Raw genomic sequence first — 72089 nt, 5'->3', positions numbered from 1 at the left:
AGCGAAAGGAAAGTAGTTGGTGAATACCTTCTCATCTCTGGCTTGAATGTGCGGACGGATGGCCAACGGACTTGTCGCAGTTCACGAGTAAAGGCAGGGCACCCAACCTCAAAAGGTAGGCACCCGCCAATATCGAGCGCATGCTTGTCGACGTTAGGACCGTCACACTCATTGGTCCGGCGGTGGTCGTCGCAACGCTACTCAGCAACAACGCGCGTGCCTTCCCTCCGCCTATCCTCCGGGGCTTGCCGTTGATCTGGACGCACTCGAGGGTCAGAAGAGTCCATTCAGACGTCATCAGGTTCTTGATGTTGTCAAGCTCGCGCTGGTTGCCATGGCGGGGACTGCACCGTGTGGGTGGACCCTTCTGTACGACCAGCCACATGAGCTGTTGCTGTCGCTTGGGGAGGTTGTGGCGGGCCGACTCGCTGCGAGCCCCCAGCCTTGGTGAAAGGATCGAGAAGAGGTGTCTAGAGGGGGGTGATGAGACCCTCAACAAGTAAAGGTAGCAGTTTTTAAGATTTTCAAGTTGAGGTTGGAAATTAGCATAATTTCAAAAATTCACAATACATTTCAAGCAAGCATGGCCAGAGTGTATGAGCAGCGGAAAGTAAAGCATGCAACTTGCAAGAAAGTAAAGGGATGGATTGGAGTGTGAAAACGCAATTGGAGGCACGGAGATTTTTGGCGTGGTTCCGGTAGGTGGTGCTATCGTACATCCACGTTGGTGGAGACTTCAACCCACAAAGGGCAACGGTTGCGCGAGTCCACGGAGGGCTCCACCCACGAAGGTTCCACGAAGAAGCAACCTTGTCTATCCCACCATGGCCATCGCCCACGAAGGACTTGCTCACTTGGGTACATCTTCATGAAGTAGGCAATCTCCTTGCCCTTACAAACTCCTTGGTTCAACTCCATAATCTTGACGGAGGCTCCCAAGTGACACCCAACCAATCTAGGATACACCACTCTCAAAAAGGTAATAGATGGTGTGTTAATGATGAACTCCTTGCTCTTGTGCTTCAAACGATAGTCTCCCCAACACTCAACTCTCTCTCTCATAGATTTGGATATGGTGGAAAGATGATTTGAGTGCAAAGCAACTTGGGGAAGACTAGAGATCAAGATTCTTGTGGTTGGATTGGAATGTCTTGGTCTCAACACATGAGTAGGTGGTTCTCTCTCAGAAAATGAGTAGTGGAAGTGTAGGCACGTTCTGATGGGTCTCTCTCAAATGGAGAAGAGGGTGGAGGGGTATATATAGCCTCCACACAAAATCTAGCCGTTACACACAATTTACAAAACTCGGTCAGACCGATATGGTTCAAAAATGTGAACCTTAGATTTTTCGGTGGGACCGACAAGGTCAAGTCGGTGAGACCGATGTGCTAGGGTTAGGGCAAAACCTCATCTCGGCGAGACCGATTGCATGAACTCGGTGAGACCGATTTCAGCAATAAGAAAACAAAGACTTGGTCAAGCAAACTCGGTGGGACCGAATGCATATCTCGGTGAGACCGAAATAACTGCAATAGGTAATAGAGAGTTTATAGGGCCATCTCGGTGAGACCGAGATCCCATCGGTAAGACCGAACTGATTAGGGGTTCTGGCAGTGGCTATGTCAAGTGAACTCGGTGGTGCCGGATAGATGAAATCGGCGGGGCCAAGTTTGACTTTAGGTTTGGGACATATGTGTAAATGAGAAAGTGGTTGAGGGTTTTGGAGCATATCACTAAGCACTTTGAGCAAGCAAGCCATTAAGCAACACCTCATCCCCTTTTAGTAGTATTTGTTTTTCCTATGGACTCAATGTGATCTTGGATCACTAAAATGAAAATGTAGAGCCTTGAGCTTTTGCCAATGTTTGTCCTTAGCATCTTGAAGGGGTTCCACATCCTCTTGTCCTGCCACTCCAATGTTGAACTCATCAGAAATATACTACATAGAAGTATTAGTCCAACAGGAGATATGTTGACATCAATTACCAAAATCACCCTGGGAGCACTTGTGCTTTCAATCTCCCCCTTTTTGGTAATTGATGACAACATACATCAATGCTTTAGATAAAGATATGAAGTGTAACAAGTAGAGCTTTGGAAGAACATGCAACATGCATTGCCTCCCCCTACATGTATGCAATCATGTGAAGATAGATTATGAAAGTATGTTGCATAAACATGTCAGAGCAAGAAATGAGTTACATGTATCTTGGCTATATACATCAGAGCAAATGATGTGAAATGCAGAAAATGTACCTACATGTTCATGAGTCCTTCTTGTAAACAGTATGTACATCAGCAAGAGGTCCTCATGCACATGAGTGTGATGCATATACTTGCCTTGTGGTCTTGAGCTGACTTTGGAAGAGATGAACCTGAGAAAACAGGGTTAGATAACACAGGAACATCTACTAATCAGAGCAAGAAAGAGAAACCACAAGACTACCAAGACTGGGATGACATGTAGAGAGTGAGTGCTTAGTACTCTATTTGGATATTAACATGTCCCCAAGGGATAAAGATATGCAATGAATTACAAAGACTTTCTTCCCTTAGATGTCTTTCTCCCCTTGAATCTGATATTGGATAATGGGAGAAGATAGGGTAATAGTAAATCAGAGCAAATGAAAAAACAGAGCAAAAGACACAAAGAAACATCTTCTACTAACAAGTCTTTCCCCTCTTAAAGACATGTGGCTTCTCTCCTCTTTGAATACCAAGCATCTGGGAAGACTAAGAAGTATTTCTCTCCCATAGGGTCTCTCTCTCTCATTGATGTGAATAAGCTTTGATATGATCTCTCTCTCCCCCTTTGACATCAATTTCCAAGAAGGGATCTTCTGGAGTATGAGTCAAATAGGTTTGGTCCCTGAGTCACATAAAAAGCAGCATGTAGAATGTGATGCAGGTAGAGGATAAGAATCATCGAGTGGAGCTGGATCAGAAATGCAGGATGCAAATGGCAAAATTTTGCTCAGTAGTGAAATCAGAAACACCAAATCTTTTTCTTCAGTGACACTGAGTTGTTTTGATCTAGCCGATAAGAAAAGATCGGTGAGGCCGAGTTCAACACATAGAAAAAGTTTTGTCATCTCAGCTCACTGAGCAATTTGGATCTCACAAAGATTTGTTAGGAATTAACTAAAGGATTTGCAAGGAATTAAATGCAGGGAATGCAGAAAATAATTGTTAGAGTATATTGACTTAGGAGTCAAGTGAAGGCACTTGATCATAGGTCATACTCATCGTTTAAGCTCAAAATGGGGTTGCCATTTTCTTTTAAGCATTTTGATGTATTCACATCTTGTTGAATTGCTTTGACCCATGTCTTGGGGTAAAGCTTCTCTAAGATGGAATGACATACCTTGGTGGTGGTGTTGATCTTGATCATGTAGGCGATGCTCAATGTTGATGTAGTTCATCAAGAGTTGGGAGCACCACTTGTAGTGTGAGTTCATCTTCCTACATGGGTTAGCTTTGCAAGGAAGAGCACTTGTGTATCCAAAATGACAATCATGAAGTTTGATACCAAATGAAATTTGATAAATAGAAATTTTCAAAGGATATATTGAACAGATTCATGCTTCCTTGTCTTCAACCACCATATTGTAGAGACTTGGTGATGTAGAGATTGCTTAGGATGTGAGTGAGTTGCAATCTCATGGAATTGGGCTTATCCAAGTACCTAAAAGGGTTAGATAGCAAGCAAGGTTACAAGTATATCCAAGACATATGATCATCATAAGAGAAATATCAAGGATTAGTCATATAAAGGCTCATGCCTTGCATGATCCAAATGGAGTTTCTACTCCAAGTTTGAGGCAGCAATGATGCTCAATTCACCTCTCAAACGGCAAAATACTTTCTCATCAAGCGGTTTGGTGAATATATCCGCCAATTGCTTATCGGTACGAGCATGCTTAAGATTGATATCTCCCTTAGCAACATGATCTCGAATGAAATGATGACGAACTTCAATATGCTTAGTTTGAGAATGTTGCACGGGATTATGAGAAATCTTAATAGCACATTCATTGTCACAAAGCAATGGAACATGTTTCACATATACAGCATAATCTTTAAGAGTTTGGGTCATCCAAAGTAATTGAGCACAACATGAACTGGTAGCAATGTATTCCGCTTCGGCGGTGGATAAGGATACTGGGTTTTGTTTCTTGGAGGACCAAGACACAAGAGATCTACCAAGAAATTGACAAGTACCCGAAGTGGACTTTCTATCAACCATGTCACCGGCATAGTTTGAATCGGAGTAGCCAACAAGATCAAAAGAAGACCTCTTAGGATACAAATGCCAAAGTTTGGTGTGTGAATTAAGTATCTTACTATCCTTTTCATAGCCATAAGATGACATTCTTTGGGGGCCGCTTGATATCGTGCACACATGCACACACTTAGCATAATATCGGGATGGGAGGCACATAGATATAACAAAGAACCAATCATAGAGCGGTAAACCTTTTGGTCAACCGGTTCGCCATCCTTTGTCAAGTCAAGATGTCCACTAGTGGGCATGGGTGTACTCATACCTTTGCATTCTTGCATGTTGAACTTCTTGAATAAGTCCTTGATGTACTTTGTTTTAGAAACAAAGGTACCCTCCTTTGTTTGCTTGATTTACAAACCGAGAAAGAACTTGAGTTCACTCATCATAGACATCTCAAACTTCTCCGACATTAGCCTTCCAAACTTTTCACTAAAATGAGGGTTAGTCAAACCAAATATGATATCATCCACATAAATTTGGCACACAAATAATTCACCATTAACCCTCTTAGTAAAAAGTGTAGAATCATTTTTTCCAATCTCAAAGCCTTTTTCAATAAGGAACTTAGTCAAGCATTTATACCACGCTCTAGGAGCTTGTTTAAGACCATAAAGAGCTTTGTGAAGTTTATATGCATGATCGGGTTTCTTGGGATTAACAAAGTCGAGAGGTTGTTTAACATAAACTTCCTCCTCAATTTCACCATTAAGAAACGCACTTTCAATGTCCATTTGATATAAAGTGATATCATGATGATTGGCATAAGCAAGTAAGATGCGAATGGATTCAAGTCTAGCAACGGGGGCATATGTCTCACCATAGTCCATACCTTTGACTTGAGTGTAGCCTTGAGCGATGAGACGAGCCTTATTGCGTACAACATGTCCATCTTCATCTTGGTTATTCCGAAACACCCATTTGGTTCCCTTGATGCGACTCTGCAGTGTCGTCACCTCGTCGGGCACATTTTTGATCCATGAGGTAAGCCGCATTAGAGGCCCAGATTTGAACTCGAGAGTGGCGGCCCACGTGGTGTCGCGGGGTTGCGTGATATAGAACCACCCCTGCTGCCATCCCTTGACAGTCTCCACAAAGGTCCCCTTTGGCAAGGTGATGTTGGGAAGTTTGCTCACCATGGCGCCGCCGCACTCCGAGTGTTGACCTTCAACCACCTTCGGTTTCACATTGAATACCTTGAGACATAGGCCGAAGTGGGGAGGGATGCGGAGGAATGCCTCACACATGACGATAAACGCCAAAACGGTGAGGAAGGAATTTGGGGCTAGATCGTGGAAATCTAGCCCATAGTAAAACATGAGACCGCGGGCGAAAGGATGGAGGGGAAACCCTAGTCCGCGGAGGAAATGGGAAATGAACACTACCCTCTCATTAGGCTCCGGGGGGAATGATCTGCTTCTTGGCAAGGAGCAGGTGGACTATGTCCGCGACCAAGTACCCAGCTTCCCGGAGCTCCTTGATGTTCTCCTCTGTAACAGAGGAAGCCATCCACTTGCCCTGCGCTCCAGATCCGGACATGGCTAAGAGTGTTTGGTGGCGGTGGAAAAGATTGGAACTTGGGCGCTGGAACTCGAATGGCAGATGGGCTGAGGAGGAAGAAGGCGTGGGGTAAAAAGACGGATCCTTATCTTCTTATAAAGGCAGTGGATATCAAGCGTCCCCTCATAAGCCTTAAATCTCACCTATTCCCAAGGGGACGTGTGAACGGCACGGTTGGATTACCCAAACCCCTATTGATGAGAATCCCGTGATAAGGGGGCACGATTCCTACTTTGACAAGAGTGCCTATGACCGTGCCTCGAAACACGAAGCGGGGGCTGTAAAATGGTTCAGAATACTAACAAGGTCAGGACATAACGCCTCGCCGAAAAAATCGCCTATGACGTGACTTACTTTGTTTTGAGTATTTTTGCCCTTACAGCTTAAGCTTGTAATTACTAAACAGAGCCGGATACAATTATCATGTGCGGAGGACTACTTTGGAGTATTCAGAGAAGGAACCTGCCTTGCAATGCTGAAGATAATCTGCGCGCCTGATACATCATCATTGAAGCCCGATTCAGGGGCTACTGAGGGAGTCCTGGACTATGGGGTCCTCGGGGAGTCGGCCTATGTGACATGGGCCAGACTGATGGGCCGTGAAGATACGAGATAGAAGACCTTCTCCCATGTCCGGATGGGACTCTCCTTTGCGTGGCTTGTAAGCTTGGCGTCCGGATGTATAGTTTCCTTCCTCTGTAAACCGACTTTGTACAACCCTAGTCCCCTCCAGTGCCTATATAAACCGGAGGGCGTAGTCTGTAGAGGCAATCACAATCATATAGACTAGACATCTAGGGTTTAGCCATTACGATCTTGAGGTAGATCAACTCTTGTAACCCCTATACTCATCAAAGTCAATCAAGCAGGAAGTAGGGTATTACCTCCATTAAGAGGGCCCAAACCTGGGTAAACATCGTGTCCCCTGTCTCCTATTACCTTTGATCCTTAGACGCACAGTTTGGGACCCCCTACCCGAGATCTGCCGGTTTTGACACCGACATTGGTGCTTTCGTTGAGAGTTCCACTATGCTGTCACTAGAAGGCTCAATGGCTCCATCAATCATCTACAACAATAAAGCCTTGAGGGAGACTTTTCTCCCCAGCCAATTTTTTGTATTCGGCGGCTTCGCACTGCGTGCCAACTCGATTGGCCATCTCGAGCAGATCGACAGCTACGCCCTTATCTTCGTGAGCTTTTTGCCAAGGCTACCATTATGAGCTCACACAGAACTTTTGAGTCCACACACTTGTTGCTTTTGTCCCCAATTCCTCAAAATTACATTGTTTAAGCAACAAGTCATGTCATAGAAAATTTGGTGCAAAAATTAATATGAGAATTCAACTACAGTAAGTGATGTAAACATTAAAGTATGTTCGCTCAATGTAGTGAAATCTTCCGTAGGCATAGCTACAACAACTTATGACTTGTACTCATATATATCCAATATAAGTATATGTACAATAGCATTGTGTTTCCCTTGAACAAGAAATTTATGTTTTCCAAAAAATAAGCGATATGAAATTGTGGAGGGAGCAGCTATGAGAATAAGACGACTTGGTGAAACCTTCTGCCCTATAATAATTGTTGAAGTGTAGGAAAATCAATCGTTAAAGCAGCAAAACAATGTGATGTTCAAAAGAAGTACTTCACTAACTAAAACATATGTAGGAGAAAAAATTACTGACCTATATTGGCGATATAGGGAGAGATACATGTTGTTCGTTTGCTACCTCTCATGGCCACCCAGTGATCCTCTTGGGCGTGAACTTTGTCTAAATCACCAAGGGCTGCTCCTATTTGGTGGTTGTCATGAAAATTATGCAAAAGATAGGGGACATGTCAGTACAAATCACGCATGCATCGATGAATTACATGCATCAGAGAGGGGACAACAATTTGTAGCTATTGCATCCCTCAGGCCGGGCAATACCAACACCACACCCGCATGCATATTACAAGCACCACGTACGCATCAATCAGGGCGGATATCAACACCACAGATGCAGGCAAGCAACGAGTTGCTTAGGTCGTCGTTAGGGCCTTAGGTAGCTGCGTGCCCACACCCTCCCGGAATTGCCTCCCCAACATCCTTAACAACCATCATTTGGCTGACTCAGCAGAAACGAGAAATGAGATGAGGGAGGGCCCTTGCAAGAAGGGAAAGGGGAAACGGATCAGCCGCCCATGTCCCACCGTTGTCGGAGCCCTAGGTCTAGTTGTCGGTGTCCATGATTTGGTGTCAGCGCACGGGAAAGAGAGAAACTTGCGATGGATCGGGAGGCTCGGGAGGGAGAGAGATGATAGGAGCTTGAAGACCAGGACGAAGCCGGTGGACGACGAACGGCAGACGGCGAGACCGGGATGAAGTCGCAGGCAGGATGCAGGCACGCGACATCGGTGGAGGACAACGATCTCATCCATCACTTCGACCAAAAAGAGAAGGGTAGATGGCGTCGACAATGATAGAGACGGCCAAATCGGGATGAGGATCAAGAGAGAGTTGGATCTGGAGGTCTCATATTTTCTGGTGGGCTTCTTTTCACGAGAAAGAATAAATGTGCGGCGAAGGGGCAGGAAACCGATCGTGAGGGAGGCGGACAAAAGGGAGGGAAGAACGTGGTCCAACGGCAGGAAAAGAAACCTTACTCCTTTTTTAAGTAGTAGAGAAGAGATAAATATCACTGAATTCTCCCTAATAAAAAATGAAAAACTTTGTTCACAAGGTTTTTTAGGGTACGCCTAGACGTACCATATTTTTATAGAAGTCATAAGTTGAATTACAAGACACTACAACTTATTGTGAACAACAAGTGTAGCAAGAACACCACAACCAAGCTAATCAACAGATTAGCCACCACGACAATTGCAAACACAACACAAAAGGGTCTGCCCTAAACCAATCATCCAGCCGCGTCACAACAAATGCCGATCACCACAAGAGCAACAACTACAGCTGGACTCCCTTCGCCAACGCACTACCACCCTTGAATGCCTAAGAGGAGACGACGAGTGGGTAGCGGGACTCGGTCGGTCTCGATAACGCCATCGTCTTGGGAGCATCGGCAACTATGTACATAGCACCCACGAAGATCAACTCGGGCCAGTGGCAGCACCAGAGAATCACACCACAAGACCTCAAAGCCAGGTCTTCACCTGCGATGCTCTCAATAGAGTAACAACGCCAAGACGTCGCCATCGCCGGTCCAGCAACGGACCAAGGCTTTCGCCCGGAGACCACAACCCGACCGAGAAGGGGAGATGTCGACACACCTTGGCGACGCCTCCAAGGAGGGAAACGACACCCACGAGCGCCGCCGTCACCAGCTCCAACAAAGTCGACTAGGATTTTCATCCAAACCGTCGCACAACTCCCACCCAACCATCGGATTTGGCCGAATAGTCTGGGTCACACCGTCGCTACCCCAGCACCTCGTCGTCATGATCAAACCATCACAGAACATCGACCCATCGCACAGCTGAGAGCACTCAAACCAACACCCAACTCCTACACGGTCGAAGAAGACGAGCTCCAGACACTACAAAAAAAATACACTTCCATGATGATACGTGTTTGTCACAGTAGGTTGCGCTTTTTGTCATGCATGTACATCCATGACGATTTTATGACAGAATCAAGATAGTCATACATGTGCTATCGTAGAAGTGTTCCATGACATTACCAAAATTATCATCACGGAAGTGTCCACTTCCATGACAATAAATCGCCCGTCACAGAAGTGCTTTCGTCAAGGGTGACCGACACGTGGCATCCACCTTAACGGAACACCGTTAAGCTATCGGGTCAGGTTTTGGATCCGATAACCCGTTAACAGCCCGGACCAATGGGGATTTTCCACGTGTAAAATCATCATTGGCCGCAGGAAACACGTGTTGCCTCACCGTTGGGACAGATGTCATCCACTCATTGGACAGGAGGCGCCTATGATAGGTTAACACGTGGCACGACCCAACAATGGCGCATTCCGGTGAAAAAGGTCGGCCCAGTAAAAATTAGCAGGCCAGCCCATATAAGGCCTACTTGTGTCAGGTCCATTTAAGCCCACGGCCCATACGAGATGTGCCAATTCGGCCCGTCAATGGCCCATTAAAGATTTGACACCATTGCAGCCCATCGTCAGTTCGAGCCCGTTAACAGCCCGCTATATATTTGGGCTCAATATCGGCCCGATGAGATTTCAGCCTGTTAACGGCCCATTTAATGGATGGGCCAATTTTCAGGATGTACATCTTTCGGCCTTTTAGCGACCCATTTAAATGTTGGGCTAATTTTCGGCCCGGAGTGTCTTTCAGCCTGTTGATGGCCCATAAATCTGATGGGCCATTTGTTGTCGGACCTGAGTTTCGGCCTTTTAGCGGCCCATTTATGTGTTGGGCCAATTTCTGGCCCGGTGTCACTTTCAGCCTGTTGACAGCCCATAAATCAGTTGGGCCATTTGTAGTCGGACCTGAGTTTTGGCCTTTTAGCGACCCATTTAAGTGTTGGGCCAATTCCCGGCCCTGTGTGCCTTTCGGCCTGTTAACGGACCATAATTGAGTCGGGCCATTTGTAGTCGGACCTTAGTTTTGGCCTTTTAATAGCCCATGCCCTTCATGATCCAATACCAGCCCGGTTTCTCTTTCGGCCTGCTAAAGGCCCACAACACAGTTGGGCCATTTACAATACGATATGACTTTTGGCCTCTTAGCGGCCCATGGTCTTCATGGTCTAGTACAAGCCCGTTGTCTCTTTCGGCCTGCTAAAGGCCTACAGTATAGTTGGGCCATATGTAGCCCAAACTTAGTAACGGCCTGTTAACGGCCCGTGAAATAAATTGGGGCCACCTGTTGCCCGCTTTGATGTCGGCCTGTTAACGACCCGGGAGGTAAGAGGGCCGACCATTAACTTTTGGCCTAGTAACGGCCCATTAACTTAATGGGCCCACAAAAGTTCGTACATGTCTTTAGGCCAAATTAGATAATTTGAGCCCATTACGACGAGCAATTATGCACAGGACCAAAACCGATCAAGCAAAGGTACGATATACAGGGAATAACGTTGCACATCCAGCATATATTACAGGAAATTACATCCACTAGGCAATCAAAGATTGATGCCAGTGCAAATAAATGAGCAGAACCTAACCATCTACAACGTCACAATCTGCAACCTCAGCACAGATGACGCCCATAAGCATATGGGCAAGTTCTTGCTGCTTTGGTACATTGTCTCTAAAAACATTGATCAGTTGTTGTGTCGCACGACTCTGCACCTCTGATTCATCCACCATTTCCATCATTGCTTCAGCCATTAATTGGTTCACAAACATACATTTATTTTGTTGCATTCGAGACAGAGGATACTGAACAGATTCAGATGGCGATTTTGGCAGGCTTGTATTATTGATAGTGGAGAGTGTCTCGACCACTACATCATAACATAAATTAGGACGAGAACCAAACAGATTAATCATGAGTTATTGCCATATTACCTGGCCTAGATTTACTGGAAAGAAACAATGGGGTTGCCTTGTTGTTTTCAGAGTTTGTCTTCTTATCTTCAGCAGCCTGCACAAAATTAACACACTAGCATTGCTATCATTGGCCAAGTCAGATAATAGGAAAGCAACATTGACACAATGAACGTTTGGGCAACAAGCCTACACCAAATTAACACAACCTGGCATAGCTATTATCAGCCAGGTAAGGTAGTACGAAAGCAACATTGACACAATGAATGAATGGGCAACCAGAGAAGCACTACAATTCAGTAATGTGCGTGATATGAGATAGTACATTCATGCAGCTCAGTATGCAAAACTACCAGGCAGTTTTCCTTACCAAAATCAACATTGGCGCCTTTAACATTTTGCTACAACTAATTTTAGATCAGATAAAGGTTAGATTCACGCCAATTAACAAAATACATGTTGATGTAAAAATATAGTGATATACAATAGGTACTTACATCAGCATTGGAGCACAGAGAATTCCCGCAAGATATTTTCCTCAAATATGATCCCAATGGAGGAAGTCTTCTATCGTTTAACCTTATTTTCTAAAAGAGAGATGGGTAAGAAACATGTAAAAAATATGATCAGAATGCTATAAAATTTCATGATGCGAGGATACACACACGCTTCTTAGAATGGAGTTGACATTCTTTTGCTGGACTGGAGCGGACTAGTTCTTTGGCCACTGGAATCTGCTTATTATCAGTGGGAGTTGGGTTTCTCTGTGCTGGAGCAGTATCTATGAAAAATGGAGTTGGTTTATTATCTCCTGGCGTTTGGATCTTTTGCAAAGACTTGGTTTGTAACCCTTCAGATTCTAACATAGTCGTCTTCCCCTTGCATGCCTTATATAGAAGAATGGTGATTTAGTTATAAAACATGCTACAACAGAGATGGAATAGGTACTGAAGAATAGAAAGGCATGACATATTGACATGTATTCCCTCCATCCGGAAATAAATGGATGGGTCTAGGCGCATTTCAGTTCTAGATACATCCAGTTTTATCCATTTCTGCGACATTTAATCCGGACGGAGGGAGTATGATGTAAGAGCTAGGGATACGACAGGACAACACAGTAAAAAAAACATTGAAAAACCCACTGCAGAACCAAAGTATTCAAACCCACTGATATGAGATAGTACACTCATGCAGCTCAGGATGCAAAACTACCAGGCAGTTTTCCTTACAAAAATCAACATTGTGGCCTTTAATCATACATTTTTCTACAAATAAATTTAGATCAGATAAAGGTTGGATTCACGCCAATTAACAAAATACATGCTGATGTATAAATATAGTGATATACAATAGGTACTTACATCTACATTGGAGCATAGAGAATTCCTGGAAGAATCTTTCCTCATAAATGATACCATTGCAGAAATTCTTCTATCTGTTAAGCTTATTTTCTAAAAGAGAGATGGGTAAGAAACATGTAGAAAATATGATCAGCGTGCTATAAAATTTCATGATGCAAGGATACGCACACGCTTCTTAGAATTGAATTGACATATTTTTGCTGGACTGGAGCGGACTAGTTCTTTGGCCACTGGAATCTGCTTATTATCAGTAGGAGTTGGGTTTCTCTGTGCTGGAGCGGTATCTATAAAAACTGGAGTTGGTTTATTATCTCCTGGCATTTGGATCTTTTGCAAAAGCCTTGTTTGTAACCCTTCAGATTCTAACATAGTCGTCTTCCCCTTGCATGCCTTGTATAGAAGAATGGTGCTTTAATTATAAAACATGCGACAGTAGAGAGATGGAATAGGTACTAAAGAATAGAAAGGCATGACATATTGACATGTATTCCCTCCATCCGGAAAAAAATGGATGGGTCTAGGCGTATTTTAGTTCTAGATACATCCTTTTTAATCCATTTCGGCAACATGTAATCCGGACGGAGGGAGTATGGTGTAAGAGCTAGGGATACGATAGGACAACACAGCAAAAAAAACACTAGTTGAATGTAAAACTATATGCTAGCAGAATACATACAGAAATAACTAAGTACACGTGTATGATTGGGAAAATAAGATGGCATCGCAACAGAGCACTAGAACAGCACTTCAATGTAAAAAAACATGGTATGGCAGACAGAAGAAGTACATACTGATGAATAACAATGCATAAGATATTCAGAAGCATGATGTCCAAATTAAGCAGATGGCATTGCGATAGAGTAGAATGATAGTACTTGAATTTGAAAACATGTTATCATGAATGGAATAGGTACTGAAAAACAGGAAGGCATGACATATTTACATGCATGATCAGCATGCTAAGCACATGGCATTGCAACAGAGTAGATACACTCCAGGACATTATATGCATGTTGTACCCATATCACAGGCCAAGTTAGAGCAAGGACCTTGTGGGGTGAAGAGGATTCATCATCTTTCTGCAAGTCATCTGAAGAACTGCCTTTACATGTTCCATCATATTGGGTATCATTGACATCAAGTTTATTGGCCTTTACATTGCTCCGTGAGGTTCTTGTGGATATATCAGTGTGTGCAATTATATCTGACATGCATGGAAGACAACTAGTAGTTAGATTTATGTAATGAGTGCCTGTAGGAGACGACATAAATAGTAGGACTGGGGTTAACTAGCAGCAACAGGTCTCATAAACTAAAGGGAGAACACAGATGAAAGCTACAGAATATGTATTATTTGTACTCGAGATTAACTAGATGGCACACAAAAGTATTAAAGAATAACATAGGTAATACTAGAAGTGGTATAATACTATAATCACCAGCCTGTGGGATAGCATTGGCTGATGGATGATAACTATGGAACAACGTTACGTAAAGAACAAGTATCTTAGCTAAACTATGCAACAGCGTGAACTCCTGAACAAGACCCGTAAGAGATCAGCATGAATATACAGTGAAATGTGATGATCTATTTTCCATGCTTAGATGAATAACAAAGCCATAAATGTTGCACACAAGTAAGATGAGGGTACAATCTATCTGGATGCCATCCATAGGAGTGAGCATCATGTGCTGACTTGTCGATGGCCCTGCAGTTGTTGTGGCTCTCCATGTCGGGCACACGCATTCGATGCAGGGAACTGTTGAGTGGGGACTGTAGCTCCCTTCTGGTGTATGCTTCCCTTGTTGGAGCAGCTGCGGTGAGTCGGAAGACGGTGTGTCTGAAGATGCAGATAACGCATAATGTTAAGAACGACATATCTCTTTGATCTGAAGAAATACACTAAGAGATCAACAGCAAGGTACGAGAGTGGTCACACGTCTATTGACTGAAGACTAAATTGGGGTCACACGATTTTATTTTATTTTGGTACTGTCCGATCTACGCCGGATGGCTTGATGGCTGTCTTGTGCCTCCCGGCTAACACTGTTCGGAATCTTCCCCGAAGAGCCAGCGACCAACGACAGAGCAGCTTGCCTCTGCCATCCGTGGCCCCGGCCAAAACCCCGCTCCCCGCCCCACCGCACTGTCGTGGTTGCGCCGCCCCCGAGCCAATCCACAAAGACTCCCCGTCATCCAGATCCGGCGGCAGTACCTTCAACCCATGCAACTCTAAAAGATAGCCATCTAAGCGCTGCTTCAGTGGCAAACTTGCGGCCCCGCACCCTTATGTTAGACACCAGCCAACCGGCAGCCTAGGAACTCCACCACCTCGAGGGGTGCTGCTTCCCATTGGGAATCGATTGGCCCAGAATAAAAATTTAGACAACTGACGCCTAAATAAAGTGATTGGAGATGAGGGTGCGACCTATCTGGCGTCATGGTGAAGTAGGCAGGTCCAGCTGCCGAGTCGGTGAGGCCGGCGCGGTTGCGGTGGCGACTGGCGGCAGGGAAAGAGCGATGTCGCGACGGTCGACGGCTACGCGGAAGCAGCGCCAGGACTCTCGACGGATCCGAAGTTGGAGCCGCTCCGGCGCCGTGAACAACGACGGGGGTGAATCGGCTCCGGTACGGTTCATGTGGCCGTCGTCGAGGCAGCACCAGTAGCACGGAGTAAGAGGCACACAGCCCAGTGCACGACGGCAATTGGACAGCGTCTCCGGCATTAGGGAGGAAGGCGGCTGTGAAATTGGTGCGGTGGGGGCGCCATGGAGGTGGGGATGAGGTTTCGCGGCTCGGGAGAAGGGAGCTTCCCGGGGAGAAGGTGATTTGGCGCCCACGAGGTATGAATGGGGGCGGGCGGGGGGGAATTGGGAGGGGAGTGGAACCATGTCTTACGGACACATTTGTCTGAAATGTGAGGGAGAGTTACAGTTCTACCCTTGCCTATAGGCTTCTCGGCTTGGGTCTGTGTACTGAGGGTCGGGGATAGTAGAGTAACTTTGCTTCTCCCCAAATAGTGGGCGGGGGCGATTTCGGGCGAGGAGGGCGTCTTTTGAACTATAGTGGGCGCGAGCGATTTCGGGCGAGGAGAGCGTGTTTTGAAATAGTGGGCGCGAGCTATTTCGGGCAAGGAGAGCGTGTTTTGCCAACCATGGTTTATGAATTATTCGGCACATGTCATTTTGGCCGAGGAGAAGGCGCGCTTGGATGAAGTTACGAACCTACCCTCGATGTCCCACATAGGACGGTAATTTCGTGTCTCCCATTTATTTGCTCGGGCGAATTCCACCGAGCAGAGAGGATGTTTAACGGTTCGTTCAAATTTTGGGAGAACGAGCATCCACGTCTACCTTACCAAGTTGATTCGAATCAAATTTTGAAATATTAGCTTGCCACTTCTTTTTTAGATGGAGAGATGATGCTCAGGAGTAATGTGTTTTTACATGCTCGTTGCTAGCGATTTACTATATGACAAATAGTTGACCCACTCAAAAACGCGAACCAAACCCAAAATGAAATATCTCGATTCAATGAACTAGCTCGTTCAGTAGGTCAAAATAGTGAACTAAATCCAAAATTGAACACCTCAATCGAGTAGCATGTTGTACAGTATTATAGTACTCCGTGAACATGTTGAAAGTCAAATTAATGAACTTGTTTGATATACGTGTATATCCGTTCATGTGTGGATTGCAGACAACATGTTCTCCAATTTAAATATTTGAATGCAAGTTTATATCGAAACATGGTTTATATCAGTCTTTGATGCATAAATGCGACCTCCCCCTCTCTCGGACTCCTATTCTCACTCACTCTCACTCTCTCTCGCCGACAATCTTCAATTCTGTCGCATGCATCCGACACAAAAACCTTGTTGGTCCCTCTCCCTTTCTCTCCATCTCTCTCTCTCTCTCTCTCTCTCTCTCTCTCTGTGTGTGTGGGGGGGGTCTTTCTAGTTCGCATTCATATATACACCATCTATAGGTCTCTCTCGCACACTATGTATGATACTCTAGCTAGTCCAAGCTAGATATCTTGGGTGCACTCATCGTACGCACACAGATTCCTTGGCTCTTTGCCCGTAACTCTCTCACGCACCACTATGTCGTCTCGGAGCTCTTCCCCCCTCTCTCAAACTCTCCATCCACCTGGGTCACACATACACATGCATATCTCACTCGCACTTGATAGGCCCATCTAAAACTCTATCTCTCTCCCTCGTTCTCTCTCCATCTCACACGCACACACACACACACAATCTCATGCCTAGCTAGCCAAGTATGATGGTCTCTCACTCAATTGGAGGCACACGCAGTCCCCCCTATATTTATATGACTAGTTAATCTTAGTCTCCATCACAAACATGTGCATGGTCTATCTCGATTTCTCTTGGGGCATCTTTCTATCACGCACGCACTCCCTCGATCTCCCACCCATATAGTCCCCTCACGATCTCGAGGGGATCTCTCTATCACAAACACACCCTCTCTCCCTCCCCATGCGTCCATGCCATCCATGTGTCCCTCTCGACCTTTTTTCCTTGTTGGCCAGACCTCTATTGGACATGTGCTACAGGGGTGTCTCTCTCCGTTGCAAACAATCACACACTAGCTATCTTCGTGTATCTCCTCGCCTCGCTTTTCCATCTCGGAGATGTATGCGTGATATGTTCGCATAAGAAATGAAAAAACACACTCTCTCTCTAATTTATCGTTTGTTGTCACTTTCTCTTTCACACACATACTCTTTTTGCACACTTACTCATTCTCCTTCACACGCACTTGATCTGTCTCGACTGATGCACTCTCCTCCGTCCATAGCATATAGATTTATTGAAAAGTCAAACATCACAAAGTTTGACCATGTACGTGGAGAAAAAGAATTACATTTAGTACGGCAAACATATACCATTAGATTCACCATGAGATGTAGTTTTGTATGATGTATCTTTGGTATTGTAGATATAAATAACACTTGCGTAAACCTGATCAAAGTTTCCAAAGTTTGACTTCTAAAAAATTTACATGCACTGCATTATTGAGCGGATGGAATATCTCTTTCCCCCTCTCAGCTATCTGACGCACCACTCAGCCTTATCGGGGCTCCTCAATCTCTCTCAAACTTAAATGGTCAGTTTGGTTCGTGACCTGACCCTCATGCCTTGATGGCCGGTACTACCTGGTGTGGACGTGAGATGTAAAATATTTCTGCCTGGCCAGGCTTGTGTGGTGCTGAAGCATTTGGTTCATGCCTGGGCCAGGCAAAGCATCAACATCCCATCAATCAATCCATGCATCAATTATTTAATGCTAATATCCATCCATGTTGCTGTTAGCCTCGTGGCCGCACGACCAGGCACGGCCAGGCGTTTGAAATCGGTCGCCTGGGCCAGGCTACTTGCAGTGTCTGGAGTTCAGCCAGGCTAATTAAAGTGCAAGGGAACCCAGGCCAGGCGGGCTTTCTTTTTCACAGGGTAGCAACCAAACAAGCATGCATGAAATCCAGCCACAACCCCAGGCCACGCAAAAGATGCTCAGGACGCAAGCCAAACTGACCTTATATCTCCCTGGTTCGCACATACACATGTCTCACTCGCGCTATACATATAGACCCATCCAACACTCTCCGCCCTTGTTCCCTCTCCATGTGACACGCACCCCCCTAAGTACCATAATCCCTCACTCCATCATAGGCTCTGTTTGGATCCATGGGTTAGAGTTAGTTTGGGTTAGTTTGGAGTCAACTAACCCAAAAAGATCCAAACAGGAGGGTTAGTTTGGTTTAGATGCATCTAACCCATCCAAAAATACTAACCCATCCAAGAGGTGCTTATTTGGGTTAGTTCTTCTCGGGGCCACTAATAAACACTTTTTTCTCTAGCTCTCCTCGTAGTAGATCCCTCCCCACTTCCTCGAAGCTTCTTGTCCTCTCCCTCCCTCTTGCACCGCCCGTGAAGGTGCCTCGCCGTATCCGCGCTCCATCTAACCCTGCCATCCAAACACCTCTTTACTTAGAGTTAGTTCAGGGTTAGTTCAGGGTTAGAATCTAACTCTAACCTCTAACTGAGTTAGAGTATCCAAACAGGGCCATTGGCGCAAGCACTCCCCCCTCCTAAGTATGATTATCTCTTGCTAGCCATCAGGAACACACGTATTGTCTCCTTCCATCCATACGTCTATCTCGATATCTCTCGAGGCATCTTCTATCGCGCACACACCTTGTCACTCGATCTCCCACCCATGTAGTCCCATCACGATCTCCAGGGGATCTCTCTATGACAAACATACACTCTCTCCTCCCCATGTCTGCATTTTCTCCGTACGTCTCTCTCGACCTCTCTCCCTTGTTTGTCAGACCCCTCTTGGCCACGTGCTAGGGGTCTTCCTCTCTCGGTTCCAAACAACCACACACTATCTCCTCACCTTGCCTCCGTTGTCGAAGATGCATGTATGATATGTTTGCATAAGACACGCACGCTTTTTCTCTACTTTTATCGTGTGTTGTCCATGTCTCTTTCACACACGCACACGCACTTTCTCTCTCTCTCTCTCTCTCTCTCTCTCTCTCTCGTTAGGGACTCTATCATGTCCATAAGCATATGGATGTTTTGAAAAGTCAAACCTCAGAAAAGTTTGACCAGGTATATGTGGAGAAAAACATTTACATCTGGAAGATCATTAGATTCATCACAACATGTACTTACTTCATACTATCATTTATCTTTGGTATTGTAGATATAAGTAATTTCTTTATAAACTTGGTCAAAGTTTCAAAAGTTTGACTTAAAAAAAAGTTGGAACTGCATTATCGAACGGAGGGAGTAGCTCTTTCTCTCTCTCTCTGCTATCTCTCACGGGCCTCCCCTCTCACTCGAACTCTCTATACCGACGGATTATATGCTCATTGTGTCAGCGTATAGCTCCGTATATTATTTAGTTGACCAGTCAACCAATCCACATGCTGCGTTGTCAGCTCGTGTTCTGTATCTTGGTGTGCTGGCCCATGTGGCAGTGGGTGAAAATAAGTAAACTAGAGGCCCATCTGACACGCGGTGAAGTAAACAAAGTTGAAACCACTTGGGGTAGCACCCCACACGCTAGTAAATTGAGGGCGCATTGAGGACAAACTTCTTGCGCGCGAAGGACGCACTTGCGCACAATTCACCAGTGCGCGGCGGCATGCACAGAAGGACGCGCTCGCGCACACCCAGCACACAACACACAGCAGCACATGTGTACACCGGCGTCGCCGCCGATTGAGATGGACGGCGAGGCAGCCAACAAGCGGAGGCAGCTCGAGCCAAAACCGCATCCGGCGAGCCTGGACTTCATCAGCAGCCTCCCCGACGACATGCTGCTCGTCATCATCAGCCTCCTACCCACCAAATCTGCCGTGCGGACCGCCCTGCTCTCCCGGCGGTGGCGCCCCCTCTGGCGCTGCGTCCCCCTCAACCTCACCGTCGACAGCTGCCTCTGCGACGGGGATTGCAAACGCATGGCCGCAGTCTCCAAGATCCTTTCATCGCACCCTGGGCCAGCCAGACGCCTTGACATCCGCATGTTCAGTACCAACTGCAAGGTCCAACCCAAGTTCGACGAGTGGTTCTTATCCCCCTCCCTAGATCAGCTCGAGGAGCTCAGCTATGAAGCTGGATGATGTCACTCTTTGCCACCGTCCGCGCTCCGCCTCACGCCAATGCTGTGCCGCGCCTGCTATCTTCCCCAGATTAATGTCGCGCCCGCCCTTCTTCTCCCTCAACTCAAGCAGATCGACCTCTTCGACGTTCTCATCTTGAAGAAGGCTATGGAGCACCTGCTCCACAGCTATACTGCACTCGAGTACCTTCGTATTGAGCACATCCACGGGTTCATTAGCCTCCACATCGCCTCGACGAATCTCCGATGGATTTATGTGTATTGCTGGCCCCGCAACAAGACATCAATTGGGAAGAATCACTCCAGCTGTTCCACGTTATGGTCATTGAGAATGCGCCTTTTCTTGAGAGATTGCTTGTATCGGATCTAGAAGGTCCAACAAAAATCAGGGTCATTGACGCGCCGAAATTGACAGTGTTGGTGTACTCATCTGCCAAAGTCTCCGAACTCTTTATTGGATCCGTAATCGTTCAGGTACAACACTCATCTTCTTCTCCTCTTCTTGAAATTCACATTTTTAAATTTCTTCTTGATGTATTTACGACCGTCTTCCAGAAAATGATTCCCACAAGCTTGACCCAGTCCATGCGCATAGTGAAGATCTTAGCACTAAAATCTATCGGCCCCAATCTGGATCAAGTTGTTGGATTCCTTACATGCTTTCCGTGCATGGAGAAGCTACTCATCAAGGTGAAACTTCTTTGCTATAAGTAAACGGTAATCACAATGTAGCTCAATTTTTTTGTAATTTTCCCAAATTACAATGACAAGTGTAGTGTTCAAAACTGCATCTACGCACTGCACTGAAAGAAATGTTTTTAGTATTTTTTTCTCACGTGATCACATGCATCTTTTTTATGCTGTACTACTATAGTAGCCTAGGATAGTCATAGTGGAAAGTAACTTAGACTACTCCAGTAACTCTATGGTTACCCTAAGAGCAATTACTACCTCCATCCTGGTTTACTCTTTCAATTTTGTAGTATCAAAATTTGACCATAGATTTAACTGACAAAATGTAAATGCATGTCACTAAGAACTATATCATTGGATTCGTATTTGAACATAATTTCAAATGGTGTAATTTTTAGTGACATGCATTGGCATTTTCTTAGGTAAATCTATGGTCAAAATTTTATACTAAATACGAGGTAGTATTCCCTGCGTCCCAAAATTCTTGTCTTACATTTGTTTAGATACGGATGTATCTAACACTAAAATGTAACTAGATACATCCGTATTTAGACAAACTTAAGACAAGAATTTTGGGATGGAGGGAGTACAAAAGTGGGCTATGTAGGCCAAAACATGTGCCAAATTCACTTGTGATGCATTTGGCATCGATGCCCCTCCATTGCTCACCTGGTGCCCCAATCTGGATCACCTACTTTGCTCCGGTGCCAAATTAACTCACGCAATGAAAAAAACACTGCGTGGGAGAGAGAGAGGAGTGAGGCAATAAAAAAACACTTGTTTGGGAGAGTGAGAGGCTGGTGTAGTTGGTTTGATTGATTTGTTTATACATGTGGGTCTATGTGCACAGCGGTGCCAACTCTCTCACATCGCGAGAGCGGTGCCAAAATCTTTTGATTTGACATCGATGCGTATTATGTGGCATACTTTTGCAAAATATGGCATCGGCCACATAGTGGAAGGCAACAAATGCACAAGCTCTTCACGTGCTCCTAGTTAAATGAGAGGAAACAGAAAGAGAGAGAGAGTGAAAAAATATCACTAGCCAGCCAACCCTATCGTATGAGCGAATGATATTGGTACCTCTTGATGACACGGCAATCTTATGCAGCCAGCTGCTCTAATATGTTCTCTTCTTTTACAGATAAAAAAAGACCCGAAAGTGAAAAATGTGCTACACTATAACAATCTCATCGAATGCCTTGATCTCCATCTTACAGAAATTGATTTGATCGACTACCGAGGCAGCACATCTGAGATTAAATTGGCCATGTTCTTTGTTCTGGAGGCAAGTGTGCTCAAGGTAATGAGGTTTGGCGTTCTCTGGCACAACAATGAATGGCATGCTGATCACCGCAAGCGTCTAAGCCTAAATGACAAAGTCTCCGCAGAAGCTGAATTTGCTTTTGAAACATCAAGTGGCCAGAGACTCGAAAACTTATTTGCCCGTTAGTGACTTGTCAGGGCGGTGGATTTTAGTTTGTACGATAATGCTACATCCACCTAAAGTAACGAAAGTTCTTATGTAAACTTCCTAGTAATTCCCTCTTCCTAGGTGCAGCATTACTCCTAACATTTGTAATATCAGTTTGAAACTTGTAATATTGTCGTGTCCTATTCCTGCGTTTTCAAAATCCTGCGAATCAAACGGGTCCTGAGTTGGTGATGATGTTGTGCCTCCCATCTTTCACCATTAGTCGTCGGATCTAGATCTGACGCATACAAACCAAGCTTCTCCATTTTTGCAAAAAGATGCCCGCACTTGTTCCCTATTTACAAACAACTCCTTGTCTCTCACAATCAGCCTTATCTCCTCCCCACCACATCTAGAAGGCCGTGGAAAAATCTGGCGCGATGGCCGCTGCCCGAGCCATCCACCCCCAATCTTGGTGTTCCGTGCAATGCACAGGCATCTACGCACGGGAAATTATGTCGAACAGGGCTAGTTGTAAGCAGGCTAACTCTACAGCCATGATGATAGTGACTGCAGACGGTGAGGCTGACTATGGTATGCCGAACATGGCGCTACTCAGGTGTCATCTCCGGCGCAGGCTCTTGTCACTTCACTGTGAGGAGCAGCACGTAATAATTTGACCAACGGGTAGTACATTGCTAGTACTCCTACTACTGCATTGGTAGTACTACTACTAGTACTAGTAGCACCACCGTCTGGATTTAGGAGTACTACCACGTCCATCTGGATTTTAGTATTTGACTAGTAATATCTAGTAATGCATGTCACAAAAAATGTACTACTCCCTCTATAAATAAATGCATGGTGTTTTTTTCCTATCGGCGAGAGAACTTAATGTTTTTTTGCTAACTAGAGTATTAATAGGATTACATGCAATGAACTAAACATTGCATGTCATGTTTGGTAGTCTCAAGTCATTGAAAGCATGCACAACCCACATCTCTCATTGGTTGATATGTCACGAAATAAGAAACAAGGAGGGAGTTAATGCACCGTGCCTAAGTGTTTTGGGATTATTTGGTTTTCATAATGTGACTTACACAACATTTTTGTTTACATGCATTAACATTTTATTAGTTAAATCAAAGGTCAAAACTTGGCGCAAAATGCAAAGGGGACCAATAAACCAGTAAACATCAAACTTCTCTCCTTTGGCCCCAACTAGAGGTCCGGTGAGATGACTATACTGCACCGGCACAGAGGGGGACGCAGCTTCATTGACTTACGGCAACTGCCTTTGGGTGAATGACACGTGGTCCCATGGGGTGGCTAGCCCACCTATCATACAGCCAAAGGCAGGTGCAATAGAGGGCCGAGGAGTAGTACGAAATCCTACGCACCTACGCACGCTAACCAAGGGCAAGAGTGATCACTTGAATCGCAAGATCAGTTGACTAGAAGCTAAGCTAGACCCATGGAGGCGATGAGCGTGAGCATCAGCCAGCTGTGCTAGATGGTCCACGACACCGGCCTATGGCCCGGCAATGAGGAACGTCTCCAGGTAGTATTGCTTGAGGCCACCAGGGCGAGGGGCCGCTTGGACGATAGCTTCGTCTCCTTGTTCAATGAGGTCCTCATCGGTTTCCTCGACAAGTTCACCGTCGTCAAGAAGCTCACGGACGACTTTGACATAAGCCTCCAGCCGTCGCGCCCAGGCTCTACGATGCCTGCCACCCTCAACGGCCGCTATGGTGACAACCTCTTCGACACACTGGTGGCCCTGCGACTGCCCGCTGTCGCGCCTGAGAATGTCCACCTTGAGGTCGCGCTCGCCGGGCAGCGCTTGGCGCAGCAATACACCATCGACATAATCACCCACGTCTACACGCAAATCGTCCACAAGGACTACTACATGCAAGAGGAGGACGATAGGACGCTGGCCTTCTTGGACCACAGGGCAACCTTGGACGGCACTGTTCAGAAGCACGTTGAGCTCGCCGCCAACGCCGCTGCTCCTCACACGTTGGTTGGTGACCCGGCGCACTAGGGCGTGAGGATGTCGTTGATGGATCCGTATATATTTTTATCTTTCCGTCAAATCCATGTAGTAGTATATGATACTACAGTAATTATCTTACCTTTCGCATCAACTTCATAATTTTCGTACGTACTCCATGCATGCCAGAACCAAACTTCTCATTACTCTAGGCAAAATCGTTATTTTCTATCTATCGATCGCGCCATGGAGCAGAACCAAATTTTACAAGTTACAAGTTCAAAAGGAAAAGCCTGTCGTGTTTGCATCGCACCCCACATGGTTGGTCCGGCACGCCGCTCAAGCGGGAATGCGTGCGGTGTTGCATTTTCACTTACAAGTGGGACCGCAGTTGAGCAAACCGACTATCGGCAAACCCCCACCCCGCCCACCGCATGATGGCTGAGAAAACAAGAGGGAGAAGAGATGGATGTAGCACAGACTCCAAGAAAATTGGTGTCGAATGGGACTCGTGTGGGTGGCATGTGTCGTACTGCTGGACGTGAATGCTAGTTATGGCCCATGCCACCCCACTATATCGAGCCTATATTGAGGTACGTAGAACAAATTTCCTGCAGTCCGTGCTCAGCCCTCCTCTATCTCTCTTCTCAGCCAGCCAGCGGACGCATGGAGCCCATCATCTGTTTGCTCACATGCGGTCCCACATGTCAGTGAAAACGCAAGTGGACCCACTGAACTTGCACATCTTTCACCTCGACGTGCTGGTGATGAAAAAAAAATCTAAGAAAGATCTTTGGTGGCCGCTTTTGGACTTATTCAAGAGTAGTAAGATTCTATTTACAGTTTAACCCAAGATGCACATCTCGTGGCTTCAACTACCACTCTATTTTCTTTCATGACACGACCTGGATGATGGATGTCCCACGTGTTGGCAAAAGGAGGAAGAACCCAACCAAATCTTCGGTTGTGCTCTCGGATTAGACTAGTTGTGCTAACTTAAAAAATTTATTGTGTACTCCCTCCGTTCCAAAATACTTGATTTCCATTTGTCCAAAAATGGATGTACCTATATACTAAAACATGTCTAGATACATATATATTTTGACAAATAGAAGGCATGTATTGTGCAACGGAGGGAGTAGAATGGATGCAAGTTTTTGTATTGGGAAGAAGAGTACATCCATATATTGATAGAGCGCAATTTAGTAGATGTTCTATCACTTTTAGCTAGCACAGAGGCTATAGATGAGATTAGTGCACTTGGTGATACTCCTACTTGGTATGCGTGTTGCTGCTTAGACGCAGAGAAAAACGGACCAGATGGAGTACTAGAATAGAGGCTAGACATGAGACTAGATGCGAGGAAGCAACGTCTACTTCTTTACACTCGAAGAAGAAAGAAGCACGCAAGATCGAGCCTCCGCAGATCAACAATGAATGCATTGAGAAGGCACTAATCCAACTTACAGGAGTAGTAAAATGTATTCTTGTGGTTCTTGTTTTCGTTGGTCTTGCTTTTCTAGTCAAAATTATCGTTGGAGTTCATGCAAAACGGAGGTCTGTTTGGGGTCGTGCGTTGCAGTTGGCCTTACAAGTGGGACCACAGTTAAGGAAACTGACTATCGGCAAACCCCCACCTCGCCCACCGCGTGATGGCTGAGTTAGAGAAACGATGAGGTTGAAGAGATTGCTCTAGCACGGACTCCAAGAAATATGGTGTCAGATGGAAGTCGTGCTGGTGGCGCATGCCGTACTCCTCGACGTGAATGCTTGTTCTGGCCCATGCCACTCTACTACTCCTACTACTTACTATATAGTACTAGTATCGAGGATTCGAGGTGCTGGTTATGTACAATATGGCTATAGTAAAAACACCCGCACGACGCGCGAAGCATGTGAAGCTAGTACAAATAGTGTACTACTATTGTTGATTGGCCTCATCCGATAACCTGTTGCAATGCACGTACAATTATGTATTCGGAAAATATTTTTTTTGCCTCGTCGCACCACTCACTCATAGAAGCAACTCGAAAGCCATTCATAAATTTAGGAAGTTTATCACAGGCATATCATTTTATTACATAGTACAATAGGTCATCAACCCACATCGACAACGAGGATACATTATAAATACTAAAGTTTTCACCACACAACAAATAGCAAGCAATGAAATGAACTTCAATTCAACCATTCCTCGGCATTGGAAACGCTTGCTTTGAACCACAAGTGATTCTCTGGGACGGGCCATCCATTGTTGATCTGGAGACCAACGCAGGACTAATCATCCAGGCTGAAGCGGCCTACTATATCAGTACCAGGGTAGGGAACCACCCAAATGTCCGAGGTACAGACACAGTTGCTTCTCATAAATGGTAGTAACATTGTGTCAACAGCAGCTGGATCGCCTTTCACCATCATTGGATAGTTTTGTCCAAGGAAGAGCGAGTTTTCTCCAAGACTATCAATTATGTACCAGGGAGAAGGAGTTGGTGCTAGCACACTAGTATCCATCCCGAATACCATGCAACGGGTATTGGAATAGGTCCGGAGAGTGCGACCATGGGAGACTACACCTGCTTCCTTAGCAGTAACATCATCAGTGGGATGTATACACATGAGAAGAGGTGATCCATCGGAATTAGTTGCCAGGCACCAAATAGTATATGGGCGCTGCTCGTCCTCATGCTCGTGATCATCACCATCATCATCTCCCCCTTGGTTTTAAAAATCTTCAAGTATAGGTGGTGGAATATTCACAGGACCTTGGAAACACAAGAAGAAGGTCAATTAGTAAAGGGAAACTTGCTAACCTGCATGCATGTGGATGAAACAATTATAATTATGGTGGAAGACAAACGTACCAAAACAACGATTCCATGCAAAAACAGTGCCACGAGTGGTGGCAGCAAACACAAGGCCCTCGTATTGAATTGCATCACAGTACTCATCCGTGTACAGAAACTGATTTTCGAGCAATGTCCATCGAGTCAAACCAGCAACGACGGCAACAAGCTTGTCAAAGATAGCAACAACTTCATAGTTGTTGTAATTCCAAGAGCAGGTGGGAACTTGAAAAATTGCTATCTTTCATAGAAGACAGTCACCATGATTGTATTTGAACGTGCATACAATACCGGTGTGCTCAACCTTTGGGCAGCCTGCTGAGATTCTTGGAAGTGGAATCCGGTCATGAGTGTACACATTCACAAGTTCCCACTCGCAGTTGGACCCAATGTAAACAACCCAATCTCCATTTGTGCCTGCCCAAGCCTTGCCCTAAGCGATGGCATCTTAACATCGTACGTACCATTATCAAATGGCATCAACTTGCACAGGGCGAGGCCTCCATCGTGACGGCGCCAGTCATCAGGGTCACGCCGAAGAAGATAGGGGAGATCAAACCGCTCCTTGACTCTTGGGTTCCCTGTAATGATGTTATTAGTTGAGTCGAGAATGGGCTTGAACGAACCTGCTAGCCGAGGTGATGATGTCGCACCGATCAATGAGTTCCTCCACCATGTCATCTTTTAGATCGGGGGAAGAATAACGGGGTCGTTTCCGTCCTGTTCCCTCCAAGGAGAAGACGGTCGAACAATGGCAGAAGAAAGGGTGAAGGGCTGAAGGAAAATGGAGGAGGGAGAGGAAGAGCGTGCGACAGCAGTTCCAAATTGAGAGGGAAAGGTGAAGAGTTGGTGGACGATTGCCAGTTTGCCACGGTTCACGAAGGGGCGCCCCGGCCTACACGTTGGTTCGGAAATACTCCTACTACTCGTTGTCGTCTCACTAATATGTTGGAACGGTACCACATGTCAACGAAACATGGTGTGTAATTTCTCGTGCAAAATGCGATCTGGCCGCGTTGGCCCGAGGTGCCGCATTAGTTATCGACCTTTATTTTTTTAGTGGTGTGTCGTTCAGTTTTGAAGCATGACTAACTGGTACTGTACGCAGAGAAAATATAAACTACTCTACCACTACTACACCTCCAGTACTAGTAGTATAAAAAAGATATATAGGCTGGAGCTTCAGCGCTTTCTTGCCAAGGGCTGCCCACTTGCTTCTCACACTACCACCCTCTCTCCAGATCTAAAAAAGACGGGCCCTCTCTCCCTGCTCACCGGTGGTCACAGATCCGCCGGGGAAGAAAAGGACGTGCAACGTTGACGCACTCGTCATCGGCGAGCGAGGTCACGCACTGACGACAAGGCCGTCCTCTCAGACCTAGTGCCTGTGCGGGATGGCCTCCGTCCCCAAGCTCGCTGACGTAGTGTGTGCGGAGGATGACGACCACGAGCGAAGCCACTTCCCGCCGACTCTCAGGTATGCTACCTCTTTTCGAACCATACCCTTGTTCTATTGCCCCATCTGGCACGTCGTTGCATGTGGATCTTTTTCCACTCCACCATCTTCCCAATTTGCTATCCTCTGCTCTGCTGGCCACGCAGACGAAAACCATAATTTGCACTATTAAAGGAAACCCTACTTCATGCAGACTAATCCATGTCTGGGTTGAATAAGGAAAGGAAGGGAGACTGTACTGTCCAAGAGAGTAGGTATCGAACCCGCATCTAGGTTGAAAAGGGGAAAATCGGTAGCTAAGGAACGAGTCTCGTGTCTCTTGGTTGAAGAAGGGTAGAAAGGCATGACAACGCAATAGAGAATGACCAGGTTGATTGGTTTGTTGTCCTCGCATAGGAAAAAGGTGGCTAAAGAGAACAAAAATGGGACGTAATCCACATATGATGCCTGCATATTTGTTGCTCTGGGCAACCATACCTCCCTCACCACTCTGCGTTTGTGGAGGTACATCATACTGGTGCGCCCACTGTCCGAACGGGCCTCCCATGCTCTTATTGCCACTTTTTTGTCGTTAGTATAACACCAGCAGTCAAGTCAAGCAATGCTACTGCTAAAGTGATGCCACATTTAACTAATGCCGCTCTCAGTCTAATGCCAACGATAAATTTAAGCAATGCCATTTAATGTCACTGGATTATTTCAGGGTTAGCTGTTGATTGTGGATGTATTAAAGATTTTTCAGCTAAGGCATTCTAATGATGTTGCACAGCCAGTATACCAACGATGAAACTTGTTACTACCTTCAGATTTTTGCACTTTTAATGCTTATAGATTACATACCTCACTTTCATGAGATAAGTTACATTTTTTGTACAGTGTCACCAAAATGCCAAGGCGCTGATGTCATTTTATTTTGGTTAAACTGCACAGACAATTATGACGACAAGAGGAAAGGTCAAGAGTGGGCACCTCCTCCTCCGGTTGTTCTCTTGATTCATTTGATTAAGTTTTTATGTTTGATCGATTATCAAGATTGGGATAGCAATTTTTAAGGTTCCCCCGAGTTCGAAATGATATTTACCTTCGAGGTACATGGTTTGCAATTTTTTATACTGTCATTAGTTAATAATGCTAGTTACCTTCAGACTTCTGTATTTGGTTTAATGCTCATGCACAGCTAGTATACCAATGCTGAAACTTGTTACCTTTACATTTTGTATTGTTAATTCTTATAGAAACCTTCCAGTGCTAGAGTTTATTGAAATTTGTTCAGTAAAACCATTGTACTGTACCCTGTAATAAACTAACTACTCTACTGTTGCACTAGCCATTGGATTAGTGTATATTTGTAGTATTCGAATGGTGTTGCATTAGTGTATGGACATAAATAAAGTGTGGCAAGCTTTCCCAGATATGTGCTCAAGAAAACTACTACCTGTTTTTCTAAATACTAGACGTTTGGGTACTTTAAATTGAACCGCGAAAACGTCTTATATTAAGAAACAGATGGTGTAGAGTTCACTCAAATTATTCCGGTAAAGCTAGTCACACCTTTGTTAAAATTAATGTTCATTATGTTATCGGAGGAGGTCTGTATGTTTGTCTCTAATGCCTGTCGACTACATACCCGACATCATGATGTAATGTTAAGTCATTTCCTTTTGTACAGTGTCACTGAATTGTCAAGGCGGTGATGGCATTTTATTTTAGTAGAACTGCACAAAATTTGCTTAAAAGAAGAGGAAAGGTCAGGAATGGCTCAGTTTTTCACAAAAAACTATGTATGCCTTCCTGACATCAGCTGTAGTTGCTTTATTTATTCCTTCAAACAGGTGGTTAGAGACAGTCTTGCTACCTTTTCCCATTAAGAAATTGGAATGCTTATATTTGTGAGTCTATGCTTCAACTAGTGCCACTTTTATAGTAATCACACTTTCAATATCTATGCAAACAGGAATGCTTGATTTTAGTGGAACTGCACAAAAAGTCCAACTGGTTCAACATTAGGAGCATGTTTTTTTCCAAACCTTTATATCCAATTGGTGGCACTATGAGCTGTTCATTACGAAGGTACATGGTTTGCTACTATCTTGCTACTCTTTTTGTACTGTCATTAGATAGTAATACTAGTGGTTTGCATGTGAATTTATTGGCAGGGTGGACCTACATTGGAGGTGCAGGACAGGATTCAATGATTGGATGCTCAATTTCGGTTGTATCGATTTCACCTCTTCCATCACTGCGAACATGGTGTGGTATATGTTTACTAGCTGCTTGATATTTGTGCAGACAGAGATGTCTGCCCGTTGCTATTTGGCAAACAAACAAAGTGTCCGCAATTTTGGTTGAACTGCACAAGAGAATAGTATAGTCACTGCATGCAGTGCCATTTGAAAATAGACACAAAGATTGGATAGTAACTTCATGGACTGCAGAAAAGGAGTATTGTACTATTTACTGGCCAACACTAGGTGCTTCATTGCTTTGGTCTGATTATACAATGGGCATCATTTTCCCTAAGTTAAAGTTTATATTCTGAAAATAGTCTCACGGTGTGATCGAGAGAAGACCAAATCATATTGCAGTGGATGTTCCTCCATCATGTGTGGTTCATTCTCATGGTTCCAGCTGTTGGTGAAACCACTTACGTTTGCAAGAGGAATTGTAGACTTCACAAACAAATTTGTCTTTCAGTCTGTACTGAATGTTGGCCAAGAGAAGCATCCATGTTAGTAGGAAAAACAGTTGTTTTTTCTAGATCTTTGCTTTTGGAGCTACATATTTGTATATGATCTGTGAATCATTGATATGCATTAACACGTTGATCTTATGTATGGGAATCGTACTAGTTAGTTTTAGTTACGATGCAAGATCCGAAGTGGATGATCTTTGCTTTTGGAGCTACATATTTGTATATGATCTGTGAATCATTGAGATGCATTAACAGTTACTTATTTCTGTTCGCTCAGTGTTTACAAGTTACTGATCGATCACTAGCTAGCCTACAAATGTGCTCCTGGCAGTTTTATTTGCGACGCAAGATGCGAAGTGACAGTTTTTTGAATAAAAATGCCTACCTCTGAAGAAACTGACAAGCTACACTATCGATCCTACACGGATAAAAATCCCTACCTCTGAAGAAACTGACAAGCTACACTATCGATCCTACACGGATAAATAGCGGATCACGCACGTACTACCTCCTTTCTGGTTTGCAGGGCTCAATTCAAGAAACGACCTACTCGATCCTACACGAATAAATAGCAGATCACGCACGTACTAGTACCTCCTTTCCTTTTTTGCAAGGTAATACGTTTCTCGTTCATAAAATAAAGATCCGGTTACAAGACACGTAATCACCGACATTACAGTACTGAAAGGATAGGATAATCCTACACAAAAAATCAACATTACTAGTACCTCATTTCCGGTTTGCAGGGCTTAATTCAAACCTCTCACCAACCAAGGTACTCCCTCCGTCCGGGTTTATTAGTCCCGTGAGCAAAGCAGCAAGACCAAGGCATGGCAATAATTAACGGCATGCAGAAGTTTAAGCCTAATTAATTCCAGCAATTTAAGTGGCTGCATGCGTGCCCTCGGTTGTGACTCGTTGCATGCTGCTTCACGTACTGCCTGCGAGCGACTCTGAGTGCCTGCATGCAGCCGGCCGTAATTAAGGCAGCTAACTGATGCGAAAAAAATACGCTTTAATTGTTGCGGGCTTTTTAAATCTGTGGAATCATTATTGACAAGGAGGGAGATGATTCGAGTGCACTCGTTTGACCGCCATGCCGGCGTGCGACCCATACGGGACGGGACAACACAGTCATAATTTCAGTTTCCCTAGTTTTCCACGGCCAGCTGGTGCGCTAAGCCATTATGCATTGAATTCCGATGACCGTCCCGCTACCTTCCCCCTATAAGTACTATTTCCCGGCCTTCTCCGGCGCCACCGTGACCCGACTCGCCATATCCTCATAAGCCCCCACCGACCCGACGTCGCTCGCCACGTCTGCACTGCCCCGCCCGTCCGCGGTAGGCAACGCCGGAGGCGGTCACCGCCGAAACTAGTGTTCGGTTTTTCATGGGAAGGCAGACGGAGGGAGGAGCCATTCTATCTATCTTTAGATGGCAATGCGCAGATCGAGGAGTTGTTGGAGCGCGACCGCATGGCGGAGGAGCAGGAGTTGTTGGAGCGCGACCGCCTGGCGGAGGAGCAGTGTATCGCCGATTTGCGTCACAAGCGGGACATGGAGCAGCAAAGCACCGACGCTCTGAGTCGCGAGCAGAGCGCCCGCAACTGGGCCGACTACGTGGAGGCTGGCACCCGGCAAATAGCCCTGGAGGCTGTCGGGCACGCACGTGTTCGCTATGCCGATTTTTACTACCAGCTCGTCAAGTGGGTTTCTCGCTTGGAAGCCGAAGCTTCGGTGGACCACGCCGGCATGGAAAGGGCCAACGCGCGCGAGCAACGCGCCCTATCGCACCTCTGGCAAGTCCGAGGCGAGGCGCAGGACGCCGGTGCCGGTGTTTAGCGTGTACCATAGATGGCGGCTGGCATTGTCTAGTTAGCTAAGAGTAAGTTAGTACTTGTACGCTACTAGAGTATTAGTGGGAGTAGATAGTTAACTTGGCTATGATGGTTGTCAACGTGGAAGTTTAGTACTCTATATGTGGATGAGACCTGTTATTTTGCTCTGCATGTTGAACTTTCCGTTTGAACGTATGAAATGGGCTGTTATTTTTTTAAATGGGTTGTATTTGTCCTCCATGGGTTTAGAGGCTGACTTGTGGGCCTAGCAAGTTGACGCGTACACAATCAGGAGATGATTGTACGTGGAGAGGATGACAGCAGGGACCCAACAAGGTCATGGCAGTACGCAAGCAAGTGCCTCCTTATTTCAAGCCAATAAAAAATGGCTCCTCCTAGTGGATTTCTGACATCTGGGTCCCATGCCATTGTCAACGTAGTCAATAAACGAGAGAATTGCACAACGAGCGACTGACACCAGGGACCCAGCAGCTCGCCCAGTTATTTTTGTTTTGGGTTAATTTGATAAATGCCACTCCAAATCTGGTGTATCCGAGAAATGCCACTGCAATTTCCAAACTTTGAAAAATGCCATTTCATGCCATTTCTAGTGACATTTTTCGAAGTCTGGAGTGGCGTTTTTCAAAGTTTGCAAACAGCAGTGGCATTTTTCAAAGTTTGGAAATTGCAGAGGCATTTTTATGAATCGCCATAATTGGACTGGCATTTATCTAATTTGTTTTTGAGACGGAAGCAGGGTGTCAACTGGACTGTGTGGGACACTCCGGCCTGTCTAGACAACCTTTTCTTTTATGTTTACCACAGACCAGCCCAGTAGTTTTTTTTCTTTCTGAAAATGGCTAGCCCAGTTTTTTGTGATTTGTCAAGTAAGCTGCTTTGTCAAGCCTGTTGGGCTGCAAATCTTTCAAGACGAGGAGAGCTTCATTCGGCTGGCCGAGAAAATGGCCTATCAGTAATGAGAAATGGGCTGTACATTTTTAAAACACATCAAACCGGCAATTAGTTTCAAATATCTTTTTTTCATTTTGAGATTTTAAATTGCATTGATTTTTATGCATGGACAATTTATTGGATTTTATATTGATATACATTTATTTTTAAAATCAGTCTGAATGTGACTCGAAATTTCAGGATTAAAAACAGTTCAGACCGCACCGACATATGCAAAATTTCGTATAATTTTTTAACCATGGCCACAATATGGGCTGTAATGCTAATAAAAAGAATATGGGCTCCAAAAAACCCGTAAGAATTAGAAAATGGGTTGTAAATTATTTGAAATAATGGTAGATGGGCTGTATGCTATTTTCCACATATTTGAGGCTTTCCACAGATGGCCTGTATACTGTTGGATGTCCATCCAACGGCCGTCGTGCTTCTTCAATCTCTGCTCTTCCTGCTCCAGCCGCTCAAACAAGCACCAGCGGGACTGCCTGCTCCCTCCTCCCCGCGGCTGGCTGTGCTGCCGCGCAGGCCTCACCGCCCCACCATACTCCCATCGCTGGCCTAGCCATCCCTCTACTCACCCACAGTCCCACACCTGTTGTTATTCTCCAGCGACGGCAGACGAACCAGTAAACCCTTGTATAGTTGTACTCCCCTCTACATGGGAAACAACTGCCAAGTCTTCCCTGTCTCCGTGTCGTTCCCTTCCTAGGCCTCACCGTTGTCCACCGCCCTGGTGCTCTTGGCGCGGCCTGGTCAACATGGTCAACGACCGACATGCATCTGAAGTGGACTGTACGTGGAGAGGCCGATAGCTGGGTCCACGACCGCACGCAAGGAAATGCCTCCTTATTACGCGCAAAATAATGATTCCTCCACCTGACATCTGGGACCCACCAAAAGGGCCTCTGTATTTCGCGAAAAAAATGTTACCGCCGCTGACAGCTCGGACCCATCAGCTATATCTTCGCACGCAAGAAAGTGCCTTTTTATTACGCACAAAAAAATGAATACCCCCCTGCTAGTTGGGACCCAGTATAGTGGGCCTACTAAGTTGACAGGGACGAAGGGCTTTGTCAACTTAGTCAATATGCACGATTCTAGCTCGACTGACCGTACGATGTCCATCCAACGGCCGTAGTGCTTCTTCAACCTCTGATCTTTTTGCTCCAGCCGTGCAAAGCAGCGCCGGTCGTGCCGCCTGCTCCTGCCTTCCGTGGCCGGCTGTGCTACCGCGGAGGCCTCACCGCCCTCATACTACTCCCACCGCTGGCCAGGCCATCCCTCCACTCCACTCATCCACACCCCCTGTTATTCTGCGGCGACGGCAACGCAGCCAAACCAGTGAATCCTCGTACTCCTCTCCGCGTGGGCATCCACTGCCGCGTCTTCCCCGGCTCCGTGTCATCCCCTTCCTAGGCCTCGGCGTCATCCACCGCCGTGGTGCTCTCAGCGCGGCATGGTCAATGTGATCAATGACCGAATTTCATCGAAAGAATACTGTATGTGGAGAGGCTGACAGTTGGGTCCACGACAGCCGCAAGGAAGTGCCTCCTTATTACGCGGAAAATAATTATTCCTCCACCTGACAGCAGGGACCCACCGGACGGGCCACCAGTATTTCGCGAAAAAAGCGTTTGCCCCTGACTGCTGGGACCCACCCGACAGGCCACCATATTTCACGAAAAAAATGTTCCCCCTGCTATCAGCTCGGACCCACCGGAAGTTCCTCCTTATTACGCACAAAAAAATGAACACCCCCTACTAGCTGGGACCCACCTTGGTGGAAGGTTGACTTGTGGGCCTACTAAGTTGACGGGGACGGAGGGCTTTGTCAACTTAGTCAATATAAACGATTCTAGCTCCAGTGACCATACGATGTCCATCCAACGGCCGTAGTGCTTCTTCAACCTCTGGTCTTCTTGCTCCAGCCGCCCAAAGCAGCGCCAGTCGTGCCGCATGCCCTGCCTCCTGTGGCTGGATGTGCTGCCCCGAAGGCCTCACCGCCCCTTACTAGTCCCACCGCTGGCCAGGCCCTGCGGTGACGACAGCCTCACACTGCAGCCGAACCAGTGAACCCTCGTACTCCTCTCCGCGCGGGCTTCCACTGCCGCGTCTTCCCCGGCTCCACGTCGTCCCCTTCCTAGGCCTCGCCGTCGTCCACCGCCCTAGTGCTCTCGGCGCGGCATGGTCAACGTGGTCAAGGAACGACTTTCATCGGACGTGGACTGTACGTGGAGAGGCTGCCAGCTGGGTCAACGGCCGCAGCAAGGAAGTGACTCCTTATTACGCGGAAAATAATTATTCCTCCACCTGACAGCGGGGACCCACCGGACGGGCCACCGTATTTCGCGAAAAAAACGTTTTCCCCTGACTGTTGGGACCCACCAGCTACATCTTCGCACGCAAGGAAGTGCGTCCGGGCAAAAAAATGATTCGCCCCCCTGACTGCTGGGACCCACCAGCTACACCTTCGCACGCTAGGAAGTGCGTCCGGGCAAAAAAAACAATTCGCCCCTCTGACTGCTGGGACCCACCAGCTACATCTTCGCACGCAAGGAAGTGCGTCCGGGCAAAAAAAAACCAAAACGATTCGCCCCCCTGACTGCTGGGACCCACCAGCTACATCTTCGCAGGCAAGGAAGTGCCTGACAGTCGGGACCCACCTGGTCGAAGCGTATGTAGCGTTGTCATTCTGGTCGCGAACATGTACGTACATATATATTGGTTGATGTAGAGGCGCGCATGTGTCGTAGTAGAGGCGCGTACGTGTCGTAGTAGAGGCGCGCACGTAGCATGTACACGTACGTACAGCGGCCAGGGTGCAAGAAAGAAAATATGGCCACGTATGTGTACGTACGGCCAGGGCTCGTGTATATGGCTGGGTCGGAACGGAGGAACAGCGTCGTCGTCGTGTTCATGAGGAGACAACGAAATGCGTCGTGTTCATGGGGAGGCAACGGAATGCGTCGTGTTCATCGGGAGGCAACGGAACGCGTGGGAGCCAACCGGCTGGGTCGAAACGGAATGCTGGTCGTGTTCATCGGGAGGGCTTGGACGGAACAGGTGATGGAAACAAGGCCTGGCGTACCGCACAACGGAGGAAACGGACCTCCTACGTTCGAAACGGGGTCCTGTTGATCGGGACGGGTGTGGCGTACCGCAAAACGGAGGAAACGGACCTCCTACGGTCGAAACGGGGGGTCCTGTTGATCGGGAGGGGTGTGGCGTACCGCAAAACGGACGAAATGGACCTCCTACAATCGAAACGGGGGTCCTGTTGATCGGGAGGGGTGTGGCGTACCGCAAAACGGAGGAAACAGACCTCCTACGGTCGAAACAGGGGTCTTGTTCATCGGGAGGGGTGTGGCGTACCGCAAAACGGGACTCCACGGGATACTGTTCATCTCCACCGTCGACCTCCTCCATCCTCCACGGGCTACCGTCGACCTCCTCCAGCCTCCTGTTCATCCAGCCTCCACCGCGCACTGATACATCTCCAACGTATCTATAATTTTTTATTGCTCCATGCTACTTTATCTACAGTTTTGGACTATATTGGGCTTTATTTTTCACTTTTATATTACTTTTGGGACTAACCTATTAACCGGAGGCCCAGCCCAGAATTGTTGTTTTTGCCTTTTTCAGTATTTCGAAGAAACAGAATATAAAACGGGGTCCAAACGGAATGAAACCTTCGGGATCGTGATTTTCCAACCGAACATGATCCAGGAGACTTGGACCCTACTCCAAGAAGCTTCCGAGGAGGTCACGAGGGTGGAGGGCGCCCCCCTGGGTGCGCCCCCTACCTCGTGGGCCCCTCGGAGCTCCACCGACATACTCCTTCCTCCTATATATACCTACGTATCCCCGTATGATCAAAGGGGGAGCCAAAAACCTAATTCCACCGCCGTAACCTTCTGTATCCACGAGATCCCATCTTGGGGCCTGTTCTGGAGCTCCGCCGGAGGGGGCATCCTCCATGGACGACTTCTACATCATCACCATGGCCCCTCCAATGAAGTGTGAGTAGTTTGCTTCAGACCTTCGGGTCCATAGCTAGTAGCTAGATGGCTTCTTCTCTCTTTTTGGATCTCAATACAATGTTCTCCCCCTCTCTTGTGGAGATCTATTCGATGTAATCTTCTTTTTGCGGTGTGTTTTTTGAGACCGATGAATTGTGGGTTTATGATCCAACTTATCTATGGAAAATATTTGATTCTTCTCTGAATTCTTTTATGTATGATTGAGTTATCTTTGCAAGTCTCTTCGAATTATCCGTTTGGTTTGGCCAACTAGATTGGTAGTTCTTGCAATGGGAGAAGTGCATGGCTTTGGGTTTAATCTTGCGGTGTCCTTACTCAGTGACAGAAAGAGTTGCAAGGCATGTATTGTATTGTTGCCATCGAGGATAACAAGATGTTTTTTTATCATATTGCATGAATTTATCCCTCTACATCATGTCATCTTGCTTAAGGTGTTACTCTGTTTTTAACTTAATACTCTAGATGCATGATGGATAGCGGTCGATGAGTGGAGTAACAGTAGTAGATGCAGAATCGTTTCGATCTACTTGTCACGGACGTGATGCCTATATACATGATCATTGCCTAGATATACTCATAACTATGCTCAATTCTGTCAATTGCTCAACAGTAATTTGTTCACCCACCGTAGAATACTTATGCTCTTGAGAGAAGCCACTAGTGAAACCTATGGCCCCCGGGTCTATTCTCATCATATCAATCTGTATCACTTTATTTACTTGCTTTGCCTTTACTTTTACTTTGCATCTATCTATCAAAAATACCAAAAATATTATCTCTATCAGATCTCACTCTCGTAAGTGACCGTGAAGGGATTGACAACCCCTAATCGCGTTGGTTGCGAGTAGCTATCGTTTTGTGCAGGTACGAGGGACTTGCGCGTGACCTCCTACTGGATTGATACCTTGGTTCTCAAAAACTGAGGGAAATACTTACGCTACTGTGCTGCATCATCCTCTCCTCTTCGGGGAAAACCAACGCAAGCTCGAGACGTAGCAAGAAGGATTTCTGGCGCCGTTGCAGGGGAGGCTTACGCAAAAGTCAACATACCAAGTACCCATCACAATCCCTATCTCTCGCATTACATTATTTGCCATTTGCCTCTCGTTTTCCTCTCCCCCACTTCACCCTTACCGTTTTATTCGCCCTCTCTTTCCCAATCTCCTCCTCTTTCCCGTTTGCCTTTTCTCGTTGCCTTTCTGTTTGCTTGTGTGTTGGATTACTTCTTTCCATGGCGCAAGATAATACCAAATTGTGTGACTTCTCGAATACCAATAATAATGATTTCCTTAGTACTCCGATTGCTCCTCTTAATAATGATGAGTCTTGTGAAATCAATACCGCTTTGCTGAATCTTGTTATGAAAGATCAATTCGCCGGCCTTTCTAGTGAAGATGCCGCTACTCATCTAAACAATTTTGTTGATTTGTGTGATATGCAAAAGAAGAAAGATACGGATAACAATATTGTCAAATTGAAGTTATTTCCGTTTTCACTTAGAGATCGTGCTAAAATTTGGTTTTCATCTTTGCCTAAAAATAGTATTGATTCTTGGAACAAGTGCAAAGATGCTTTTATCTCTAAGTATTTTCCTCCCGCTAAGATCATCACTCTTAGGAACGATATTATGAATTTTAAACAACTTGATCATGAGCATGTTGCCCAATCTTGGGAAAGAATGAAATTGATGCTTTGCAATTGTCCTATTCATGGTTTGAATTTATGGATGATCCTACAAATTTTTTATGCCGGATTGAATTTTGCTTCTAGAAATCTTTTAGATTCGGCCGCGGGAGGCACGTTTATGGAAATTATGTTAGGAGATGCTACAAAATTGCTTGATAATATTATGGCTAATTATTCTCAATGGCATCGAAAGATCTTCTAGTAAAAAAGTGCATGCTATAGAAGAAATCAATGTTTTGAGTGAAAAGATGGATGAACTTATGAAGATGTTTGCTCCTAAAAATACTCCTCTTGATCCCAATGATATGCCTTTATCTACTTTGCTTGAGAATAATAATGAATCTATGAATGTGAATTTTATTGGTAGGAATAGTTTTGGAAATAACGCTTATAGTGGGAATTTTAATCCTAGGCCTTATCCTAGTAATCCTTCTAATAATTGTGGAAATTCCTACAACAACTCTTATGGAAATTTTAATAAGATGCCCTCTGAATTTGAGAGTAGTGTTAAAGATTTTATGAATTCACAAAAAAAAATTAATGCTTTGCTTGAAGAGAAATTGCTTAAAGTTGATGATTTGGCTAGGAACATTGATAGAATTTCTCTTGAAATTGATTCTTTAAAGCTTAGATCTATTCCTCCTAAGCATGATATCAATGAGTCTCTCAAAGCCATGAGAATTTCCATTGATGAGTGCAAAGAAAGAACCGCTAGGATGCGTGCTTCCAAAGATGCCTTTATTAAAGCGTGTTCTTCTAATCCCTATGAAAATCAAGATGAAGATCTAAAAGTTATTGATGCGTCCCCCATTAAATCTTTGTTTTGCAATATGAATCTTAATGAATCTGAAGATTATCTTCCTTTACCTAGAAGGTGTTCTAAGAATTCGGAGTTTCTAGATTTTGATGATGAAATTGATGAAAGTGGGATTGAAATAAATAAAAACCGTGATGTTGCTAGACCTACTATTTTGGATCTCAAGGAATTTAATTATGAAAATTACTCTTTGATTGGTTGTATTTCCTTGTTGCAATCTGTGCTAGAATCTCCTCATGCTTATAGTCAAAATAAGGCCTTTACCGAACACATTGTTGATGCCTTGATGCAATCTTATGAAGAAAAACTTGAGATGAAAGTCTCTACCCTAGAAAACTCTATGATGAGTGGGAACCTACTATTAAAATTAAAATTAAAGACTTTGAGTTTCATGCTTTGTGTAATTTGGGTGCTAGTGTCTCTACTATTCCCAAAACTTTATGTGATTTGCTAGATTTCCGTGATTTTGATGATTGCTCTCTAAACTTGCATCTCGCGGATTCCACTATTAAAAAGCCTATGGGAAGAATTAATGATGTTCTTATTGTTGCAAATAGGAATTATGTGCCCGTAGATTTTATCGTTCTTGATATAGATTGCAATCCTTCATGTCCTATTATTCTTGGTAGACCTTTCCTTAGAACAATTGGTGCAATTATTGATATGAAGGAAGGGAATATTAGATTCCAATTTCCCTTAAAGAAGGGTATGGAACGCTTCCCTAGAAAGAAAATAAAATTACCTTATGAATCTATCATGAGAGCCACTTATGGATTGCCTACCAAATATGGCAATACCTAGATCTATCCTTGCTTTTATGCCTAGCTAGGGGCGTTAAACGATAGCGCTTGTTGGGAGACAACCCAATTTTTTTGTTTTTTTTTGTTTTTGCTTATGTTTAGGAATAAATAATCCATCTACCTTCTGTTTTGGATGTGGTTTTATGTTTTAATTAGTGTTTGTGCCAAGTAGGACCTATAGGATAACCTACGATGATAGTTGATTTGATTCTGTTGAAAAACAGAAACTTTAGCGCTCACGAAATTAGCTGCCATTGTTTACTGGAGAGTGCTTTTGCATTGATTCTTTTTGCTGCTGATCAATAAACAAATTTTTCAGGACTTCCTATTTTGGTAGAATTTTTAGAGATCCAGAAGTTTGCGTTAGTTACAGATTACTACAGACTGTTCTGTTTTGACAGATTCTGTTTTTCGTGTGTTGTTTGCTTATTTTGATGAATCTATGGCTAGTAAAATAGTTTATAAACCATAGAGAAGTTGGAATACATTAGGTTTAACACCAATATAAATAAAAAATGAGTTCATTACAGTACTTTGAAGTAGTCTTTTGTTTTCTTTCTCTAACGGAGCTCACGAGATTTCTGTTGAGTTTTGTGTTGTGAAGTTTTCAAGTTTTGGGTGAATTCTTTTGATGGATTATGGAACAAGGAGTGGCAAGAGCCTAAGCTTGGGGATGCCCATGTCACCCCCAAGATAATCCAAGGACACCAAAAAGTCAAAGCTTGGGGATGCCCCGGAAGGCATCCCCTCTTTCGTCCACTTCCATCGGTAATTTACTTGGAGCTATACTTTTATTCACCAACATGATATGTGTTTTGCTTGGAGCGTCTTGTATTATTTGTGTCTTTGCTTGTTAGTCTACCACAATAATCCTTGCTGTACACACCTTTTGAGAGAGCCATAAATGAATTGAAATTTGTTAGAATACTCTATGTGCTTCACTTATATCTTTTGAGCTTGATAGTTTTGCTCATAGTGCTTCACTTATATCCTTTTGAGCGTGATAATTTTTGCTCTAGTGCTTCACTTAGATCTTTTTGAGCACGGTGGTGGATTTGTTTTAAAGAAACTTGATCTCTCATGCTTCACTTAGATTATTTTGAGAGTCGTTAATAGCATGGTAATTTGCTTAATGTTAATATACTTGGTATTCAAGATATGTGAAACTTTCTTTTGAGTGCGTTGAATACTAAGATAAGTTTGATGCTTGATAATTGTTTTGAGATGTGGAGGTAATAATATCAAAGTCGTGCTAGTTGGGTGATTATGAATTTGAGAAATACTTGTGTTGAAGTTTGCAAGTCCCATAGCATGCACGTATGGTTAAAGTTATGTAACAAATTTGAAACATGAAGTGTACCTGGCTTGTGCATCCTTATGAGTGGCGGCCGGGGACGAGCGATGGTCTTTTCCTACCAATCTATCCCCCTAGGAGCATGCACATAGTACTTGATTTTTGATGACTTCTAAATTTTCGCAATAAGTATATGAGTTCTTTTGACTAATGTTGAGTCCATGGATTATACGCACTCTCATCTTTCCGCCTTTGCTAGCCTCTTCGGTACCATGCATTGCCCTTTCTCACCTTGAGAGTTGGTGCAAACTTCGCCGGTGCATCCAAACCCTATGATATGATACGCTCAATCACACATAAACCTCCTATTATCTTCCTCAAAACAGCCACCATAGCTACCTATCATGGCATTTCCATAGCCATTCCGAGATATATTGCCATGCAACTTCCACCATCATCATTGTGACATGCATTATTTTTGTCATATTGCCATTGCATGATCTTGTAGTTGACATCGTATTTGTGGCAAAGCCACCTTGCATTATTTTTCATACATGTCACTCTTGATTCATTGCACCATCCCGGTACACCGCCAGAGGCATTCACATAGAGTCATATCTTGTTCTAGTATCGAGTTGTAATTCATATGTTGTAATGAAAATGTGATGATCATCATTAGAGCATTGCCCAAATAAAATAAAAAAGGCCAAATAAAGAAAAAAAGAAAGGCCAAAAAAAGAGAAAGGCCAAAAAAAGGCCCAAAAAAGGAAAGAAAATAAAAGGGCAATGCTACTATCTCTTTTTCCACACTTGTGCTTCAAAGTAGCATCTTGTTCTTCATTTAGTGAGTCTCATATATTGTGCTTCAAAGTAGCACCATCTTCTTCATGTAGTGAGTCTCTTAAGTTGTCTTGTTCATACTAGTGGGAATTTTTCATTATAGAACTTGGCTTGTATATTCCTACGATGGGCTTCCTCAAAATGCCCTAGGTCTTCATGAGCAAGCAAGTTGGATGCACACCCACTAGTTTTCTTTTGTTGAGCATTCATAGCTCTAGTGCATCCGTTGCATGGCAATCCCTACTCCTTGCATTAACATCAATCGATGGGCATCTCCATAGCTCATTGATTAGCCTCGTTGATGTGAGAATTTCTCCTTTTTGTCTTCTCCACACAATCCCCCTCATCATATTCTATTCCATCCATAGTGCTATATCCATGGCTCACGCTCATGTATTGCGTGAAGGTTGAAAAAGTTTGAGATTATTTAAGTATGAAACAATTGCTTGGCTTGTCATTGGGGGTATAGAAGTTGGGAACATCTTTGTGTGACGAAAATGAAGCATAGCCTAACTATATGATTTTGTAGGGATGAACTTTCTTTTGCCATGTTATTTTGAGAAGACATGATTACTTTGATTAGTATGCTTGAAGTATTATTATTTTTGTGTCAATATGAACTTTTGTCTTGAATCTTTCGGATCTGAATATTCATATCACAACTAAGAAGATTTACATTGAAATTATGCCAAAGTATCAATCCGCATCAAAAATTCTCTTTTTATCATTTACCTACTCGAGGACGAGCAGGAATTAAGCTTGGGGATGCCTGATACGTCTCCGCACCTTGGGCGCGCCTCCTACCTCGTGGGCCCCTTGGAGCTCCACCGACGTACTCCTTCCTCCTATATATACCTACATATCCCCGTATGATCAAAGGGGGAGACAAAAACCTAATTCCACCGCCGCAACCTTCTGTATCCATGAGATCCCATCTTGGGGCCTGTTCCGGAGCTCCGCCGGAGGGGGCATCCACCACGGAGGGCTTGTACATCATCACCATGGCCCCTCCGATGAAGTGTGAGTAGTTTACTTCAGACCTTCGGGTCCATAGCTAGTAGCTAGATGGCTTCTTCTCTCTTTTTGGATCTCAATACAATGTTCTCCCCATCTCTTGTGGAGATCTATTTGATGTAATCTTCTTTTTGCGGTGTGTTTGTTGAGACCGATTAATTGTGGGTTTATGATCCAACTTATCTATGGAAAATATTTGATTCTTCTCTGAATTCTTTTATGTATGATTGAGTTATCTTTGCAAGTCTCTTCGAATTATTCGTTTGGTTTGGCCAACTAGATTGGTAGTTCTTGCAATGGGAGAAGTGCATGGCTTTGGGTTCAATCTTGCGGTGTCCTTACTCAGTGACAGAAAGAGTTGCAAGGCACGTATTGTATTGTTGCCATCGAGGATAACAAGATGTTTTTTATCATATTGCATGAATTTATCCCTCTACATCATGTCATCTTGCTTAAGGCGTTACTCTGTTTTTAACTTAATACTCTAGATGCATGCTGGATAGCGGTCGATGAGCGGAGTAATAGTAGTAGATGCAGAATCGTTTCGATCTACTTGTCACGGACGTGATGCCTATATACATGATCATTGCCTAGATATACTCATAACTATGCTCAATTTTGTCAATTGCTCAACAGTAATTTGTTCACCCACCGTAGAATACTTATGCTCTTAAGAGAAGCCACTAATGAAACCTATGGCCCCCGGGTCTATTCTCATCATATCAATCTGTATCACTTTATTTACTTGCTTTGCCTTTACTTTTACTTTGCATCTATCTATCAAAAATACCAAAAATATTATCTTTATTAGATCTCACTCTCGTAAGTGACCGTGAAGGGATTGACAACCCCTAATCGCGTTGGTTGCGAGTAGCTATCGTTTTGTGCAAGTACGAGGGACTTGCGCGTGACCTCCTACTGGATTGATACCTTGGTTCTCAAAAACTAAGGGAAATACTTACGCTACTGTGCTGCATCATCCTCTCCTCTTCGGGGAAAACCAACACAAGCTCGAGACGTAGCACGCGCTACTCCACCGGCTACTATTCAACCACCCCTCCACGGGCACCCCTCCACCGTCTACTGTTCATCCAGCCCTCCACACCACGGGGTCCTGTTCAACCACCCCTCCACGGTCACCCCTCCACCGTTTACTGTTCATCCAGCCCTCCACACCACGGGGTCCTGTTCATCCAGAGGCAACGTCACCTCTCACTGTTCATCCACCCCCCCGCAACGCTCATTGTTCATCCAATCGATCAGCTTCAGTTAGTAGCAGTAGCGAAGGAATCGCTCGATCGGGTTTAGTTAACAGCCATCATCGATCGCTCAGGTTCAGTAACGCGTAGCCTGCAGTGCAATCGCTCGGGTTCAGTTAGAGCCCAATGCCTCGCTCGGGTTCAGTTAGAGCCAACGCCTCGCACACACGCGCGTACATGTATGAGAGAAACGCGCATCGCTCGGCCCCCGACCTCTCACCGTAACCGGCAACTCCCCGAAATTTTCCTCCCCCTCGTTTCTACCACGGTTTTTTCCGTCATGGACGGCCCAAAGAATGTCATGCAGCTGCGTCTCCGGCCCGCCCAGGATGAAACACCCATTTTCTGTCATGATTTTTTGTCATAGAAGTAGGAGCCCACCACATCTATGATGATACCAGGTTTTGTCACAATTGTCGTCATAGAAGTGTCATATGTATGACAGAAAAAAAATTCGTTCGGCCCAAAATGTCACGGATGTGTCTTTTTTTTTGTAGTGAGACCAACCTCCTCCAGCACTGCCCAGATCCGCCAGCACCGCGAGCAAGGGCTGGCCATGCCACCTCCTGGCAGCCAGCCTTGCCTCGGAGCGATCCAGGGCCTCACACGCGAGAGACCATAGCACCTTGCCTCCCGCACGCGACGAGCGCACCCACCAGGCACATCCCAACGCGAGGTGCTGGATCGAGCTTCCAGATCCACCCCCGCAGCCACCAACAACCCAAGGCACCACCTTCTTCGACCACTCTGGTGACAGCGATAGACATCCCGCGCGCCACGGCCTCTGCAGCAAATTTCGGGCCGCCGCTCCCGACCACCGCATCCTGACCGGGATCCACTGCCGCCAGATGCCATCTGCGCCGCGACCGCCGGCTCCCACGCTGACGCCCCAGGGAGACTGATGCACCTATCTTCCCGACCGTGCTCCGCCTCTTCCCATGCTCCCCTCCGCCGCCACACCAGAAACGCCGCGCCGCCCGCTTGAAGACCCCCCCCCCTCCCCCGCGCGCGCGCGTGCGCGCGAAGGAGTCCCGTCGGGGCGGTACCCCTTGCCCGCCGCCTTTGACGGCCGGGGAATTGCTGAGGGGAGGGGCTCGGGGCGGCTAGGGTTTCTCCTCTGGAACCGCCCGCGCGTGCGGCTCGGGAGGGAGGAGGGGAAACCTATGGAGTGAATTAACGAGGAATGCTTATTCCTTAGTTCACAAGGTGAAAACAATGATTTTGCTCTAGCCTCTCGGGGCGACGAGGGGGCGACCGCGAAAAGGACCGCGTTCACGAGATCCTCGGCGCACCGTCAGCAGATGCCCTGCTGCTCCCTCCGTATTCTTCTTAGAGCAAGTACAATAGATCCTACTCAGCTGGCTATAAGCATGTCCACGTAATCTGAACCCTACGTGGAGGGAAGAGAAATGAGGAGAGAGAAGAGAGCCGGCGCTTCATGAGTCGCCCGCTGCAGCACAGGAACCAAAACTTTACAGTCCGCATGCAGCTACTCCCTCCTTCCATCTATATAGGGCCTAATGCATTTTTTAAGACCGCCTTTGACTATTGACAAGATTAATAGTACATGACATGCACAATGTGAACATTATATCATTGAAAGCTCCTTTCACACACGAATTTAACGGTGTGCTTTGTGTAAGTTGCATGTCATATATTATTGCTCTAATATTTGGTCAAAGTTAGCCTTGAAAAACGCATTAGACCCTATATAGATGGAAGGAGGGAGTAGTGGGAATGGCTAGAGCTGGCTACATGCATTAATTGCAAAGCTTTTGTGTCTTGCATGTAAACTCCACGGTACAAGTAAAAACTATTTAAATATTAGGTAAAGCCAATCTAGTAGCCAGCTTGTTGTACTGCTATTTGTTTCACGTAGATTTTTGGTGACATGGATTCGTTTGCAGCCGGCAGCGGGCTTTGTTATTGTTCTTGCTCTCACCAGCTCCATCAATTCAGCTGCCCCACCGCAACGCACCATGTACTCCTCCACCACTACTCCCCCTCTCGCTTTCGTGTGGGCCCTCAACTCCGTGACCCACAAGTCGGCCAAGTTGTAAGATTCCTGTAAGCTGTAGCCTTCTCCTCCCCCAGCATAGGCTATGGTCCCGTCGCCCAGTAGAACAATTTACTACAGGTTGGAGCATACACACACGCACTACGAACTTAATTAAAGCTACTACAGAAATTTATCCCACCCATTCCTCGCTTTCATCAGGGAAGAGAGAGGGAGGAAGAAAGCTATCAACGGCGACGCGGCGGTCCAGCAGATCCGTACTGCTCGGGGGATCTGGGGGAAGGGAGAACCGGTGGGGGCCGCCTATGCGTCGGTGAGGGCCCAGTCGGCGCTAGAGCAGGAATGGCGGCGGCGGTGTTGGGGAGAGGGAGGTGGCGACCGGTGGTCGTCGCTGTGTTGATGGTTGTTGCGGGGGTGGGCCATGTCGTCGCCAACACGGAGGGTAAGCTGCTTTGATCTGCTACATGGCCGTTGATGTGGGGATGCTGGTCGGTTGGTTTGGTGTATGGTTACTGATTTTCGGTTGCTTTTATTAGCACAAGCTTGAGATGAAGGGTTGGGCGGGCGGTCTCATCCTGTACTTTCCTATTCGTGTAGTCGAATTGGTTGGAAGGGAATTTATTGTTCCGTATAGTTGATTTTCAACGTCAACATAGTCTCTACTAGTTGGGCCTGATTGGTCTGCTTTGTCTGTGTAAGGATAGAAATCTGGTTCCTTTCTTCTTATTCCAAAGCGAAAGAAAACACGCTAATGAGGAATTGCTATTTTGACTCTCAGGTGAGATATTTCATTTGATCTGTGGCGGGTGGTGCATTCTTGTAAGGGCTAGTGATAAGAAATCCTTTTTTGCACAATTGCATCATCAAACAGTATACAAATTGATGAGCTGCTTCATAGTATATTTACTTTGATGATGATTACATGGTTTTTGCCCAGCATACCTGTTTCTTTGCAGTACTGTTCCATATATAGTCACTCAAGGAGCTTCTTTATATATTCTTCATAAGCTTGTATCTGTTGGCCCATGCTAATTTACCTTTTGTCAATAATAGGTGATGCTCTGTATAACCTGCGTCAGAGTCTGAAGGATAGCAATAATGTATTGCAGAGTTGGGATCCCACTCTTGTTAATCCTTGTACATGGTTTCATGTTACATGTAACAACGATAACAGTGTAATTAGAGTGTAAGTTGACGAAAAACTCTCACCATGCATACCAAAGGTTTCAAGAGTGATCATCTTCATAATACCCTTTTGCTCTTTTCAGTGACCTTGGAAATGCACAATTATCCGGTGTACTAGTGTCCCAGCTTGGGCAGCTGAAAAATCTCCAATATTTGTAAGTTCTGGATGCAATGCACTAGTTTTTTCAAACTGTATACATGCAAATTCAGTAAAATGTAGTACTAAAATCTTGCCACTTCATATATTCATATAACATCTTATTATTTATTTACTCTAATCGTTTGGTGTCGATTGTGTGACTTGCATCTATTGTACTCTAGAGGAACACATGCCTTACATAGAGGGGTTACAACCGCAGACACAGTCCACCTAATTTAAGAAATCCTTTCCTAATTCAAGCACTCCCCTAACTTATCTCCAACTCCGGGAGTCCTAACTTACTTGGCAAGAAATATCAACACTAAGCAACTTGGGTTCTGCAACCTTAGGTGTGCCCAATTCTTCTGCCTAGCTGCCGCTAACCAGGTCTCGGTGGTTCCACATGACATGGGCAGTTGTGTAAGGTCAGATCTTGTGCCGACAGTGCAACTAATCGACTAATCGAATAGCCCTTCATCAGTGTGTGCCTGATATAGCTATGAACTCCGTCGAAGGTTTCCTCTATGTCAAATTGGCTATCCTGACGATCATCGACAATTTCTCCAAATATGCACACTTCGTCCCTCTAGATCATCGTTATTCACTTAGCTCTATGGCTCAGGTGTTATTTGATTAGGTGCATGGCATCCCAAGTTTCATTATCTGGCACATTCTTGTTTGTGATCAATGGAAGATTGGTACCATGATTCTAGTCATGTTGCAAGGGTGTGTACTTCGAACTATGTCTTTCTTCTTATGTACCTGCCATGCTCATGGAACTAGGAAAATCTTGGTAAGATGGACTTGTCTTACAGAGTGAGGCTGTATAGGAGAATATTGCACAAACCAAGCAGCACTAACCTTTTTCCAGCTTCAGGGTGAGTTGTTTGCCATGAAGAGGGGTGATGACACTCACGTGGGAACTCTCCTACTGCCGGAGATTTAGGGCTATTAATGGTCAGACACAAGATTTATGTGTGGTTGGGCTGAATCTAGAATTGTTATTCATTGACCAACACTTAAGGGCTAGGAGTTTGGAGTAAGGGTAGCTGTTGAATCAGGGAAGCTATATTGAATTTAAAGTTATGTCTGGTTGAAACCCCCACTATACAAGGGGATTGAAGTATCAGTAAGGGAAATCAGTAATTACTCTATGTCTCTATCCTCCCATTCCTGATTTTCTCTCCTCACTCCTCGGCCTCAGGGCCTCTAAGCATGTGGAAGACAGCTGGTCCCAAACTAGGGTTTGGCATCTCTCAAGCCTGTAATGCACTCACTGTGGGATTACATATGAGTTAACTTGCTATTTGATTTACTAAGTTGGGTCTACTTATACCCTTCACACGAGTTATGATTGGTCATGAATGGCACACCTGCCTCCTAAATTTTACTCCAATGCCAAAAGCCCCTCCCAACCTGCATCACTGCCCCGCGGTAGTGCACCGTCTTTGGCGGAGATGGCCTAACTGATCTGTTTACCGTATCTTAGCACTAACCGTATAGATAAGATCCTTGTGCACAACGATAGTGAACTGAACCTTGCGATGAAGCTTCAAATATTTTGGGTAGATATCCAGAAACTCTGTAACCTAAATGCACAATCCTAGTTTGGGAGCCTTGGCGCAGCGGCAAAGCTGTTGCCTTGTGACCATGGTCACGGGTTCGAGTCCTGGAAACAGCCTCTTGCAGAAATGTAGGGAAAGGCTGCGTACAAAAGACCCAAAGTGGTCGGACCCTTCCCTGGACCCTGCGCAAGCGGGAGCTACGTGCACCGGTCTGCCCCTTTTTTTATATCCAGAAACTATGTAACCTATGTGCACAATCCTTGTAGATTTGCTACCGCATTTGCTAGGACTATCAGGAATGCCCAAAAAAAATCTTGAAGAAAAGACACCCAAAGGGCGTCTTAGATCTGCTAATTATCAAGGAAAAAAGCCAGCACAATGGAAAGATAACTCAACGCAGAATTGACCAGTAAAAATAAAATTACATTGAAAACCATACCAGCCTTCTTCCTTTGATTGTACACCGCCCGCCGGAGATTGAAAATTGCACTGAGCCAACAGTAAAGGACAGGGACACCTGCAAATGCCCTCGCCATACCGTACTTTAAAGACCGGAATAGCCACTCGCCGCTTGGGACGAGATCTAGAAATCGCTGAAGAAACATCGGCTGGAGCATCACACTACGCAGAACAGGCTTACGACCCATTACCACTGGTCCAGAGAGTCGGAGAGAAAACCGGACCATGCCGCATAACAACATTGAAGAAGATGTCGAAGTAGCCACACCAATGGCCAACCAACTGCTCTCCTTGATAGACACACAAACTGAAGAGAGCCAACAGATCTGGCGACACAAACTCTGACAGGCCCTTTGTCGTCGTCGAGGTAGGGGGAGGCTGGATAGACCATATTCCAACACGCCATAGCAGCCACCACCTCGTCGATGCCGTTAGGGAACGAAAACATTAGGGAAAGAAAAACAAAACGGATGACGAGGCCGCCGGATGTGGGAGAGGAGGGGGACCGAGGTGATGGCGTGGAGGAGACCTTTTGGAGCGGTGGCTAGGGTTGGGAACAGGCGACAAAACTGAATGGTCAATTTTTGTAGATTTATACACTTGTGCATGCCATTTTGAAGATGTTATTTTGCTTATATTCTGTGTTTTCATCTGTTAGTTGTTTAGTATATATTTCCTCACTTCTAAATGTCTCTCTACACTTGAAAACTGATATGTATTCCTTTGGTTATAGGGAGCTTTACAGCAACAACATAAGTGGGCCAATACCTGCTGAACTGGGCAACCTAACTAGCCTGGTCAGTTTGGATTTGTATCTGAACAAGTTCACAGGAGTTATTCCTGACAGCCTGGGGAATCTTTTGAAGCTTCGATTCCTGTAAGAATAGGTCTTTGGCCACTAGCACATCTGTTGTTGCATATCTGATGGTGTTACTTTGATGTTATTTAGATTCTTTTCAGTTGGTCTCTTCTTCTTAGTTGTAACAGTTGTTCTTGTCCTGCAACCTTTTCTCATTTGGGAGAATGAGGCTTACGAACTAGTGTTAAGAATGGAAACAGATAATTCTCATTGAAAAGCATAATCCAAATGCCATGATGCATGCATTGACTAATGTATCATTTTCTGTGTACTTCTCTTTGTAAGGATTTTGGTGTTTGTCACTCCTCTGTATAACTTTTTGTTTCCATTTTTTTACTAACTTGTCATGCAGATTAAGTGCCAATCGTACCATTCTGTTTCCTATTATTAGTTGTATCATTTGTTTCCTTGTATTTATAAGTCTAACTGTTTTTTGCTATTATGCCTACTTGGAAGGATAGCCGTCTTAACAACAACAGCATGTCGGGTCAAATTCCTAAATCCTTGACTGATATCACTACTCTTCAAGTACTGTAAGTTGAACGTTGTGCTCTGTCGTTCTCATGTAGTTTCGTTATGTGTTGGGATGAATATATATAACAATTACATTAATGCAGCGATCTCTCAAACAACAACCTCTCAGGAGCAGTTCCATCTACTGGCTCCTTTTCGCTCTTCACCCCTATAAGGTCTTCTATCTGCAAAAGATTGAATGATGTTTAGCCTAACTCCATTGCCAGTTTTAATAAGGTCTTGTTTTTTGGCTCAGTTTTGCGAATAATCCACTTCTTTGTGGTCCTGGTACCACAAAACCCTGCCCTGGGGATCCTCCTTTTTCCCCACCTCCTCCATACAATCCTCCAACACCACCAACTCAATCAGCAGGTAAGTTATGACTACTTGAATTTGCTTGTCAATATTCAAGGCAGTAGAAAACATAGCACTTTGGTACATGTGCTTGATGGATTTTATTCCATTAGGTGCCTCTAGCACTGGAGCTATCGCAGGTGGCGTTGCTGCTGGTGCTGCACTGGTGTTTGCTGTTCCTGCTATTGCATTTGCAATGTGGCGCCGTCGTAAACCTGAAGAACATTTCTTCGATGTGCCTGGTCAGTTTCATATACTGATACGTTTCTTCATTCGCCAAAAATTGTGTCCTCATGTCATCCATGCCACGCATTTTGTTCTTATTTTCTCGAACACCACATATCATGTTCTTATGTCATCTCATTTTTCTTCAGCCGAGGAAGATCCAGAAGTTCATCTTGGTCAGCTTAAGAAGTTCTCATTGCGAGAGCTTCAAGTTGCATCTGACAACTTTAATAATAAGAACATTTTAGGAAGAGGTGGTTTTGGAAAAGTGTACAAGGGGAGGCTTGCAGATGGTACATTGGTAGCGGTGAAAAGACTAAAAGAGGAACGTACCCCTGGTGGCGAGCTTCAGTTCCAAACAGAAGTTGAGATGATTAGCATGGCAGTGCATAGGAACCTTCTCCGACTTCGTGGTTTTTGCATGACACCTACTGAACGATTACTAGTCTATCCATACATGGCCAATGGCAGTGTTGCATCACGTTTGCGAGGTACTTTGTTCTTTCCTGTAATACCTAACGCGTTCTGAATGCGGCTTCCTCAGCCACTAATCACTTTAAATATGACCTTTTCTGCTGTGATGATATGCTGAAATATTTCTATTCTTATTTATGGTGCTTGATTTCATAGAGCGTCAGCCATCTGAACCACCCCTTGATTGGGATACCAGAAGACGAATTGCACTTGGATCTGCAAGGGGACTCTCTTACTTGCACGATCACTGTGATCCCAAGATCATCCACCGTGATGTCAAAGCTGCAAATATTCTTTTGGACGAGGATTTCGAGGCGGTTGTGGGTGATTTTGGGCTTGCCAAACTTATGGATTACAAGGATACTCATGTAACTACTGCTGTTCGTGGAACAATTGGACACATTGCTCCTGAGTACCTATCCACTGGAAAGTCCTCTGAGAAGACTGATGTTTTCGGCTACGGAATCACACTTCTGGAGCTTATTACTGGGCAGAGGGCATTTGATCTTGCTCGCCTTGCAAATGATGACGATGTTATGCTTCTTGACTGGGTAAATGCTTCTTCTCAAGAGCATACTTTTGAATTTCAGTTTCAGAAATATTTCAGCCATAGCCAAAATTACTGAATTTCACTGAAATTTAGCGGTTCAGTTTTGGAATTCAGCGATTTTGGTTTTCATTTCGGCCAAAGGGCCAAAGTTTCCACTTGAATTAGATTGCAATCTAACTAAATATTTCAAAAAGTTCAAAAGTAATTTGAGAATTATTCGAATTTGTGCATACAATCGTAATTGCTATGAGTGAAGCAAGGGGTCGGGCGTATGAGAACCTCTACCAGCGTTTAAACATGAAGGAAGGCGAAAGGGACATCTATAAGATGGCCAAGATCTGAGAGAGGAAGACGAGGGATGTCAACCAAGTCAAATGCATCAAGGACGGAGCAGATCGCCTTCTGCTGAAGGACAGGATGAGGAGATTAAGCATTGATGGTGAGAGTACTTTGACAAGTTGTTCAATGGGGAGAATGGGAGCTCTACCATTGAGCTGGACGACTCCTTTGATGATACAACATAGGTTGTGTGCAACGAATCCATGAGTCTGTGGTCAGGGAGCTTTAAAAAGATGAAATTCGGCAAGGCGATGGGCCCTAATTGTATCCCCATTGAGGTGTGGAGAGACTCATAGACAGCGATGGTATGGCTAACTAAGCTTTTCACCCTCATGTTTCGGGCAAACAAGATGCCGGAAGAATGAAGGCAGAGTATATTAGTAACAATCTTCAAGAACAAGCAGGATGTTGTACTAATTATCGTGGAATTAAGCTGACGAGCCATACAATGAAGCTATGTGAGAGTCATTGAGCACCACTTGAGAAGAATTACAAGCGTGACCAAAAATTAGTTTGGTTTCATGCCTGGGAGGTCAACCATGGAACCCATTTTCTTGGTATGACAACTTATGGAGAGATACATGGAGCAAAAGAAAGACCTGCATACGATAAGATACCGCAGAATGTCATGTGGTGGGCCTTGGAGAAACAACAAGTCCAAACAAAGTACATTGCCTCATCAAGGACATGTACGATGATGTTGTGACAAGTGTTCGGACAAGTGATGGAGACACTGATGACTTTTTGATTAAAATAGGACTGCACCAAGGGTTAGCTTTGAGCCCTTATCTTTTGCTTTGGTGATGGATGAGGTCACAAGGAGATATCCCATGGTGTATGCTCTTCGTGGATGATGTGGTGCTAGCGGCGATAGTCAGACTTTGGAATCAAAAGGTTTTTGGCTTAGTAGAACTAAAACTGAGTACATGAGGTGTGTTTTAGTACTAGTGGGCACGAGGAGGAGGTTGGCCTTGGTGGGCAGGTGGTATACTAGAAGGACACCTTTTGATATTTGGGGTCAATGCTGCAGAAGGATGGTGATATCGATGAAGATGTGAGCCATTGAATCAAAGATGGATGGATGAAGTGGCGCCAAGCTTCTGGCGTTCTCTGTGACAAGAGAGTGCCACAAAAGCTAAAAGGCAGGTTCTAAGGACGGCGATTTGACCTGTGAAGTTGTATGGCGATGAATGTTGGCCAACTAAAAGGCAACATGTCCAACAGTTAGGTGTAGTAGACATTGTCTGAGATGGTTTGGGCATATACAACGGATGCCACGTTTATTCAGGTTCTATAGGAAGCTTCAGTGCATAGCAGACGTTTAAAGCATGCTGATGATGTCAAGAGAGGTCGGGTGACCAAACTTAAAGTGAGAGGAGTCCGTTAAGAGAGATCTGAAGGAATGGAATGTCACCAAAGAACTAGCCATGGACAGGGGTGTGTGGAAGTTAGCTATGCACGTGCGAGAACCATGAGTTGGTTTTGAGATCTTATGGGTTTCAACTCTAGCCTACCCCAATTTGTTTGGGACAAAAAGGCTTTGTTGTTGTTGTACAGTACTTGCTGAAATAGTTTGACGGGAAGACAATTATTTCATTATGTATCAAAATTAATGAAATTCTGATGAAAAGTACAAAGTGAAAACCATGCTCAAGAGTGAGCGTAAATTATTGTCATCACCACATCTAATGTTTTTCTCATGATCATGCTGTTTTGGGATTTTAAGATTTCTTATAAATGATTGTTACCAAGCCCATGTAATAATGAGCTGTCCTTAGCCCCATTAACTTGTTATATAAGAGGGTATACATTGGTGAGTGACAAGCTGGCAGTTCATCCTTCCAGGACAGAATGTGCTAATATGCTGTCACTAGAGACAACCAGTTGTATCACATGGGATGCATTATACTCTGTTATCAGTAAAAAGTGGGCAAATGATTAATTCAACTGCCAATTCTACAGGTGAAAGGATTGTTGAAGGAGAAAAAAGTTGAGATGCTGGTGGACCCAGACTTGCAGAGCAACTATGAAGAGACCGAGGTGGAATCTCTGATCCAGGTAGCGCTGCTGTGCACGCAGGGCTCGCCAGTGGAGCGCCCCAAGATGTCGGAGGTCGTGAGGATGCTGGAAGGTGACGGCTTGGCAGAGAGATGGGAGGAATGGCAGAAGGTGGAGGTGGTCAGGCAGGAGGCAGAGTTGGCTCCTCTTCGCAACGACTGGATTGTTGACTCCACATATAACCTCCGCGCCGTGGAACTGTCTGGCCCAAGATGACCAACGTCCTGGCATAGGCAAAAATCACCATTTGATCAGTCATTCAGCCTAATTGTTGTTTGTGAATATGAAAGGTAGCTTGTACTCTTTTGTTTAATGACAATTTTAAAGGATGCATTTTCCCCCCATTCTCCTCCACACTGAGAAGTTATGCTAGGCTGCAGTCATTTGTTAAGGTGAAAGGCATACATTTTGTGTTGAATTTGCAAGGCACTGTTGTATCAATCTGATAAAAGTGCAATGTGTTATTCTGTGATCCCTTTGTCGGTGCATAGACATTCATTTCTCTTCTTTTGTGGTGTCTTCAAAGCTATTGTCAGTCAGTGTAATCTCTATCAAAATATAGGACCATGTTTTGACACTATGACAGTGGCAAAAAACGTCTTATATGTTGATATTGAGGAAGTAAATCACAACCGGCCGTATCAAACCCTATCCAGTGTGTGTGAGATCAAAGAGGTGTTAGGGCATACGCAAAAAAAAAAAGAGGTGTTAGGGCAACTCCAACCGGCTGACGCAAACGGATGTATTTTTTGTTTGTTTGAGTGGCTGAGCAGATGCGTGTATCCGGTTTTTGAATTGGGTCGCAGGTGGGCCCAACGCTAGCCCGTGTTGTTTTAGAAAAATAACTAAATAGAAATATAAACTATTCAAATTTAAAAACATGTAGATTAATAAAATATAATTAAACACTAAAACCTGCCAAAGTCCACTTCAAACATAATTATACACTAGTAAAAGGGCCCAGTGCGTTGCTACGAAAAAAAACACCACTTGTGAAACGTCACTAATCAATTTTCATATATAACATGTTAAAATTAAAGTTAGGGTTTAAAAGATAGAAATATTTTCTAAAGCATTTGAACCTGTACCTAAACAACATTTAAAAATGGTTAACTAACCAGTAAAAATAACCTCATATTGATATTGTACACATTTTTCTAATCAATTTTCATATATAACATGTTAAAATTTGAATTACGATCTAAAAGATATGAATATATTTTTAAAACATTTAAATCTGTTCCTAAGCTGAATTTAAAAATATTTGACGTGTAAAAATAATGTCATATTCATATTCTACACATTTTTCTAATTAATTACACATATAACATGTTAAAATTAGAGTTGCGGTTTAAAAGTTATGAAAACATTTAAATCTGTTTCTAAGCTGAATTTAAAAATATTTGACATGTAAAAATAACATCATATTCATATTCTACACATTTTTTAATTAATTTCATATATAACATGTTAAAATTGGAGTTGCGGCTTAAAAGTTATGAATATTATTTTAAAACATTTAAATATGTTCCTAAACTGAATTTAAAAATAGTTGACGTGTAAAAATAACATTATATTAATATTCTAAACATTTTTCTAATACACTTTCATATATAACATGTTAAAATTGGAGTTACGGTTTAATAGATATGGTTACTTAAAAAAAGATATTTATTCTTAATAGACCGTGGGGTCATTAACACATATATCAGGGTTTGTTTTGTAAAACTAAAAAAAATGATTCACAGTGACTTAATATGGATTGTGGGTTAATTGGCATGAAATGTAGGGGGTTTTGTATAAAATGCGAAAAAAACGATTCGTCCTCACTTAAAATAGGACTGTGGGTTGAATTCTCTTAAACAGAGGGACTTTTCTGCAAAATGCCGCGACGGGCGACCAGAAACGCTAGGTGCTTTATTATTAAAAAAAAAATTAGGGAAAGATAAAACATAAATAAAAACTTAAAAGAAAAAACTAGCCCAGCTCTGAGGTCTGCGGGTGCCGGCGGTGCTGGTGGTGGCGGTGGCGGTGGCGGGTAGACGCAATTGCCGGTCACGCAGAGCTAGAGCGCCTCCTCCAGGCCATCGTGTGCCCTCCTCGCGCTGGAGTGTCTCCTCTAGTGCAGCCTGGTACTCCGCCTTCGCCTTCGTGTCCTTTTCACCATTGGCGGCAGCGGTGGAGGGCGGGCCTCGACCTGAACGGCGCCGCGGCGGCGCACATTGTACTCAGTGGTGAATCAGACGTCCTAGTTGGGACTGTCTGTCGCGTATGCCAGGTCGGTGCGCTGCTCCAGCGTGAGGATGACACGCCGTTTGCGGATCTCCGCACGCACCCGCTCCGAGTACGGCACTGGGATGCGGTGGGGGTCGAGATGCCAACTGTGCAGGAGGTTGACATTCGGCCACGGCGGCGGTACTCCCAGTACTGCGCCCGATGCACTGAGATGTACAACTGGTCCCATGGCCGGTGAGCCTGTCAGCATCGCTGCTACCATGGGCCGGCTATGGGCTAAGCCCAGCTACCTTGCCGTCGGAGGAGCAGCTACAACCGCAACTACTACAAATAGCAGGACCCAAGCGCTGGACGAGGTATCCGCGTAGGATCACAAACCCGACGGCGGCGGCTCTCTGTTCTTCTTCTACCTCTGTTCCCTTCCTCTTCCATTCCTCTTGTAATCACTGCTAAGACAAGAATCCTTGTGTGAGTGCTATAGATCGTGTGATACATATATCTAGTACCTAACATTTCGTATTCAGAGCCAGTCCACCATCTTTCCTGCCTCAATTTTTTTTCCTCAATCACCACCTTAAACCTGTTCGATCAAATATTTAGCCACCAAATGTCCTCAGATCAGGTTCTCAGCTTGGTCGTGGAGCAAGCGATTTACCCTATCACTACTGATGTAGTGTATTCCCTCTTCGCTCCCTTTGATGTAGAGCAGTTGGTGGTGTATCCCCAAACAAAATCGGAGGAAGGAGAGCCTTGTGTAGCGGCGGATGTCCGATTCACTTCGGCGCACGCAGCAGCTCACGCGTTCGCGTACTGGGATGGCCGCTGCATCTACTACCGATGTTGTCGCCTGCAAATGTGGTACGCTACACTCGACGTGTTGCCGGCCCCGGCTTCTCCTTCACCAGCCGTTGTCAAGGACAACCGTGACACTGCCGCGCGTTCGGCCCCGAGCCCGTGGTCGACCTCAACAACTCCACCGTGGCTATCTCTGGTCACGACGACGAGTCCGTCGGGGCCATCAGCACGCCACCTCACGTCCACGATACATCCCCCAAGTCTTCCCTCGACAGCGGCCACGTCCCCATCGTGGGCACGGCCGAGTACACATTGATGGCGGCAATTCCAGAAGTTGTCACTGAGCTCGCCATCTTCCCCGGCGTCCCCTTCACCACCAAGGCCCAGGAGGTCTTCGAGGTCCTCCATGACACGTCCTCTGCCTGCATCAAGTTTGCGCCTATAACATGTTCGACGGAATGCTCGCAGCAGGTTGCCACCACCGACTTTGGCAACAAAGGACGTGACGCCCCTACTGCCATCTTCCTTGAGCATGCGGTCGACCTCAAGGACATCACGCCCAACCCTCCAATGGCCGAACCGGAAGACCAGAAGGAGTACCAGGCTGTTGACATCACCATCGATGTCAAACTTGCCACCCCTGTACCTCCGATGCTCTCGAGGTACAACCCTGGCATTGCCAACAACTACGCTGACGTTGCTGATGCATCCCTGATTTTGTGGGTCACACGCCCGGCGCAATCGGTGCCTTCGGTTGCCCTCGTCCACGGTGACGACCGGGTGCAGCCAACTGCATGCACAGAGCATCGACCACATGGCGTTCATCTTGTTGTTGAGAGCAAAGGCTCGCTCCTGCCACCATTGCGGAAGGAAACTGAACCACAGCCATGGCCGCCTCCCATTCAAGTGCAAATTGCAGGGAACAATGATATTCAGGTACTTGGCATAGCCACGACTGATGATGTTGGCTATGTGTGGTGGCCACCTGACTATCAACCAAGGTTATGGAGCGAATTGCAAAAATGGCTACTTTCCATACTGAGATGTAAGAATTTCATTACTCGTGCTGCTACTTGTTCGGCTAGTAGAAAGACAGGCTTGGAGTCCGCCGATTGTGCCATTTATTTGGAATCTCTGCTATCCACATCTCCTATTATCACTCATATTGGATATTTCTCCAGGAGTGCAGTTGTTACAACTCTGAATCTACAGTTAAAGGGTCAGGTGCTACGCCCAATGTCGTGTCCGTCGTTCGAGTGTCATTCGGAATCAGCCTGTTTACGAGCTGCTTTGGCAAACTTTTGGTTCGCGTTCTGTTCTACTGGGAACTCTTGGAGTTATTGGCAAAATGAACATATACAACAGTGGCGTCCACCTGATGAAGCAGAGCTTAGGAGCATGATTCTAAGTTTCTTGTTTCCTATGGATGTGTCTCATATGCAGAGCAGTTGGTTCCATAAGCAGTCTCCTTATTCTCTTCAACTTGGGAAGTTACAGAAATTCATAGAGACATCATGTGACCTGAAGCCATGGCCTTCCTTTGTAGTACGTCCAGATGGATGGTCGTTTAGACTTACATGGTCACCAACTCAAGATCTTATGCCATGGAATAATTCTTTACACTCGTTATGAATCCTCAGTGGACCATTCCATGGCCTCTCGGTTCCCATTTCCCTATATCAAGTCTTCAACCTCAGTCAACATGTGTCAGTTTATTGGTGCAGCAGTTGGGTGACAATGGAAGCCTCTTATCCAAAGTGGCATTCCCAACTACCAACATGGTGTTTCTGCCAGGGGACTCGACAGTGCAGCTCAGGCAATCTCCAAGTGGTAAGCTGGCACATGCCAAATGCGGATCTGATTATATGGTGAGCACTCGTTCAATGGCCCAGTTTCAATATCGCTCTAGCTCAGTATTGCTAATTTTTGAGCAATTTGACTGGCAAATCGCGTGGCTGCCATTCCCTCGAGCTGGGTTTCTCATGTTTGGGCGCTTTAGCAGGGCTTGCACATTGCAGCGACCATTCTTACTGTCACCCACAATATGGAACTTTACTGTTCTTGGTAGTTCTTGGGGTACACGTATAGTTACATGTCATCTGCTGTTGTTTCCTTGGGATCCATGTAACAATCTACAATTTGTTGGTATGAGTCACCTTGTGACAAGCAGAGCCACCTTCTGTATGCTATTGTTGCTGCCATGGGATCCCGGCAATGACACATGTTGTTCGCTTGATGGTGCTACACTTCGTTGGCGTATTGCATGGGACCTGGGTGACCTACCAGTTCTGATCGATGCTCTACGAATACTGCAGTACCTAGTTGTTCAGCAAACAGTGTTGATATCAGGGGATCTAGGTGATATGGTTCTTGTGTTGGTCCAGTTTGTTGCACATAGTTGGTGCTTCCTCAGCTTACTTCTCCCAGATCCGTTGAGGTATGGGATTAGCATCACAAAACTGAACAAAGTCTGGGATCTGGGTAGCTTGGGACTGCAGCCGTCCGAAGTGATATTTTTTATGCGGCTTATGATGCCATGGAATTTTAGAAGTCCTGCTACCTATGGCTGGCATGCAATGAACTCTAGTCCTGAAGATGGTCCTCAAGCCATTATCGTGGGGCGACAATTCAGTTATGGGCTGCTCTCACTTGATGACTTGTATCTATTCCAGGACCATTATTGCAAGTCTCCTTGCTACATGTCTGAGGCGTTCAAATCTGAGGGAGTACAAGGCAATGAACATTGTGCAGTAAAGTTAGTTCTGCCAGCACTTTCTTCTTGTGAGCAATGGGATCCAGGAGGATTGAACTTTGCAAATGTTCAAGGCATGCAAGTACCTGCTCTACTCGGCTTGCTTATTGCACTATGCATATGCTCAGGTTGGTGTTTACAAGGAAACACTCCTATGAAATCAGCGGAGAAACGGCACCGGCTTGGGGGCAAGCCGATTGTTAAGGGGGAGGGGATGTCAGCATCCCTGCTACCATGTGCCGGCTATGGGCTAGGCCCAGCTACCTTGCCGTCGGAGGAGCAGCTACAGCTGCAACTACTAAAAATAGCAGGACCCAAGCGCTGGACGAGGTATCCGCGTAGGATCACGAACCCGGCGGCGGCGGCTCTCTGTTCTTCTTTTACCTCAGTTCCCCTTCCTCTCCCATTCCTCTTATAATCATTGCTAAGACAAGAATCCTTGTGTGAGTGCTATAGATCGTGTGATACATATATTTGGTACCTAACAGAGCCCTTCCCCTTGGCATGACCGTGCGACGAGCTGGCCCCGGGGTTGTGCTTTCCCTTGCCGAAGAAGCCACCCATGGCGACTAGGGTCAGTGTCGGCCGGCGTGACTAGACGTGGACGGGAGTAGGGAAGAAAAGACGCATGGACTCTGCAGCGGGAGAGTATCCTGTGATACGGGAGCATAGGTGCTCCCATGATACGGACTTCTGGGCCCTTGGATCTCAGATCCAACAGCAAACAAGGAGCTGCTGTACTTGTGCGCATTTTTTAGATTTTATGAGGGCTTTTTGCAAAAATGTTCATCATTTCACAGGAGCTCTTGGATCTAAGATCCAACGGCTGAGCTCACACGGGAGCACCTAAGCTTAGGTGCTTCCGGAGCACCTAATAAGCACCTAATATTTTCCCCTCTGCAGCCTTCCACTCGCTGGCATGCGGGCCCGAACGCGCGCATAACATTTATCAGGACCAGCGGCAGTGGTTGGGCAACCGACACACGGGCCTGAGGCTGACACCGAGCAGACACGCTGCCCAACACACGGGCCTGAGGCTGACATACAGCAGACACGCGGCTAGTCCGTGTGGACGCAAATCGGACATGCGTCCACACAGGCACACACCAGCCGTCTATGAAATGATGTATGCGACAGAAAGTGAAACAGGTTGCACGAGCTATGCTATACTGCTTATATTTACCCTGCAATTGTACAGTATGTACATCTCTTCATCTATTACACCGCACGTACAAAGATTTCATACTCGTACGCCGATGGCTATGCTACACCACCTCTGAGGTAAAACTGCACACAGGCAAAAGGAAAAGAAAAAGCGGATGATAACCGCAACGTATTACACTGAAATCTTTTGGGTCAGCTCTCACTGGTCGATGGTGAACTCAGGCAGTGCCGGTTATCAATCTCTCTTGTTGGTCCAGCTTCTTCACCTTGAGAACGCCAAGCAGGATTTGTAGCCCAAAGAACGCACAAAGACAGTATCCCATGGTTGCTGGCATCTACAATGGATAAATGGAAGTGTGTTTGAATTTAGTTTTGTGCTGGTAATTTTCTGAAAGATGAATGCAGCTTCTTTGGGAAACTTACCCGGATCGAATTGAGGTGCAGAATGGTAGCGAGGTTTACCAAACTACCCGCAGCCACTCCCTGGGTGACATGCAGCAGCATTTCACAACAGAGGATGGTATTAGCACTCAAAAGAAAATAAAAACAGAGCACGACATCATGATCGCATATAGGGTGTTCATGGCCGGGTTCAAACAAACCCAACCAAAACCGACAGTCAGATGAAAGTACAGTTTTTTCATTAGCCATGATCAAGGACACAAATTCTAGTTCAAATAAATGAATCGAGCGGTTCCCACCGTGAGACCATTTTTTAACACCCTAATCACACACAGTGCATAGCATCCTAAGAGTTGAAAAACTGGCACCCACCCACTATCAGTTTTATCTTGGACAGCCCTAAATTCCCATAGCAATCATAACATAACACAATATAAAGCTTAATTAACTTATAAACTCACATATCCAATTGTTTTCTGTACAGCGGCAACTCTTTGAAACGATCTTTCCGATTCTAATGCTCTGACACGAAGCTTGAGATCACCTTGCTCCTGTTATAAAACAACAAAAAATACACCATTGAGTTCATTGTTGAATGGCACCAGCAAACCATGGAAAATAGACCAAAGAACATTGTAGATACCAAACGCTCAATGATCTGTGCAAGTTTTTCAACTCTGTCAGGTTGACGGAACACATTGTAGAATGCACGAGACTGCCTGTCCCATCGCTTCCTTGCATCCTGAGGTATAACGAAATGCACATGAAACAATCACTCCATGGTAAACATACTCAGGCGTTACCATGTAGGTTAGAATTATGGACCAAAGGTTAACTTGCCTTAACAAGTACTTCAACACCAGCTTCATTAAATCTGAGCAACTCCATGGCATAACTAGTAGTTTAAATAGATGCATCAAATCAGATTCAGAGAAGGCCATGTCAAAATTTTGTCAATTAAGAACATGGAATGCTACTAATGTAGAGAATACTCACGGCTTAGCAATCTCTGTAATATCAAATCTAGGATCTAAACCTTTCCCAATACCATCCAGTACTGAAAGAATGGAGAAAGCATAAGGAGCCGTGAATGGAGAAAGCATAAGGAGCCATGAAGCTATGGAATCATGTTACAGCCATGATTCTCTACATGTAAAGCTGTCAGACCTGAGAATGCTCTGACAACAAATGTAAAGGTGGCAGGAAACCGAAATGGTTGATCAGCAGCAATTGCCAAAAGATCCTCTCCTGTAAAATTTTGATGCAAGTTAAAGCAGAAAAGCAAAACCAGTAGAATGACATGCATGGCATGTTTCCTTCTATCATGTTCCGTGATAGATTGCAGGAATCATGAACCATTACCGATAGCTGCAAGTCTCTGCTTCTTCTTTTCAAACTTTTCCTCCTTAGATAATTGTTTTTTAAATCCAGGTTCCACGGTTGCCATCTCTCTCTCTTTCCTTTGTGCAGCTAGACGCTCTTCAAAGCTATATAATAGATAAACAGAACACAGTGAGGCTAAGCGGCGTTGTTGATCTCATTTAGGAAACTTTTCATGTAACTAAGTATACAAAGGAGCATCCTTCCGGGATAAAGGACTTGTAGATTACCTATCCAGGAAAAATTGAGCTGTTCTTCTGACGGCTGTCATATCTCCAGTAGGAACAAGGACACCCATTTGAACCATTGCTTGAAGCACCTGCATGGATACACATGATGTTCTGTCAAACTTCACAGGGTCTACATTATTGTCTGCAGGTAAACTACCAAGAAAAACTTACTTTATCAGGATCTTTTTCATAAACTCCATAAAATACTCCAAGCAGTCCTTCACGGATATTTGGGCTAATACTGCAAGTAAAAAGAATGAAGATTAGATAAATTACATAAATGGACTTTGGAGGAAACAAAATGATCATAAGCAACCTTCCCATCATCCCAAAGTCGTAGAAGATAAGCCTCCCACCATTGGCATCATCAACAGCAATGTTTCCTGGATGCTGTAAACGGAATCAATTTAACCAGTGCATGGCTACTGCATTTAATCGAGATACTTAAAAGGAGCAAAATAGAGTACATATGATTTGATATCATGGAATTTATAATCTAAGAGATGATAATATTTGACATTATGGCTATAGCTGACATAAATAGAGCTGCAACCAATAAAATTGCCAAGGTTGGAGATCGTTTGATGATTTGGAATGCACATATGCTTTGCTGATGGGACTCTGGCAGAGCATGACCACATAACTACACTTAGTTTCTCTTAGTGCATAATAGTTTTTTGATTCATTTGAATGCATTATAGCATCCCCACAAAAAAACATTATAGTGCAATAATAGAAGGTTGACTGCATTTTTGTGATTTGAGCGCAGAAGACATTGCCAAAACACTGGAAATAAAACACTAATATAGTAGATATAGAGTAAAATGAACCTGCAAGGTTATACCCGAATTCATCCAGTAATCAAGAGGACAAGAGAATATAATGAGAAGTAATGAACAAGACATCCATTAGCCCAGACACTGCTTTACTTTATATGCACTGTATCCATGAATTTATCAGAATTTGTAGAACATTCTTTAATTCTCAAACTGCTAAAGGGAAGAAGCTTCCCTGCCTGGAAGTCCAATTGAAACAACTACAGCATATTTCGCTTATGTATAGTGCAACTAACCGGGTCGGCGTGGAAAAATCCATGCGATAAAATCTGCTCAAGGTAGGACTCAACAGCATACCGGCCTAACCTGAAAAAGATTACGGTTGGCAACAAAAGATACCAATGTTAGTAGGTACCGCAAAAAAAGTCATGGGCGAGTAGTATTCAGACTTCAGAGGATACCTTTTCCGATCAAGCCCTAACTTATCTATCTGCTGTATCCTATTTATTTTGATTCCTGGGACATACTCCATTGTTAGAACCTACAAAGCATACAAAATAAACTTAAGTCTTATCTCCTGTTCTATGTTGCTTGAGAGTCTATTCACAAGTTTCTGCACGGAAGGAACCTGAGGTGTAGTATACTCCCAGTAAATTTCTGGAACCTTCACATAATCCATGTTTTTGAAGTTTTCAGCAAACTTTTCAGCATTAAATGCTTCTTTGGTATAGTCTATTTCCTAAAAAACAACCATAAGATGATTATGTAATTTGCTTTCATGTAAATATACAAGAAACACCGAAAATCAAATGGCTGATTTGAAAGAATTTATCTAATACAATCTGAGGAAAATATATTGATAGTTTGATACAAAGAACTCAAAGCAGGAAAGAGCATCATGAAATGGACTAATAATACAGAGCAAAGTCAACATCAAGATGTAAGCCTCTCAACCCCAATCCTCACACTATTATGGAAGTATTGACACCAAAACGCTGTTTTGTGATGCCTAGAGAACTCTACCTACGCATCAAATTATCTCAATTTACTCTCACTGAGGAAAGATGCATAAAAAATGGATACATTTGCTTCCGATAGTCTGTTATATAATAGGTGTTATTTCAAAAACCTGAGCTCTGACAAGCGTGAGATAGTAACAGACCGTAGGTTGTGAGCATAAGACAGCCGCACCTGATATAATACATTTGCACATTCATCATAAATAGCAACCCAGTCTCTCTTGGCACCATCTGACTTGGGATCCACTTTCTGAAGGTATTCTGCTATTACCTAGAACATCATCAGTTGAGGATATCAGCTGATGGTTTGAAAAGAAAGAAAAACAATTGAGAGGCACAATCTGTTAGGGAAAAAGTACACTTTAAGAGACTTGCCCTTAAATTCTTCAGATCAATATCAAACAGCTCTTTCAGACCAGGCCTTTGCACCTTGAGTACAACTTCTTGGCCATTTAGGCATGCCCGATGAACCTGGCCTGCCAAAAAGGGATGTATTGTTACAGTGTCAAGTTGACACAAGAAAATAAAATGCTTTTGTTCTAGTCAAATTTCAAGATTACATATCTAGTCTACGAGCTTATTACCGAGGCTAGCAGCAGCTAATGGTTCAATGTCAAATCGTTCAAATATCTCATTTACAGATGCTCCCAGCTCTTCTTCAATAGTTGACACAGCTGTCTCTGAAGGGAATGGAGGGACCTGATCCTGCAAAAGAGGGTCCATGAAAACATTAGTATAAAGTAAAGATATAGCACTGCTAGTTACCCAAAATCTAGGAAACGCGAGAAGTTTTTAACTGACAAGAACGACTATTTTACTACACTGATCTGATGACCAATTTAACTAAATTGGATACATATTTATGCATAAATTTGCAACTGGAGGACTTTGGGGAATTTGGGTCAGCAACAATCAAGCGCATATAGCTGAAGCTCGTAAGCTACTGGAGGAGATCGTGATTAGCCGGCGCTAACAGAAACGAGAGACGGTAAGATTTCAAGGACTGAGAGCAGTTAGCTGATGGTGGAAGTGTTCTAATAGGCCTTAAATACTTGTGTTTTATCAAACCACCAAAAAACGAAGGATGTTTCATATGCAGATAGGGTGGCAGGTACTATGAGATTCTGATAGACCCCCAATTTAAAATCCAAGAGATAATCTTTTGAAGTTAATCTATGTCAAGACACTTAGTACAGATTTTACCCATGGTCATTACTGAATAATTTTTTTTTTGCGGGAGTACTGAATACTTGTTTTAAGATTCACAGACTATTCATTACGAGTAATGAAACAAGCCCTTATGTTTTTCTAATAGGTTAAGTACACGTTCCCTATAGCAATCTATTACAGATGCAGATTTGCTAATAAACAATAATCCAATATTCACCGCAGATGCTTTGGATGTGTCCAGATGCGGAAGTATAGAAGTGTGCATGCAAACCTGCAATTCAGATAATTGATCCACATATTCTTTTGGAAGAATATCCACCCTGGTGGAGAATTGCTGTCCTATTTTAATAAATGTGGGGCCTAATCTCAAAATACTCTCCTTGAGCCACTTGGCAAGAACTTTCCTCCTCATGACCCTTTTCTCTTCCGTCATCCCCCCTGCAGGTAATTCATGGGCATCAAGGGATGCCTTATGCAGACAATTTTACTAAGAATATGTAGGGAACTTTAGGACACAAACGAACAGCATCCAGCAAGTCAGTGAATTGTTTAAAATGCAATACACCCTGTTTATAAGATGAAGGATTTTAAGCCGGCGTCCTTTCTCCATGTTATCATATAGTACTTCTTGTTATATGTTCAAACAGTAAGGCACCTTTTATGACATGTAACCTAAAGTAGTTGGATTACACTTCATCTCAAAAGCCATGGAATTGCCTATTATTTTCACAAGTAGAAACATAAGTCCAAATCTGCCTCTCAAGTATCTTGGTAACGAATATACAAACACAAATAAACATGTAAGGCTGCACGTGGTTGACAAGTAAAGCCTAAATGTGCAAAAAATATGACACATAAAACAATCATTCGTTATTTTATGGAATATGACCAAAGACTTGTAAAAATTGTGGTATAAAACCTTTAATATAGTACCGTGTCATTTCTGTTTGCGTGATTAAGTTCTAACCTCGATAAGTGAACTTCTGGTTGTTGAGCCAAACCTTGAATATAAATGCGAAGACAGAGCCCCATATCTCCAAGGTTCTTTGAATCGTTGAATAGGTTTTAAACCGATTCCAACGACCACCAGGAACAACAGACACCTGCAAGATTTAGATTTTCAACCCAGAATGAGGAAGCATTAACAATGGCATGAGATAAACATTTCAGCTGATCCCAGATGAACAACAATATTAACACAAATCATGGAGTCAAAATGTGCATGACGGTAAGTCATGCTTCCATCCGCACAAGCTGAAAGCACTACAGGGCTGACAGAACAAACAACTGACAAGCTTGTTTACTTCTCTCCACCACGGTGCATATTCTATTACTCCTTTCTGTCGATGCTATTACCCTGCCTTCCCTGAATATAACTTCATTCCAGCTAGAACAAAATATGAATGACCTACTCCTTGCATTACACATTTACACTGACGTGTCACTGAAGTCTTTAGTCAAAGCAACATCGCAGTCCTGCTTACTACAGGAGATATCACACATCCGTCTCAGAAAACAAAAATGGCACAACCCAATGATCGCACACACTGAAGACGCATACTTAGGAATAGAAAACGCCGAGCAAACAAATATTCACCTTGGGCATGGCCTCTCCGTCGCTTCGCTTAAACCATGCGTCCTCCCTGCCTATCTCCTCCACTCTCTCCTTCCTCCTCCTCTCATCCTCACCCGGCCCACGGCCGGATACCACAGAAGTGCCAGACCCGGATGGCACGGGCTTCACGCTCGCGCCGTTCCCACTCCCACTCGCACTCCTGTTGCTGTTGCTGTTCCCGTTGCCGTTGGACCCGAGGTACGCCTCCACCGCGGCATCGTCGTACCCGAGCCTGCTCGCGCTCCCGTTGAGCCCGAACTTCCTTTCTTCCTCCTCAGTAAGCGCAGAGGAGGATTTCTCCTCGAGAACAGCAAGAACGAGGCGGTCCTTTGATCGGCGGCGGAAGCGGAGCGGTGGCGGGGGGCGGCGGAGGCGGAGGTGGTCGGGAACGGAGAGCGAAGAGGAGACGACGAGGGAGGCCGCCGCGGCCGCGACGGACATGGCGGGGCGGAGAGCTAGGGTTTGGCTGTGGGGGTCGAGGGGGTTGGGGGGGGGGGGGGGGGGGGGGGAGGCGGCGGAGGGAGTGGTGTGGAGGAGGGAGCGAGGCGCGGGAAGGGCCAGAGGAGAGAGGTGGTGGGAGGGGAGCCACATGGTTGGCACGGAGGATGAGGTGATCTCACGTGTGGAGAGGTGATTGGGGCGACGGTGAGTGATGGGGCCCAGTTGGTGGGGTAGGATCACGTGGAAACTTTCTTTCTTTCTTTTTTCTTTTCGTTTTGGAAAATCTTATCTCGCGTCCGTCCAATTTTAAGCCCTACCTAGCGAACGTTGTTGTAGCCGTTTTATTCTGTTGTATTCTTTTTGCGGGGGGTTTTATTCTGTTGTAGGGATCTTGGCACGCTACCAGCCGTGTCACCGCAATTGGATTGTTCACTGCGGCGCATATCGGAGCCAATGACTTGTCCCTTTTTCCCTCATCCTCCACAGAACACCCAGCATTCCCCCCGCGCGTTAAACCCCTCCCAGCCGAATCTTCGGCGATCCCCGACGAGGTTTCTGTGACGACAGCCGGCGAACTATCACGACTCTCGGCAAGGGATGCATGTTGGTCAGCGTGTAGTCATGCGGCGGAACGATGTCTGCCCTGGCGCGTGCTGCAGCAGGTTGACGGAACACTGGATATCAGGGTATACGCAAAAACCATACATCAACGCCTCCTCAGAAATATCTAGCATTGGGAAAAGATTGGTGAAAATGAATCTTTGTAAAAATACTTGTGCGGGAACTACAGAGCAACGGGTCGCACGCTGTGAAATATGTCATAGAAGGTCCCCGGAGAGACTCATGATGCCAGCCATGACACACTCGGGGGGCTGAGGCGCCGAGCAGACGGGGCACACGTCGACCAGAGAGGACTACCTTGTAGAATACTCCATCAATCAGACATTAAATACCCGGTCGGCCTACCCCCCCCCCCAACCCAGTGCAGGGCTACGGGTAGGGTCATCACCACGACAACCAGGAGGGATGAATGACAAGACCGGATGCTGGTGCGGTGTAAAGCAGGAGAAGGGCGGTGCGGCGCGTCATGTCGATGGAAATACTCAAGCACCTCGCACGCAACAGTGTCAACTCATCTACTGCAATGTGACAGAGGTAAGTGGTACACCTCGCTGATCATTATTCGTATACTTTCACATGTATTTTGTAGACCAAATGTGGTATCCCCCAGGCCTATAAAAGGGGAGGTCCATGGTCGAACAAGGGAACAACACTTAGCTACCACCACACCACACGCAACTACAAGGCAAGGAGAAGATAGGCAGAGAGGAGGAAGAGTAGATTTAGGATTGTTCAAGCACTCTAACTAGTACCCCGACCA

General features: G+C 45.0%; 3 protein-coding genes across 6 annotated transcripts; 2 read left to right on the top strand and 1 right to left on the bottom strand.

Moving 5' to 3' along the window:
* Window positions 1-48104: 48104 nt before the first annotated feature.
* Window positions 48105-57204, top strand: LOC123137117 (LRR receptor kinase SERK2). Its single transcript, XM_044556717.1, has 11 exons — window positions 48105-48451; window positions 49063-49195; window positions 49278-49349; window positions 52091-52234; window positions 52678-52749; window positions 52834-52905; window positions 52986-53101; window positions 53197-53325; window positions 53458-53799; window positions 53939-54333; window positions 56634-57204. Exons 1-11 carry the CDS (start codon window positions 48352-48354, stop codon window positions 56943-56945), a joined length of 1887 nt encoding a protein of 628 aa, XP_044412652.1. The 5' UTR covers window positions 48105-48351; the 3' UTR covers window positions 56946-57204.
* A 1681-nt stretch (window positions 57205-58885) lies between these two features.
* Window positions 58886-63517, top strand: LOC123137118 (uncharacterized). Of its 3 annotated transcripts, none has more exons than XM_044556718.1 (2): window positions 58886-60804; window positions 60949-63517. In XM_044556718.1, exon 2 carries the CDS (start codon window positions 61388-61390, stop codon window positions 62927-62929), a length of 1542 nt encoding a protein of 513 aa, XP_044412653.1. In that variant the 5' UTR covers window positions 58886-60804; window positions 60949-61387; the 3' UTR covers window positions 62930-63517. The 3 variants fall into 3 exon arrangements, with proteins under 3 accessions (XP_044412653.1, XP_044412654.1, XP_044412655.1); XM_044556719.1 differs by having other exon boundaries at window positions 60949-62605; XM_044556720.1 differs by having other exon boundaries at window positions 60941-62605.
* Window positions 63518-63652: 135 nt separating this feature from the next.
* On the bottom strand, window positions 63653-70765 carry LOC123137115 (protein ACTIVITY OF BC1 COMPLEX KINASE 8, chloroplastic). 2 transcript variants are annotated; one of them, XM_044556716.1, is made up of 20 exons: window positions 70250-70763; window positions 69620-69755; window positions 68924-69090; window positions 68067-68187; window positions 67858-67958; window positions 67655-67753; window positions 67092-67202; window positions 66925-67004; window positions 66760-66829; window positions 66004-66077; window positions 65859-65928; window positions 65688-65776; window positions 65440-65564; window positions 65245-65325; window positions 65074-65134; window positions 64918-64972; window positions 64721-64819; window positions 64539-64628; window positions 64099-64158; window positions 63653-64010 (listed from the first exon to the last, which is right to left on the bottom strand). In XM_044556716.1, exons 1-20 carry the CDS (start codon window positions 70706-70708, stop codon window positions 63894-63896), a joined length of 2265 nt encoding a protein of 754 aa, XP_044412651.1. In that variant the 5' UTR covers window positions 70709-70763; the 3' UTR covers window positions 63653-63893. The 2 variants fall into 2 exon arrangements, with proteins under 2 accessions (XP_044412651.1, XP_044412650.1); XM_044556715.1 differs by having other exon boundaries at window positions 65859-66077; window positions 70250-70765.
* Between the last annotated feature and the right edge of the window lie 1324 nt (window positions 70766-72089).

Source organism: Triticum aestivum, chromosome 6B (genome assembly GCF_018294505.1).
Source record: "Triticum aestivum cultivar Chinese Spring chromosome 6B, IWGSC CS RefSeq v2.1, whole genome shotgun sequence".
Classification (NCBI taxonomy): domain Eukaryota; kingdom Viridiplantae; phylum Streptophyta; class Magnoliopsida; order Poales; family Poaceae; genus Triticum; species Triticum aestivum.
The sequence above is the reverse complement of the archived record's forward strand: the minus strand, read 5'-3'. Positions and strand labels throughout refer to the sequence as shown.

Bases quoted from the DNA above. Each gene is read 5' to 3' on its own strand.
- LOC123137115 (XM_044556715.1), bottom strand. From the start codon at position 70,708: ATGTCCGTCGCGGCCGCGGCGGCCTCCCTCGTCGTCTCCTCTTCGCTC. The intron at 67,005-67,091 runs GTTCCTTCCGTG...TATGCTTTGTAG, and splicing joins GGGAGTATACTACACCTCAG to GTTCTAACAATGGAGTATGT. The intron at 64,973-65,073 runs GTGAGTATTCTC...TTAAACTACTAG, and splicing joins ATTACAGAGATTGCTAAGCC to TTATGCCATGGAGTTGCTCA.
- LOC123137118 (XM_044556718.1), top strand. From the start codon at position 61,388: ATGAATCCTCAGTGGACCATTCCATGGCCTCTCGGTTCCCATTTCCCT.
- LOC123137117 (XM_044556717.1), top strand. From the start codon at position 48,352: ATGGCGGCGGCGGTGTTGGGGAGAGGGAGGTGGCGACCGGTGGTCGTC. The intron at 52,906-52,985 runs GTCTTCTATCTG...TTTTTGGCTCAG, and splicing joins TCGCTCTTCACCCCTATAAG to TTTTGCGAATAATCCACTTC. The intron at 54,334-56,633 runs GTAAATGCTTCT...CCAATTCTACAG, and splicing joins ATGTTATGCTTCTTGACTGG to GTGAAAGGATTGTTGAAGGA.